The sequence below is a fragment of the Hippichthys cyanospilos genome, chromosome 7 (assembly GCF_059441005.1).
Source record: "Hippichthys cyanospilos isolate Australia breed blue-spotted pipefish chromosome 7, RoL_Hcya_1.0, whole genome shotgun sequence".
NCBI lineage: Eukaryota > Metazoa > Chordata > Actinopteri > Syngnathiformes > Syngnathidae > Hippichthys > Hippichthys cyanospilos.
The window spans coordinates 6,532,308-6,593,255 of NC_142375.1; the positions used below are offsets into that span (position 1 = coordinate 6,532,308).

The 60,948-nt window shown below is 39.5% G+C and overlaps 2 long non-coding RNA genes across 2 annotated transcripts; one reads left to right on the forward strand and one right to left on the reverse strand.

The window, feature by feature from the left end:
- The first annotated feature begins 20,484 nt into the window (after positions 1-20,484).
- Positions 20,485-49,348, forward strand: LOC148420828 (uncharacterized). Its single transcript, XR_015866060.1, has 6 exons — positions 20,485-20,682; positions 26,153-26,277; positions 28,322-28,483; positions 28,610-28,771; positions 46,536-46,586; positions 48,486-49,348. It is a non-coding gene; the product is annotated as an uncharacterized LOC148420828 (long non-coding RNA).
- LOC148420829 (uncharacterized) lies at positions 47,654-60,386 on the reverse strand. Its single transcript, XR_015866061.1, has 3 exons — positions 60,311-60,386; positions 48,680-48,834; positions 47,654-48,613 (listed from the first exon to the last, which is right to left on the reverse strand). It is a non-coding gene; the product is annotated as an uncharacterized LOC148420829 (long non-coding RNA).
- Between the last annotated feature and the right edge of the window lie 562 nt (positions 60,387-60,948).

Sequence of the window (60,948 nt, forward strand, 5' to 3'; positions counted from 1 at the left end):
AAGTAACAATACCAACCATGGTAAGAGACCACCAGAAAAAAAAAAAAAAGTAACAAAAGGCACCATGTCTACCAACAATGGTAATTGACAATAAATATCAACAACTTAACCCTAATCTTAACAACTTTTACTTTTTTTGCAATTTTCTTGATCTTAAGAAAACAACCTGATTAAATCAACAAATCGAAGATATAAGTTAAGGGTTAGCCAATATTTATTTATTTATTTTAACCAGGAACCAGCCAATATTATGACAGTCAGTGGATGTTTTAGTTTTAGACATTAGGACAACTTTTGTCACCTCCTTTCTCATGTGTTGCTGAATGGAAACATGAGAATGTTGAGAGAAGGATTCTTGTTAATCGTTATTTTCTCATTATTTGCTCCATCGTCTTGAATGCAAGCTGCCAACTCTGAGACAATATTCATAAAAAATGGTTAAAACTATTTTCCACATCACTCATCTTTATGAATTCAGCAGTTAGGATAGATTATTTGTATGTTGTTGGTTATTGAGAACATTATAACATATAACTCATGTAACATTTCATTTAGAATATTCTATAACATAACTTTTTACTGTATCTGATTAAATCTGTACCTGAATTAATCAGGAAGGGGACAAGTACTTTTTTTTTTCCAAGCACCGTAGGTATACCATCAATAGAACATTGGTAGAGACGGAATAAAGGGGCTTGTAGTTAAAACTGACTTCAAAAAAGAATGTTCAGAAAGCAAGACAATACAAGAGCAAGAACAAGAAAATAGGAGAGACCATCCTGTCCATCCACTTAATCCACCCACCTACTCACTGCTGTCCAAGTGGGCAGATTGATGGCTGTTAGCACCTTTAACAGCTCTTATAATGGACCACAGTCAACGTGGGCGGCACAGACTGTCCAAAGTAACTTGGTGGTGTTTTTCCGCACATTTTCTGTTTCTTCCAGCTTGAGCTGATTCCAGTGCTGTGGTTCTGTGTATTTGTGTCGTCATCTGCATTTCCACAACAGTGGGTATTTTTGTTGTTGAAGAATTTTCTTAGAATTCCCTGTACATTTAGTATATGCATTTACACAACCAAGCTAACCACAATTATGATAATATGAGCTAGCATCCACAGACCATCCATGGTGCTGTAAAAAAAAAATATCAATTTAGGACCATAAATTAATACATTTTGTAATATATTTCCTCCCACATTCCAAAGATATCCACGGCAGGTGTATTGCATATACTGTACTAAATTGTCCTTTTAGCTAAATGTAGTTGGAGAGTGTGTGTGACTAGAGTATGCTGTGCACTACATTAAGTGCCATATGGCTTTAGAAAGCTGAAACAAGCTGAGAAAAATTACAGTCCTCATCATACGTGCAAAGATAAAAGGCTGCCTTTTATTTTATTATGGTACTTATTATGACATATTGTGGAGAAGAATGCAAACCGTGGCCTGGATAACGCCAATATGTCTCCCAGGTGTAAAATTCTTACTTCTTTTCCAGACAATCCTTGCTCAAATTATCCGTGGAAAACTGGCACCAACAAATATGGGGCTTAGTTTTTTTTTTTTTTTTTTTAATTCCACACAGAGTATATCAATGTTTTTTGTTCTACATTATTGGTTTGGTTCCTAAAGGCTCTGGATGTTGTAGGGCTGTCCTGGTTGACACGCATTAGCAACATCGGGGACAGCACCTCTGGATTAGCAGACCGGGGTGGCGGTTCTCCTTTTTAAGAAGGGGCTCCGGAGGGTGTTTTCCAACTATAGAGGAATCACACTCCTCAGCCTCCCGGGTAAAGTCTATTCGGGGGCGCTGGAGAGGAGGGTCCTTCAGGAAGTCAAACCTCAGGTTCAGAAGGAGCAGTATGGTTTTCGTCCCTCTGCACCCTCAGCAGGAGAAACAGTGTGGGGTGTCCTCTTTGGGTTTGAGATGAGGTCTTGCTCTAAGTAGAGGAGTTTAAGTGTCTTGGGGTCTTGTTCACGAGGGAGGGCAGGGTAGAATGGGAGCTTGACAGGCAAATCAGTGCAGCGTCCACTGTGCTGCAGACTCTGTACCGGTTTGTCGTGGTAAAGAAAGAGCTGGGCCGAAAGTTAAACCTGTTTATTTACTGGTCAATCTATGTTCCTGCCCTCACCTATGGTCAAGAGCTGGGGGTTGTGACCAAAAGAACGAGATGCCGGATACAAGCGGCCAAAATGTGTTTCCTCCGCAGGATGTCTGGGCTCTCCCTCACAGATAGGGTCAGAAGCTCGGTCATGAATGAGGGTGTCAGTGTCGAGCCACTGCTCCACCGCATTGAGAGGAGAAATTGAAGGTGGATCAGGTATTTGGTTAGGACGCCTTTCGGACGCTTCCTTGGTGAAGTGTTCTGGGCATGTCTCACCGAGACCTACGAAACGTTGGACAGGTTTCCAGGTAACCTCGGCTTACCTGGAAATGCTCAGAAATCCTCCCAGAGGAGCTGGATAAAGTGGCCAGGTAGAGGGAAGTCTGGGGTTCCCTGCTGAAGCTGCTGCCCCTGCCACGCTACCTTGAATATAGTGGTAGAAAATGTATGCATTCATGGATTTATTTTCTGCATTATCATTATGCTCCACAAAAAAGTTATTATTGTAAGGTTCACCCTCAAAAGTTGACATTTTTTAAAACTTTTTCAATCACAATGTAGTATTAACAATAATAACTCAAATAATAACTCTAAACTCTCAATAGCATAATAACTCAATGTCAATATGAGCAACTTTGTTCAACTGTAAACACACAAAAGAAACAGATAAAGTTTACTTTATCAGTTCATTCCCCATCTACGAATCCCAATCTCAATATTGCTCCATAAATAAAGCGCACCTGATTATAAGGTGCATCATCAGCTTTTTAAAAAAATTAAGACTTTTAGGTGGGCCTTATAGTGCGTAAATAAAATGGTAAATAAAATGAAGTGGTATAAACAAATAAACATGCATACAAAAAGAGGCAGATAGTACTTAGTAATTCATAAGTCAATGAGTATTATATGCAGTATAATATACAGCATATACACTCAGTCAACCTGAGCTCCACCGCCCAAGATAATCAACATGCTGACGCACACAATCTGTACCCAAAAGCAACAATGCAGTGGTTGCATTTTGGATTTAGTACCCGAGCAGTCACTCGTGTTGTCTGTCAGTGCATTTGGGAAGGATGAAAAGCTTCAGGGCAAACTGCATCCGCTGGAAAATGCAGACATCCACGGAAAAATGAGGCAAGTTGTTTTGTGTTGGTGTACCCCAAAGCTAGTAGATTTCCTTTCCATAGCACTAGCTTGTTTACCTGCTTTCCCAGATGTAGCTTGGCAAACCATAGAAAGAACATGCAGCCTAAAGGAGGTCTGAGACTCCGGACCGCTGCCGTGCTGGGTTTACTTATTATCTCCAGATGACATCAGCCTGAGCAGCAGATGCCTTTCTGGCCACAGGGACTGTGAGAATGAGCGCAGGATGTGTGTATGTGTCTGACTACCTGCTGTTCATAACGGCATTAGGCTATTTATTACCTCCCCACTTATAAAGCATCCCACGCATTGACCTGCATAAGACTCACAGTCCAAACAAGGCAATTTCAACTTGAATTGATATTAATTATCTCAGACATTTTATTTATTATAATCAATCTATAATTCAAGCATTATTTGATTTAACAACCCCACCGTGCGCTAATTAACCCACATAGATAAATCTAATTGCACAAATTGAAAAGGTGCAGTCATAAAAATACTTACAATTTCCAACAACATAGATTTATATGGCATAAAGCCACAGTCAACATGAGCTCTGCACAGAGGAACACATTTTTAAAAAGAAAAAGAAATGGTTATACAGTCCATTTTTCACACAACAATGACCAATGATGACTGGGGATATTTTTTTTCTCTTGGTGGTATGGTCACAAACGATAATGGCATAGCACATATGATGTAGTGCAAGGGGATATAGATATTTCCCTTCACTTTACTTTAACCATGTAAGAACGCATGTACAGTCTTCTGAAGTAGCCAGATACAGGACAAGTAACTTAAAAAACAATAGTTAATCGGAGAACGCGCAACATCATCAAGGTCAAGACACACCCACAAAGCAATCTGTATGAAATGCTGCCATTAGGCAGACGTTACAACAGCTTGACAGCCAGGACTGCCTGACTGGCAAACAGCTTCTACCTATAGGCCATCCAGATTCTCAACAAATTCCTCACGAACTAATCTGCCTCCTACTGCATGCATAAACAATTTCTTGCACTAACATTTTGCACTCCATGATATTCTGCACTACATCATTAGCACCATTGTCTCTGTTTGTTGTTTATTGCATGTATTTATTGCTTGATTTTAGAATGTTGTCTGCCGCTTGGAGAAGTGAAACAGAATAAGAATTTCATAATGTGGTACAACTATACATGTGACAATAAATCTCTTGAATCTTGAATTAAGAGTAAAACATCTACGTTTTCAAATAAACAAAAACCCATAAAAGAGCCAGTCTTTTGAATGGCCCATTTTAGTGAACGGTTTGCAAATGAACAGTTCCCTTGAATGAGCCAAAAGTCCCATCACGAGAAATGGCGTCAATACAAAAAATGCTGCTTGCATATTAAAACTGCATTGGAACCACTTAAGTTTCATTCCATTTTTTCTCCTTCTCTCCAGCACATTTGTCAGCCTCTCATTGTGCTTCTTCTTAATGGAGACCCAGATGACTGTCATCCATATAACAATGGACTCTTTCCAGTCTCTCTAACATGTTGTTCATGTCAAGATGGAAAATCTCATGGGCTGAGATTATGCCAAATGGAATCCTGGGGAATCAGTAGCTGCCTTCAGGTGTGTTGATAGTGCATTACCTCGAGCTTTCATCATCAAGTTTGACGTGCCAGTCATTTCACATTTCCTCGTGCTTTGGTATCTGGTCATTTTCAGTTTGTGCTTTTCTTTACATCCTCTGGATTTATGAACACAACAAAGCATATCGCTTGATATCTTCTTAAAGATTTAAAAAAATTCACAGTACTGAGTTTTTTTTTAAATGCTTTAAATACATTTGGAACGGTGGACAAGGCAACTTCATTTATAGCATGTATAACTATAAATATTTCAATGTATTTTAAAAAATAGAACAAAAGGCATTTAATTTTATCTATAGTACAAGAAAAAAATATTTCATAAGAGCTCAGTCATGTAGACATACAGGACAATCAGCATAGTTTTGAAGCAAAGCAAAACTTGTTCTGAACCCAATTGTTCCTTCAGTGACAATTTTAATGTCTTTGGATCGGTGTAAGAAATCTTCTTTCCTCAAGACAAAACCGGTTATGAGCTCCACTTTGTCAGCCTCATTTCCTATAAATGCACAAAAAAAAGCAATTATTACTCAAAAACTGAGAACATAGCTGAGTACAAAAACAAGGGGAAAATGAAAAATGTCTCATGTCTCTTGATAATTCTGCATATGACAGCTACAAGTGTAGGCATATACCAATGAAGATGCTTAAAATTATAAATGTGTTTTCTTTTCTTTTCTTTCTTTATATATATATATATATATATATATATATATATATATATATATATATATATATATATATATATATATATATATATATATATATATATATTTCGGCAATTTTTTTTTCTGCCTTGACATGCGGAAAAGGTGAAAGATGAAACTTGTGGGAGCAACTCAGAGGAGACTAACTTGATAAAACCCTGTATCTGTAAGTGTTGTGCCACTATAACATAGTGTTTATGAATGTGCACATACCTGTCTGCTTGTGTAGGTGTACGTTGGCCTGCCTCCAAACAATGTAATCATTCCCACTCAATCACGTCACTTATTATATACCACCCATCTCACCACAGATTCTAAAGAATGGCATCTGAAATTCATGTTTATATTCCTTCTATCTCACTTCATGGAAGAAGGGGGGCTCTTTTTCTGACCTGTGCCTGTTTGTGTATGTGAAAGCGTACACAATGTTGATGTCAACTTTCAGCCTGTTTTCATAATATTTCCAGTGAAAAGTGACAGTTTTGTTTGCTTGTTTACACCAACAAACAGGTTTGTGTGGTTTTGAAAAAAGAAAAAAAAATGTAACAATGCTTTCTACATAGAATTCTCAGGACCAAGGTGCCATGTCTCATTAAAGCAGTCATGAACTGGAAAAGCAACAATATTCCAGTGATATTATTCTCCAAGGCAGAGGGGAAGATGTAGCAGAGCTGAACATACTTTGACTTTTGTTTTGCTTTCTTCCCTTTGTCTCTTCTACGTGCAATGTGATTTCTCACTTGAAATATGGACTACATTGAGTAGAACAGAGACATTCTGAGATTTCACTTAATTACGATACTGTACTGTTTGTACAGGTATCTATTTTTGTTTGTTTTGATCCAGCATAGGCTCTCTATCTCTCTCTCTCACCCATGTCAAATGTCATTATCTCTGTGAGCGATCAATGACGTCATCGATTGGTTCTGTTAATTTTATGCTGTATGCAAGGCCGCCTTCACCTGCTCATGGGGCCCTGGGCTGACCATCAAGTATAATATAAGTATATATTTTCTGAACCACATATTCCACACCAGACTTGCGTGCAATAAAGTAAGTAGTTGAAGTCCGTGCATCATGAGGCATCATGAGGCCTCATAATCTCCCCTCTCACTCTCTGTCTGTCTGTCTGTCTGTCTGTCTGTCTGTCTGCGTGCCCTCTCTCTGTCTTCATAAATGCACAGCACGGGGACACAGCGGACAGTAACAATTTAGGATTCCACTGATTCATCTTGCACAGTTTTGGCCTTAATCCACATGTGATTTGCCTCAGACAGCACCGATGGAATAACACATCTTCACTCCGCACAGATACCAATAAGCATGACTTCAAATCAACATTTTGCTACAGCCAGTTTCTATTTTCCAAGAGTTGCAAGGTTTATTATAATAAGGGGTCAGAAGGTTGCACTGTCAATAACCAACTGACTCTAGCTGCAAGTATCCATCGTGTATTTTTTATTTGTGGGATTTCAATGTCTATATTGTATATCATTCTCTGTAACTCTGATAGGCTGCTTCATCTTGGTGTTGTTAGGATGTACCATTGCTTAGTCTTCTGCTTGTGCTGTTTATACATTTTTTTGTTTTGTTTTCTTTCAATCAAACGCCCCCACACTGACCTGGTACGTATATGAATATGGAGCACAGGTGACAGCACAACACTGGGATACTCAGACACCTCTCTCAGGGTAAACAAAAAAATGTGCATGAGTGTGTGTGTGTTTGATTACTGAATAGAGTGCACACACAAACACAGGACAGGGTTCTCATTCATACACGAAAACAAGACTGCAATTTGCTTACATTTCTATAAAAGCCCATACAATTTTGGCTTAGGGGTTTTAAACCACACAGGTGTACAGCCCAAAAGCAAAAACTGTAATGTGAGACAACAAATATCACAGTGGAAGTTCCAACCTAAAATGATTCCTACAACTCGACATTTTCACCAAAAGCTTGGAAAATGGGCTTCAAAAGTTTGGATCTCAGACCAAGCCTCGAAATAATTTCGCCTCACGGTTTGCTAGGTCAATTTCGGACTTTGCACCTCATGTGACAAAAGCAATCCTAAACCTGAATATCAAACACTTACCAAGACAATTTTACATGCTTTTTGAACCTGTTCAAGAGTGCCAGGAGTAAACACTGCCAAAGACCTGTTCATATGTATGGAGACAAACCCTAATGTTGCTGCAAGTGTCAACAAAATATTAAGGATGGCACAAAATGAGCCTGTCCCAGTTACCTTACTAACTCAGCTAGCAGGCAAATTAATAAGTATTTGGACTCTGGAAAGGAAAATTATACTCAGTAACTCCATCTGGATTGCAACGATTTATGGTAGGCTATGTCATACGTCAGCGAGGAGGCATGGCCCATAAGCATAAAAGTATATTAACTTACTGATTGCCAGCCATTTTCAGACAGTTCTTTACTCTATTATTTGAGGAAAAAGACAATGACACTTTGATTATCAGGGAAAAAAACACCTGCCCCCATAGTGATATAAGATGTAGCGGACAAATACTATTTCATTAAAGAATTTATATTGTTACCCTCTTTTTTTAAGGAGTTCATGAACTCTCTGAAAATATTTGCTAAAAATAAAATATCCTTTTACACCATAGTGCTGATGCTACTAGAGGCCTAAACCTCTCAGCTCTTTTCCTTCATCACTTGCATTTAAATATGGCCTTGTCTGAACGGGCACAGCTGAGGTAGCCATTTTAATGGGTATTGACAACCGGTTTTAGCCGCATTCTCCACCACGCTTAAAAGCCCATGTTCAACTGATTAGCTAATTAAAACCTCCAGCTAAATCTATCGACCCATAGGAAGGACACTTTCTGTCTTTTCTCACTTTCTCCATCTCATGCACACGCACACATGCACACACCTACACAAATCACTTGTTTACTTTGTAAGCAAAAGTAACCGTTCCCAAAATGGAGGCAATATCTCTCCCTGATGCCAATATATTGACATGCAAAAGACCTTGGTAATGCTTTTGAGCTAACTTGGTACGTGTGGGCTAAAGCTGCAGTCTCTCCTAAGTCAGGTCTCAGTAATTGTGTTGGGCCAGGTTATGTGTTGTTCCAGCATGATGACCCGGTGCTCAAAGAAATGTCCATAAAAGCAGCAGGCGAGTTTACTGTGCAAAAATTTAAGATCCTGTGTTCCAGCACATCTAGCGCAAGCGGGTAAAGCACAATAGAGATTGTGAGCCACAAGGCTGTTGCTGACACTCCAAATAAATGATCAAAGCAGGGGTGAGCAAATAATTTCACATAGAACACATGAGAAACTTACCAGTCTGTCCCTCTTGAGAATAATTGGGGAAGAATTGGGGTTTTTGAGTTTTTCCTTCCCCTTCTGGGAGCTTTGACAGGGGATGCTGTTGTGTACCCTATACTGAAAAGATGTCTCTGTACGACCTCTTTTCATTCCCTGAAGCCCTTTGAGACTTCGGTGATTTAGGGCTATATAAATAAAATTTGATTGATTGATTGATTGAATAAAATTCCTCTATGTGGCCCCTGAGCATAAGTGAGTTTGACTCCCCTGCAGTGTTGACTTGAGATACAGTATTTTAAACAAAATATTACCAATAACAAAATCTAATTCCATTTTGTGCATGAACCACCAGCTCACACTCCATGTTCCTAGTCAGGACTCCCAAATCTAAATGTCGGTGGGAAGTATAATAATGACAGTGATGAATAGTGATCCAGTGATGACTTATAAGATTGCCAAAATGTACAGTATATGAAACTAAAGAACTGGGCAGGGTATCATTAGACCAAATCTTGTTGACTTTGTTTCCCCCTCGGTGCCGGAAATAAAAATCTTACGAATGTAAAGACCACTGCCGTTGTTGTTGTTGTTTCTTTTAGGGATAAATAGTCAATATAAGAATCAGAAAAGTTACTTAGTATAGTATAAAATAAAAGTTGGCATCACCGCAGGAAAAAAAAAACAGCCCTTGCTCGCAACATGGCTTGCCCCACCCGCCACACTTGTACGCATATCATTATTAAAGCCCCCACAGAGTTTAAATAAGTCTTTTTTTTCTTGTCTTGCTTTGGTTTAATAAAAGTTTATCGAAAAGAAGCACAAAAATACCCAAGACTATAAGTGGACAAATACGTAGACACAATCCAGACAACACAACCATATGAGGTTTTGCTCAGGTTGGTGGATAGTGACTATGTGACTACTTCACTGATGCACTTATGCAACAAGCACACAGTGTGAGTGGAAAATAGGCCATGCTAGTTGCATAATCACATACATAATGAGTATTATCTAATCACAGAGCCTATTTTCAATATGGCTGTTACTTCTACACAAAAAATACATTTCCTGAGCGTTATGAAATTGTTTAAGGACACTTATTAAGGTTTTGTCATCGTAAGTCCTTATACACTTGATTCCATGGAAAATGCGGCGTTTTGCATTTCTCCCTCTGTATTCATTAGCCTCCTGCTCATCTCTCCTGGGATGGAGGATTAGGCCGAGAGGGGAAATGAATGCTTTCTGGGTAAGTCGGCCTTCTCTGTGCTAGCAGCAGGAGGTCCATTGTCTGGTTTGATAAGCACGCAGGACACGGGACATTTGATCTGGCAGAACTGACGCACATGAAACGGTTAGTTAGCAAAGGGTTGGAGAAGAACCACAATCTTGTTGGCGGTGCGTACTGATATTTCCATGTGGGCTACAAAGTGAAGGAGAGTGTTTGTGAGATTTTACATTCTGTGAGACAGGGCAGCTCTGTTCCGATCCAATGAGGGGTGCAGACCTGATAAGGTTTTTTGTGCAATCATTGTCATCAAATATGTAGGCTTCCACATAAAAATGCACACACAAATTTTTACATTTTATTTAACCTTCATTAGACGGTGCAATTCCACAAACTGCAATTGTTTTTTTGTCCATTGCTTTTTTTTTGTTCGACTCTGGCGTAGCACGGCGCACTGTTCCCCTCTCCCTGCGAAACCCATCAAGGGTATTTAAATCGCTGATAATTACTTCCTTCTCCCCATTGAACGGAGGAAGTGAGTGAGAGGGAAATCAAGGGAGGGAAGGGACTTTTAAAACAGCTAAGGCTTTGCCGCGGCACAAATCCTCTCAACCTAACAAAACCAAATCAGTCTGCAGCCTACAGCGTTCCACACATGTATGCTCACACGTACACATACATTGGAAGATGATCCCGTAAATCTGTGGTCCCGAGGGGCTTTTTGAGTGCTTCTCTAGAGGGCGGGGAGCTGGATGGGTTGTGACAACAGGGTTCGGGGATTGAAGGAAAGGCGTTAATGTTCCCCAATTGCAGCTAAAATGTTACATTAGGACACGTTACCGCCGATCTGGGGTATAGTGTTCCGCCGCACTAAAGCGCACCTCTGAATTGGGACAAGCCATTAAGTCAATACAGAAGAGATTACCTGGAAAATAAAGGCTAGCTGTCGGCTCTGACAGACCCAAAGGCCCAAAAAGCACACGTCAAAATTAGACCTGTCGTCAGGAGTACGCCTGTGTATATTCTGTCATGGTGACCTCCACTGGCTTGTATGAGGACTAAATATGTGTGTAATGACGGCAGGGGTGATCAAAAATAGCCTAATCAGAGTACTGCGGTGCAGCTCTAAATCAGGTGGGTGGTCTGGTAGTCAGGAAAGTATACCTGCTAAGAACCTGACATTCATCACAAACCATTGGACATACTGTAATTCAAAGTCAAGTCAACCGTGGCATACCTAGACCCCATTCAAGCACCCATTCATTCCATCGCCATCTTAAAAAAATAATATCACTATATTCTAATAGGGGGTCCTGAAGCTCAACTCATCAATTTGGCCCCGAGTTCAACTTGCTTTTGATTGAAGTTAAATGTATTTTTCCTTTCATCTCTTCAAATTTCTGTTTTGTCCGTTTTTGTCCAGCCATCATAAATTGACTTATACTGTATAGCCCTGTTCCACTTTGGGCACTCAAAGTGCTTTACGCTGAGTTCTCATTTTCCCCAAGGATAAAGCAGCATCAAGATAGGCTGGGACTTCGGTGTCTTGCTCGGACGGGGATCAAATACACAACCTCTCGGTTGGGAGAGGACCAACCTACCACTGAGCCATGCCGTCCGGAAAATATTATGTTTACTTGTTAGCGATCCATCAATTCCAGATAATCTTGGGTGAACAGCAGAATACACCCTGGACAGACAGTTGCAGGGCACTTAGAGTTGGACAAGCATTCACACAATACCGGAGTTGGAACTGAATCTATGATGCCTGCCCTTAAGTCAGGCAAATTGTTCCCTACTTCATGTATTTCAGCTGGGATGAGAGGCCAATATAATAATAATGTTTTTTTTTTCAAGTTATTATGGCATTAGTGTTTCTTCTTTAAATATAGTAACTCAGATTTTTTTTTAAAATACATTTGTTGGGTAGGCCTTTAGTGATTGATTAAAACAGGGGTGTCAAACTAATTTATACCACAGGCCATATTGTAGTTAATTTCTCTTGTAGGTTTCTGTCATAGGTGTGTTCGTCATACTTGCAAACGAAAAATGCTTGCAATTTGCAAGATAACTTGCAAATTTAGTATTTTAATCAAAAAGCTGAAGTCAAATCAGCATTCCGTGTGCCACATAAAATGAAGTGGCGGGCCGGATCCGTCCCTCGGGCCTTGGATTTGACACTTGTGGATTAAAATGTCATATTTTGCATTGTTTCTTCTGTAACAATAAAGAATGAGCACCACCGTCTTATTTACTATAATGTATTTTGAAGTTATTTCTACATAGTCAATCATGTTTGATATGCATAAATACATTGACAAGTCCAAACAGAATGTTTTGTCTTATCTCACCCACAATCTTATAAAATTGTTAAAGTTAGTGTCCAATCTGTGCTACAGTGCCATAAAGCAGATGGTTTGTTGATGAGTTTATATCACAAACTTGTTAGGCAAAAAGCCAATAGGACTGGTATGTAAAAGGAGTGGCATAGACCTTTCATAAAACCACCATTTTATTCAAACATTCAGTTTCACTTTTGTGACATAATGTAAACCACCCCCACACATGCTGCGCTATGAGCTGAAAGGACTTTGAATCCTTCCATCGAGGTATCACAAATGCATCAACTTGAATTCTTAGAGAGATGGGTTAGTGTGATTACAAACCAGTATTAAGCGTTTGAACATGTCTTTGGTTTCCAGCTGCAGAAGCTGCATCGTTTTCAACATACGTTGGGCGCCGATCAAATAGGTTTTTTTAAAGGGTACAAAACCATCACACTGCTCAGCATTGTATGTGATTGGTAATGTACTAAATACAGACAACTTGTGAAATAAGAGTTAGGTGCTTGGTATGGAACAGAGCTGAATGTTTATTTTGGCAATAGACTGTCAATTCACATTTTCGGTGAGGCAAGGCAGCTTTGTTGATATAACACATTTCAGACACAAGGCAACTCAGTGTGCTTCACACAGGCCAAGACACATCCAATAGGCATTCTTGTCAATAAGATGTGCAAAAAAAAAAAAAGATACACAAAGTGAAGATAGCTTGACATTGATTATCAAGTCTTACTGGTTTAATCTAAATAGAGAAACTTCTAAATTGAAAAAAAAAAAAAACGTATCCAGTAGTTGATTAAAATATTAAAATGTTAGGTCTTATTCTGTTTGTCTTAACCACTCAACTGTGAGGCAAACATGCGAACCGCGTGTCTACCTTTAAACAGTCTGTCATTATTTTACTGTATATCTTTATATTTGTGCAGTCTGTCATTATTTTACTGTATATCTTTATATTTGTGTATTATTGTGAGAATGCATGCATCACAAGACACAAATTGTGTGTGGTCTTCTCACTGTGAACAGATAGTGTTGGGAGGATGTTTTAAAACACTTGAAAGTGGCCTCATTCCACACAGCTAAGCTCAGGGGTGCAACATCTACTCAGTGTGCGTGTGTGTGTACAATTGATGTGTGTATGTGTGGCAATTCTTGCTTGTTACTGACTGGTTTTTATTCAATGTGAGCTTTTTTTCCGGGCGACAGAGGCGTAGCACCATGTGGGTTTCTGTATGTGTGCGTTTGGTCTTTTTGCTGTGTACAAAATATTATGTCTCATTGAAATTGGAAGGACGAAGGAAAACGGAGGGGGGTGTCACAGTATTTGATGTGATTCTAGTTCAGCCTTAGCCAGAGTGAAAACAAGCCGTACTCTTGTCTTGTTTCATGCAAGAGGAAAATGCCAGTGTCCAACAAAGACTTCTCTATCTAAAAGAGCAAAGACGGTGGCACTCTGCCACAGTGAGATGGATAAAGGAGGGAGTGTGTGAAAGCTGGAGTATGTCATGTTTCGTCCGCTCTAAGTGACACACCCTGCTCTGACAGCTCTGCTACAGTTTCGTCTTCAAACTGTCTCTGTCTTTTGCTCATACACGCAAACGTCTCAGTCCCTCTGAGCTGCCATTTTGCAACATATGGCGCCCCCACACAAGTGTTGCGTTTGCTCACACTTCAACAAATGCGATTTCCATCACTATACCCGACTCTGTTAAACAGTAACTAGCAGTGTTGGAAGTAATGCATTACAAAGGTAATGTAATTACTGTATCATATTACTTTTTACTGTAATGCGGTAATGTAATATATTACACACAAAAGCATAGTACTATCAAACTCGTTACAATTGAGAGTAAAATAATGCATTACAATGCATTTTTAGCCTGAAAGGGGTGGGGGTTTTTTTCCCCCCAAAATTAGCCAAAAACAAAGCGATTTCGGGGGAGAAACGTCCGGGGCAAAATATTTACTTGCTGATCTATAACAGCTGAGATGAAACGGCAGGTTGAATATGGACAATATGTACACGTTAATAGACATAAGACCATTACTTTCAATTCATCAGCGGTTAAAGACAAGAAAAATATAATCGTGTGGCGCACTTTGTGCGTGACACCTAAAAGCTGTCCACTTTGCAAAATAGGACCAGTAATTTGACAAACCAGTTAGAGCGGGGCCATAAAACATGAAATTAGCGAAAAGAAAACACACAGAGGATTGTGCTCTCCCATTGCGGGATGACACTTCCACATCAAGAGATTAGAAGATTTGTTAGGAGATATGCTGTCGCTTTCCACCATGGATTCACCAGCCTTTGGAAACAGTGTCAGCAAGATCCCTATTGCAACTAGCAATAATGACAAGGTAAGCTAATGCTAATTTTCACTGTACAATTGCAATTAATAATAGTCTATAAATAGTTCTGGTCAATGTGTATCAAGATGAAGCCTACAAATCTCATGTCAGCCAGCATGTTAAACATTTTAATTATAAAGGCAAGCTGCTAACTTTAGTGTCACTGAAACCATCTATTTTTGAAACATACATCTCTGTGTGTGTACAGAGCTTAATGAGCTACAGTAGTATGCATTACATTTCAAATACAGTAATATTGTAATGTATCTAATTACTTTGACCACAGTAATAAGTAATAAATAATAAGTAAATGATAGGTAAAAGATAATAAGTAGTACATAATAAGTAATAATAAGTGTAAGTATAACAATAAGTTGTAAGTATGTACTAAATAATGTTTTGAAGTAACTTGCCCAACACTGGTGACTAATATATGACTGAAGGTCATTTTCACAATGCAAAGAGAATCTTACTATGTGTTTTATTTTTGTATGATATTTTGATCTTTCATTGTATGAAGATTGTGTAAAGCCTGAAAGTCTTGACATATTTTTCGATGTTCTTATTCCTTACACTTTTTTCACAAGTGTCTTCTGTATAATCATTAGGATTCACATAATTTCAATTTTAACAAATTGCAAAAAGTCACCCCATAGGGGCGAGTTTTACCCCGTTTAACCCCAAATATCCTCTTTCATTTCCCACTGAAACTTAGATTCCCTCAAATGTTGTATTACATTTACTGCAATTGCACGTTCAACATTGTACATTCATGTCATTTCAAAATGCTGTGAAAATATTCGACTCATTCATTTCACCCTGGAAACAATTATCAGTGTGCCAAATATTCATTACATTCGTCATTACATTAGTCTATACAGAGTGGCTGCATTTTATCTTTCTTTCATTCTTATGCTGTGGCTGAAAGTGAAAATTTATAATGCTTTGTTCAGCCCGAGTTTGGATGGCGTAACAAGCGACGCGTTTGAAATGCAGATCTATGCAAATGCAAAATCTAGGATGTGTTCAGACTGACAAGACACAACATGTGACATGCGACATCCAATCAACTTCAGAAGTAAAGCAGGGAACAGAAGAATAGCTCATCTTAACACCCCTGTGTGTGAACAAGGATGGATTCAAACGTTGGGTCAGTCTGCTTGCTTCTTTTATCCAAAATGATAGATGGATGGATGGATGGATGGATGGATGGATGGATGGATGGATGGATGGATGGATGTCTATGGGCAGTAGGCAGGGACACCCTGAACTGTTTGCCAGCCAATTGGACGGCACACAAACAACCATTCACACAGCCAATCACACCTAAGGACAATTTAGTTTGTCCAATACACCTGCCATGCACGTTTTGTTGAGTGTGGGAGGAAGCTGGAGTGCCCGGACAGAACCCACAAGGGCTTGAGGAACTGCACACAGGAAGGCCAGAGCAAGGTGGATTTTGAACTCGAGTACCTGCATCATCGAGCCACTCCTATCTAAAATACGTTAAATATAAATACTTTTCACATTTTAAAAATTCTGATAACAACATACTTACAACTTTTTCCTTTCATTCCATATTTCTTAGGAGCATTACAAATAATTTTGAATTCTTTCCACGTTCAATAATGTTTCAATCAGTGTTTCACTTAATTTCTCCAGAAATTGTTATGTATATTTTGATTTTTCAAACCTGTCTTTGAGCCTCGTTTCAGTGTTGGGAATTGTGTTTGCTAACTCTAGGAACTTGGTTGAGTCTTCCAGGGAATACAGATCTTGGGTTAAGGGTCAGACAAAGAACAACTCAGACGACCCTAGTGATGACAGAACAGTGATTTAGTTTTTACTAGAGCTCAGCTCTGAAGGCAGGACTTGTCAGCATGCATCCGGTAGTGAGGCCAGCCACAAGCAGCTCAGCTGCATAGTATCTCCCACAACCCGTGCACCCTTCCCCATAGGCTCATCGTCCGTGGAAGAGGCCAAGGGGGTCGGACAAAGTGTGAGCTGAGTGGGGCCAAGGGTGAGGAGCTTGGTGGTCTGATTGCCAGGTTCGGAAGCTGGTTGTAAGTGTGAGATGCCTGGTGAGGTGTTTTCCTTAGAAATAGGTTGAGAATCTTAGCCAGTGAGAGTGAGAGTGAGAGCAAGACAAGATCCAATTTTGATGTATCATGGACACCTGAGGTGTTCTGGTCACGTTAGAGTTAGGGTTAGTCAATGGTTAGTCACTTGAAGGAGGCCCAGGAAAGACTTTGGACACACTAGAGGATTATTATGTCTCCTGGGGGGCCTGGGAGCACCTCAGGATAACACCAAAGAGCTGGATGAAGTGGCTGAGCAGCAAGAGGTTGTTGCCCTCTCAGATTGGGTTTCCTGCCCAATCTACGTGAAGGGAGGGAGAGAGAATGGATGGATGGATGGATTCAAAAATCATATATTCTAAGATTAGTTAAGAACGACTCAGATTGAAGATACAAAATGGCAGTAATACCACAGTATGTTCCTACTAATGAGGAAATCTCACCTGTGCTGCCCACATGCATGCATACCATACAGTGCATACTGTATGCAACCATCAGTTCTTTCTGGCTAATTAGTGGAGGCTGCATCCCCCTATTTCTTTCTGTAATTACATCCCACGTAGGCTACCGTACGGTAGATTGAATTCTCCATACCACACTAAATGAGTTTGAAAAGCAGACAGAGAGGGAGGTAAGCCTCAGCAATCATTTCTATCCTTCTCTCGTCCCCGTCATCTCTCCGTCACAGTGTATGACAGGATGGGGTTCAGCAATGACAGCTTGATTAAACTTGACAAATCTATACACACCCAAACCCTCTACAACAGCATGGAGTTTTTTGAAATATTACTCATTTCTTTTCATTTACTTGAGAAAAAAATACTTTTTTGCATCTGGAATAACCATCACTTTATTTGGGCCTAATTATAAAAAACATTTGTGGTTGGTTAAATGTTATCTAGTGAGATGTTAATAAGATCTGCACAGGCAACAATGTTGCCAATGGAAAAGAGTCTCCCTCATGAGTAATCAATAAGCAACCCTGTCTATGTATTGATTTGTCTGAATTAACATTTGTGTTGCCTTGTTTCATCTCTAGACTCGGCTCTTCACTTTACCTCTGCTTCTTCCTGTGTCTTCTTTTTATTGTTCGATACTTCCATTGTATGTTTTGAAATATGACAGTATATAAGGTTCATTTCAACATCTCATTGTTTGAGGTCTACAAGCCTATGTTTAGCATATAAAAATAAAGAAAACAAATCTGAAGATCAACAAAATAGGAAAAAATATCATGATATTTGCCAGAAGGTAAACTGTGGGTAGATCCAAATGTTTCTAATTAAAAGGAAACATGTACTATGCACTACAACAAGTGTGACCAATATGTTGCCCACAGGCACAAAGTACCACCGTGGCCTTCATGAGCAGCTTGTGAATTTCTAATGCTATTGGTTAGGCTAAACAGGCAATGAAATTGGTTACATCGAGCACCCAAAAAAAATCATATCAGCCAGTTGGTTCGAGTAAGGGTTCATTTCTTGCAGCTTCATGTGCTTACGACAGCATATACGGCCGTGGCTCAGGCAGTCGTCCAGTAACCAAAAGGTCGACATTTGGAGTCCCACTCTGTCTGAGTCATGTGTTTCTGGTGTTTTTGGTTGTATTTTGCAGACTCATCTCTATCAACAGCTGCGGCTACATAACGGAGTTTACCACCTCTGGTGTGTGATTGTGTCAGTAAATGAGTTGTCAGTGTGAGTGCGTTGAGGACCTGAGGTAGGTAGTAAAGCACTATCTAAGTGCAATGTCCATATGATAACACCAGCTGGACAAGAGTGTAATCATAGATGCACACACAAACTATATGATGTATTGGTTTCTGTTTTAGCACTGGAAATATTTTGTTTTACAAATTTTGTACTACAAAAATGAATGACCAAAGAATAACTAAAAATATTATTAAAATTATTCATAACACACAAACTATTTCCTGTGTGTAATTGCTTCCAGTATATGATTAAGGAGTCAAGATTCAAGAGTACGGACAGTTCCAAATGTCATCTGTCAAGGGCTTATGCAGGCCGAGAACATTAAAAATGGTGTACAGTATATTGCTGTCAAGCAATGTGCTGTCACACGATACAGCCAGTTAGCAAGGCTTTGGACGCAATCATTTCCGACCCCTCCCCTAAATGAATCGAGCCTCGGCACACGCTTCACTTAAACATCTACTCCATTACATACACACTTTGAAATTCTGGCACTTCTCATCACATCAATAGCTGTTGTCTTTTGTGGTGGGGCGTGGATATAGATTTAGAGAACAAGTGTATTATGAAATAATTGATTGTAATTTACTCCATTAGTTTTTATTTAGATCATTCTAATCAATCAGTTTAAAAGAATAAAGGAAAACGGAAACAAGTAAGAGCTTGTTCGTAAAATTACAATTTAGCTAGATCTTGAAATATGTGGTCAAATTCCGTAAAGCATGATCAGTCAACTGGTTGGCATATCTGCCAACCGGAGATCCAGGTTCTGAGTCTGTAGTACAGCAATTCCTGTAAGGGTACTCGTGTATCCTCCCACATAACAGACACTTGCATGGTAGTTAAATTGAACACTCTAAGTCAGTGGTTCTTAACCTGGGTTCGATCGAACCCTTGCGGTTTGGTGTGTCGGTCTCAGGGGTTCAATGAAGCCTCCGCTGCGGCGATCAAGACACAAAACTCGTTGTGGCAATCCATGACGACACGTCCCGCTTGGCCATCCCTGCCTGCAGATGATGTTACATTGCTTGGCCGGTCAATGCTGTGGGTAATTTCTCATTGACATGAGAGTGGCACTTTCCAAGGTAAAGGCACGCATATCTGAAACTGGTCTCTTAAATGCAACAGCAGAGTTTTTTTTTTTTTTTTTTTGATTTGTTGCAAGTGCATATGCTGTCTTGGTTTTGTTCTTTAAACAAGGTGATGTTCATACACTACTCATTTTGTGCCCCCAGTATAATTTGAAAATAAAAGAAACCTTTTTTTTTTTTTTCACCAAGGAAGGGTTCAGTGAATACGCATATAAAGTTCTTGGGGTTCGGTATCTCCAACAGGGTTAAGAACCTCTGCTCGAGATTGTCTCTGGTGTGAATAGCTGTTCTGTGAGACTGTGGTGATTCAGGGCTATCCAAATAAACTTGACTTGTCCTACAGATGTGAATGATCATTTTGAATTGGATGGCCCTATCACCAATATACAGGAGATTGACTGAAAACACTACAATTCTGCAATTCATAGATTTTCGAAGTTGTTTTAACCAAAAGGATAAAATTGGTTAAGTGTAACCTTTTTTCTGGTAAATTTGAGAAGTACATTTTCAGAGTGAAATTGTCTGAAGCTGGGAATGTCTGGCAACGTCTGGCGACACTCGGGCAACCCTCGGCGGCCCATGAATTAAGCCTGACCAGATCAAGAAAGCCGATACACTCACCACCATTTGTCCTTCAATGATTTAGAGGTTCTTATCCAAAGTGTTTATACAGTACATGTGCCTTGGTTATATGGATATGTGGAGGTCATCTATGGGTTAACTACAGTGTGTGTGTACGTGTGTGTGTTTGTGTGTGCGTGAGCGCGCGCACGGGTGTATGCGTGTTGGTGAGTTGGGGATGGCTCCCGCAGTGCGATTACAGTGACCGCTGTGTTATTGCTCCTTAATTATCAATTACAGCAGCCCCCCCATCATCCTGAACAGAGTGGGGGTGTGGAGGCGTATGCGGAGGTGATAATGAATACAGAGCTGCCATTAGGATGGTAACCGGGCTCACCGACCGGAGCCGGGGATTCAGCGAGGAGGAGGAGGAAAGCTAGCTGGTACGTTAATGAAACAGGCTGCAGCTCAGACAAAAGAAAAGCCCCCACCCTTTCTTTTACATCTCATGCCCATTTTGATCATCTTTCATTTCATGTCATGTATTTTTCTTGCTCATTTTGCATCCTACGCCTGACACCAACCCAGCCACCCCAACCTCTATTGAATTCATGTTCACAAGCACATTCAAAAACACCAGGAATGGTGCGGCAGATCCTCAGTATTTATTTATCGGGATTATCTTTGAAGCTGTCTGCAATCCATTTGAAAGTATTCCTGTTTGTCATGCGTTTTCTGTGCTGTCTATCCAAAAATTTGCATGATATATCATGTGATGAGAATTTTCCACAATTAATAAAATGGGTCTTCATTTGAACCACACGCAAGTGCATCTCAACAAACAACATTGTAATATAAAATGGAAAACAAAAAACTCATGTCTTCTATTGTTTTATTAATCAAACATATGTAAATATATTTAGACTTTATTTATTTCAGTTGAATGATTTGGGATAGAGATAATGAAACAAAATTATTGTGTAAAAAAAAAAAAAAAGATTGTAAAGTATTTGCTAGCATTATTTTCATGCCTAGCGCAAATCTAGCACAAAGCGCAGTCAAAATGTGCATGGGAGGAGTTTTTTTTTCCTTTTGTCTTTTCACTTGCGCAGATAGAATAGGATGATTTGCGCCATTGTGGGATGGAACGTAACAGACTACCCTCCAATCGAAACACCCCATTCCCAATAAAATCTTGGTGGTCGAAGTGCACACAGTCATTGACGCTGTGGGAGCAGATATTAACTCGCTGGGGTCTATGTAAAAGGGGCAATAACATGTACCTGTCATATTTTTGAATGAATGATAATAGCATTCATCACACATATCCAGACAGCTAAGAACCAGTCTACCTGCGCCTCATTTAAAAAAAATCTGGTTACACCATTTGTGCCACAAGTTAGACATGCTTTTTGCACTTCTAAACTGTACTTTATCCTTCTGTTGCCAAATGACAAGATGTGCCAGTCGCCTGCGCTGGAATGCCCAGCGGTGCGTAGCGTATCTCCCGGAATCACAAACACGCTTAACTAAACTTTCCCCAGCACTAAAATGAAGATTGGCCTGTTTTTTACGCCAAGCACATAGGCGCCTGTCTATCTGCGGCAATAGGGCCCTGAGTCTGGTTTGGCAGCCTCCACAAAAAATCTGGAAGACTCTTTTTACTCACTGACAACCTCAACAAGGAAGAACGGCCTTATTATTATTATGCTATTGCTACACAAACTGGCTGCTCTCTGATTTCCATTTTCAAAACACATAATACCAAATAAGTGGAAGGGTGAAGTCAGTGTACCAAAGCCACTGTGCATTGAAACGCCAAGGTATATGTGCTGGGGTTATGTGCTGTCATTCCAAGCGCTTCAAAAACAGCTTATTAAATGTTAAACTACATTACCTTTCGAGTGAGGCGATGTTCCAAAGCAAAGGTGGCGGCAGAGGAGGAGGGCAAACAGCAGGAAAAGAAAACTTTATGATTCCAAGATAGCATTTCCTTCACTTCTGCCGTTGTAGTCATATCTCAGGCTTGTGTTTCTGAGTAGCGCAATATTGTTTGGCTCCTACTTCTCCTCAACGAGAAGCCATAACAAGCAGTACAATCTCTCGTTGTGTTTAATTCAATCGGAAATTTTGAGATTATATGCATTGTTTTGTTTTATTTCATTTTGTTTCCTTTGTATGCTAAGTAATTATCGTCATATGAATACTGTACAGGAGGGACCGTATCTCAAGGTTTCACTGTATTTGATAAATTAGAACAATAGATTTCTCCTTGGTTTTTGTAGTATTTTTTTACTGTGACGTCACAGATCTGTTTAACTGTTGAAAAGCAAAAATGGCAGAAGAAGAAGAGTACTAAGTGGTGTGCAGTAAGAAACACATGTCTTACTTTTGTCTTCCTGACACATCAGTGCCATCTGAAAGGGTATTCTTAACTTCTGGGGACATATCAAAACAGTCAAGGTCATGCTTGGAATCAAATAATGTGGATATGCTGCTTCCTTTGGAAAAAGAATGTTTAATGGATGATCAGAGATGTCAATGATATGCGGCTTCTGAAAGAGAATAAATAGAAACTCTTTCTTCTAATTATTTCCTTTAGTTTTTTTCAGTCATTGTTGATATATATGCCACAGATTATTTTTTCATAGAAACATTACCCAATATATCGTTATATAAATCGTGATATGCAGTTGCTTTATCGCAATATATTGCAAAACACTTTTAAGGCACAATACCCAGCACAAGTATTTGGTGTCACGTTCCAGGCCATCTGAACAACAGTAGATACAATCAGTACTGTTCTGGTATAGGGCCTATACCATCAAATTATTGAGTTTTTCAGCCGGATCCAGCCTGCAAGAAGATATAATGATGATTTTTTTGAACCGTCAAATAAATGTTCACAGACAAAACGTATTTCTTTTACAAGAAATGTCCAGATGAGCACTGCAACTTACAATAGAAGTGAGCAGCTGTCAAGATTGTACGAAATAGCTTGCTGATTGCCTCAGTCACAGAAAGTGGAACGCTACACTTGCACGCCTGTTAGCATTAGCATCTAGCTTTGTTGTGATGCTGCTCAGCACAGGTAAAATCCTTTGACCCCCGCAGAGATTCAAGGTGGGGAGGTGTCGCCATCTATTAAATTACCATTTGTAATTTAGCGTACAATCTTGTTAAAGCTTGCCAGCTCTTTGTAGACTTATTAAAATGCCGTGGACAAATAATTTGAATAATAATTAGCATTACTTATTCTAAGTTTTGGCACATAGAATAAGTTTTAATTGCTGATGCAGGTTTATTGATGTTTAAATTCCCTGAAAAATGTGTGTGCATGAGGGGTCCAATCACCGAAGACCTAAGTGTAAAATGCACGGATCACCACTGATAAATCAGAATTGAAGACATAAAGCATTTACAGCCAGATTGAATTGTAGTTAAAATGACTGATGTGCAAATGTCAAAGTCCAGTATTGCACGCTCAAATGAGTACACTATCATATTTACTTTAACTGGGATGATATCATTGTCAAAAGAACTATCAACGTGTCAAATATCAACTATCAACTATCAACACTGAGAAATGGACAGAAGCATTTTTTCCAATGTAAAAATTACTTGATTGTGTTCTTCTTGTTTTAACTTTTCATATCATTCTTTTTATTATTGTGTTAGAGGTGGCTAGCTGCATGAAGTGCATGTCAAACTATTCATGTTTGCTTTTGCGTTGGGTTCAATTTAAATATGTGTTAAGATTGAGGTGATTTGGAATGTGTGTTTTACTCTCCAATTTCAGCTGCATCCAATTTCAGGTTCTGGATTATCTGATATGAAATGCACGATTCAACCCAACACCCAGCAAGCATTGTAGTCGCTGAAGTAGGCATACAATTATTCCTACAGCGTCTATAAAGAGGTACCCCGTGACATTATTTCAACAGCACTCACATGTAGTAAATAGGATGATATTATATGGCTGACATGTCATTAGGGAAGTACAGTACAAGAAAACAGCATGGCAAGGGAGTGTTTTTTTCTTTTGTCCTCTCCCCGACATTTTTTTTTTTCATTATAAAATGAATCAGTTGGAAAAAAAAGCTAATTCATTATGCACAATACCATGTTATGAATGTAAGTCAAGACAGCCAGGAGGCAGTAAAAGGCTACATCTTTACTGTATGTTGAAAAGAGAAGAGGAAGCTTGACGAAACTGTTTATCACTACTGTGCATATGGGAATATATGGGGCATGTGACTGAGAGTCAGCTGCTTCATCACGTGTGCCTTCAACCTGACCGGCCGCATTGCCAAGCGGTGACAAGCTGCCACACCTGCCGTAAATCTGCTCCCCTGCTACAATGCAGAAGCAGATGGAAAGGTGGGTAAAACCTGACATAGTCTGGAGGCAGTGTCACATAGGATTTAGTGCATGGTAGATTCACAGTTTTAATCCCAAAAAGTCATAATATCAGAAAATAAATCTGCCTTAATATGAACCGAAGTGATTTTATTCCAACGTGCACAGTATATCTTCATCAGTTTGACAGTCAAAATAACAGTTCTTCTTTTCCCAAGTCAGCCACTCGAAGCGTATGGCCAGTCATTTCTATAATTACACACTTTGCTGAACCCATCTTTTCCCACAAGCTAGAGTACAGTAAATGTAGGTCATCTGGGAGGAAAAATGGCATAAGAGCTAATGTAATTACTCAATTTACATTCATTTGGCATTTCTCACATTGTATGATTTGACAATATCATAGTCTACATCATATTACTCTCATGAAACCTGTTGTTTTTCAATAATTAAAAGAAAGAGAAAATATCAAATGTGATTGTCTGCACAACCTCATAGAATAGTCGTCTGTTAATACAAGTAAGATATCTTAACAATCAATTCTTTATTCGTCGCGGTATGAGGAATCCACGGGTCATACATCTCATATACCTCTGATTTTTTTCAAGACTATGCACTTTATTTATTTCTGAATTTTTGCACTATTTATGCTGTTGCTTCAACCAACTTTTGAATCTTTTTTTTAATTTGAATCTACCATGCACACTTGCACATTATTGTAGGTATCTTGCTTATTATTGTAAGTATCTGTACATAATCGTTTACTTACAGTTCAAACCGGTGCTCTGTTACTTGTGAGTTGTTTATGTTTTTTTTTTTTATCATAACTTTGAACTTATTTTTACAACAGCAAAGTAAGAATGCCATTATACGGAGAAACTTGTTTCAACAATGTGCACATGACAATAAACACTAACTTGACTGGGCTAAATCCCCAGCTTGGAACTTGAAGCTAATTATATGTTGTATGTTGTATTTTTTGTACTGATTTGGCATACTCTACGAACAAACATAATTAAGTGCCTAATTTATGAGGAGCAACTTGGCGTCTGACTCACTACATCATGAGACCATGTGAGATTTGTATTTGCACAGTATGTTTGTACACTCTTAGCTAGCAAAACCCATTATAGTAACATTTTCCACTCTAACATTTGGAGAATGTTGATGGAGGGCTGAATTATTAGTTGGAATAGTACTGACCCAAGTTCTTGGGGCAGAATAATCCCCATGGGTACAGTCAAGGTTTGAGGAAGTCTACCCTCATTCCTAAATTAGCATAAAAGAGAAGTAAATATGGTTAACTGAATGTGTGGGGGACATCTATTATCTACAACTACATGCTATGCTAATAAAGAGTTAACACTACGTCATAGTCCGGAGTATCATTGTTATATTACGTACGGTAATAAAGATGAGTAAAAGATATAGCACACTCACCTATTTGGATCAGTACCTCATTATTTAAGATTAAAATTCATCCTTCTTTCTTTACTGAACAAGACTTCAATTGCTCAATTGACTGATTTTTTTTTATTATTATTTTTTTTTTAGGTGCGTTCAAGGTCCCTTCAGCAAATGTTTTTCTATGGAGATGGGGATTCATGCTGAAAGTCACGCCTGTCGGCTTCTGGCATAAGTTTTGAAACAGTTGAATGCAAAGAATGAGCATTGAGCAGGTACGCTGAAATGATCGAGTATGACTCGATCAGATGCAGAAAATTGCCATTCCTGGCAATATAATATGTAGTGTTTCTCAGAAGCTGACCCCTTAATGAAACTGACCAACAAAACCTTTTCCCTGTCAAGACAGACCCGCTAGCACGGGGGTCGGCCAACATCTTTTGGCAATATCCAAATTTTCTTGGAAGGACCGCCATGAAAATGGTGTGTCGAGTATATCTGCAACCAGATTCACCTCTTCTCCTCTTTCTGCCATCATGGATTAAAAAAAACAAAAAACAATTGGTCATGTCTCTGGAAGACTCCCAGAAGAGCTTATCCAATCAATGGACACATACAGTATGTGTGGATTTCTACAAAGGGCCATGCTAGCTTTCCCTAAAGTCGCTATAGCGAGATGATTGGTCTGAGCCCTACAAATTCGATGGCCTGTGTCCATTTACTTGCAGCAGATGGGCCTTCTCTTTTCATTCAGATGGCTCTGGTAGATTTCAAGGAATGTAACACCATGAATAGTTGAAATATGACTGGATGAAAAGTTATCCAAACATGGGAGCATCCATTTTTTAGAGACTTGAACCATGTTATTGTTTTGATTTCACACCCTAAACCACCCCTCAAAGTGTTATTTCCCTTCAGGGATGCATTTCTAATAATAGCATCGTCTAGCGTGGCTTGCTTATTCAGCGCTCTCAGCACTGGCCCCGCACAAGCTGATAAATATGACTTGCAAGATGCCTGATGACAATAGTAAGACCCTGTACCACTTGCGCAAGAGTAAGAGTACGCTTAGTGGTAGAGTGGTCGTCTCCCAGCCGAAAGGTCGTGGGTTCGATCCCCCGACCATCAAGACAATGTCTAAGTGTCCTTGAGCAAGACACTGAACCCCCAGTTGCTCCTGATGCTGCGTCATCAGTAGGTAAATGACTAGTTAGTGTAAAGCGCTTTGAGTACCTAAGGTAGAAAAGCGCTATATAAGTGAAAGTCCATTTACCATTCAGTAAGAGTACGCGACGACCTTATCCAATTCTTTAAGAGTTGAGGAGGAGATATTTTGCACCAAATTGTCAAATAAACAGTAATGTTTATTAGTTACAACATTTAGTGTAGAAAATGCAGAAGTGCCAAAAAGGTGTGTTTGGGAACAGCCAGCCAGACAGTCACTGTCAAGTAGTAAATAATTCATCCGCGGGTGAAACTGTTGTTAGGAATAATGGTTTCCCATGGGGCCAATTTGACAGAGGAACAACTCTCAGTCACTTGGCACTTTTGTTTTGCACTTTAATTGCATTCTAAAACACCTGTTTTCACCATACACTCGGCTGGGGTAGGCTCTAGCGACCTGCAACTCTCATGAAGATAAGCGGTCAAGGTAATTGAAAAGGGTGTTTCGTGGCCGGCCGGCATCATGAATGTGACGAGTCAGTCACATGAGGTGAGAGTTTTGGTTTCTGTAAACAAGATGTTTCATTTCTTGTTTAGAAATACTGTTAACATAAAAATCATATTGAATAAGAAATTAAATTGCCAATGTGCCAAATGTGATTTATCCACATTTAACTGTGGAAAGTGGAAAAAGAAACCATGATCAATGTCCTTTAAATGGAATAATTTTGCTTTGGAAGCGCTTCAAAAAAGTCAATATTATATGTTATGTAGACGAGGGACAATATCCATGCAATTTCTATAGCCGTTTATCCTCATTATGGTTGCTTTAGACCTGAAACGATGGCTTCTTTTTGTTTGCCTCATATTTGATTCATATTTGGCAGGGTTGTTACCCTTCTTTTTCTGTGGTGTGTCAAACTTAAATTAATTTTGTTTCACTTTACCTGGACTTCAAGGTTCTTTACATTCAACATTATTTAATTATAAGTATGCTGAACCCGAAACAGTATTACTCGTATTTTCTTGCCCATTGTAGCACATGAAGATTTTAGTCATGCCGGCATGAAAAGTACAATTTAAACATTATAATACATACCATCAGTCATTTTTAGGTAATCACTCTTATTTTCCGTTGTCGTCAAACGGCCTCAGATGCAACGCGTCACTACAATGTTGGTCTGCAATTGGTCGGCGTCTCGACTCCCTAAGATACTGGTCGAAGATATTGGTCAGCGTGACGTGGTCACGAAGATGCTGGTCTGCAATTGGTCGCTGCACGGGGTTGCAAAGATGGCTGCCTAAAGACTTGATCTGGTATGAGAGTGCTTTCAATAACGTATTTATTATGCATTTTAGTGCTTAATTCAAACTTGAATTGGTTATCCATGAGTCATTTTTAGGTAATCACTCTTATTTTCCGTTGTCGTCAAACGGCCTCAGATGCAACGCGTCACTACAATGTTGGTCTGCAATTGGTCGGCGTCTCGACTCCCTAAGATACTGGTCGAAGATATTGGTCAGCGTGACGTGGTCACGAAGATGCTGGTCTGCAATTGGTCGCTGCACGGGGTTGCAAAGATGGCTGCCTAAAGACTTGATCTGGTATGAGAGTGCTTTCAATAACGTATTTATTATGCATTTTAGTGCTTAATTCAAACTTGAATTGGTTATCCATGAGTCCCAAGATTACTAGTGATGTTAAAGAGAGAAGTAAGAAGATGATTTGTATAGAAATGAAGCTGAAGATAATCAAGAAATTCATAGAAAGCTAAGCTAGCCTAGGCTACCCTTACTAGGGAATATGGCCCTAACAAGCATCACTCAAAGGTAAATAAATCCTTTATATTGGTACACCCAGTCTAGGGGAACTGGGACATAACATGTGTGTGTACTCCCCCCATCCTCTCTCCACCAGAAAAGGCCCATGACACTAACGACTACTGAACAAAAAAAGGCAGGCAATCTTTATTTTCTTCAGAGGGAGCACATGTGCCAAATTAACAAAAAGAGATCCTCCAAAGTAGCCCTACCTCAGTAGCCGAACAAAAAGGAAACAAATGACAATTGGCTCAAATACCTACCTAATGCAAAAACAGGAGAAAAATGGTTAAACAAAAATGCCATCTCCCTCCTACTTCTGCTCTAGCTATTTACAAGGATTTTTTAATGTGAACAAACGCAGACAAGTCAAACACTAATCCACACTACTATCAAAGTCTCTGAGAACTGACGTTTCCTGGTTGTGGGATGGGCGGAGAGAGCCTGTTTAAATAGAATAGGGCGGCAATCAGGAGAGACAGCCAATGAGAGGACACCACCTGCACACAATTGATTCATTCCAACCAAAAGGCCCACACACAAACCAAGGAGAGAACACAGATGAACACATACACAAAAACAACATATGACCCACAGTCATAACAATATGTTTTTTATTTATAATGTTATTTAATTGTATGCATGTATATTAAATTTAAGTACCACTTACTATATTATTATGATACCAATTTTTTAATATGTACTGTATATACAATTTTTATGTTTTTACCTGGGGTTTTACACGCATTAGCGAATTAACATAGGTTTGGATTGCCCGTTGCGATCCCATCCGCGGAACGGAGTGATCTCGTAAACTGGGGGCCCGCTGTACATCAAGACTTAAAAATGACCCGATTTTTGGATTGTTTTGCACAAAGCACAGCCCAAAACCACAACCTCAAAATTCTGTTTGATTTGCATACAGCAAACAGAATGTTGGGTCGAATTGACTATTGCATCGTTCTTTTGACTCTGCTATTTTCAGTCAATGATCCAAGGTTTCTCATAATATACAGTCAATTTTTTTGCTAATGCTTTAAATTAATTTTGGCTTTTATAGAGGGATGACTCGTTTTTCATTGTTTTGAATTCCTATAAGTATTTTGGTGATTTTTAATTGATATTATTTGTCCAAACAAAATGGATGGATGGATGGATGGATGAATTTCAGTGGGAGTCCATTTGTGTGCTACGAATAGCAGGGATCAGTTGTACAGAAAATAACCAAGCTGTTTAAATGGACCATATAGATGAGTCCATCATCGGATCGGATCAGTGATTTTTATTAATTGTGATTTTAAACTTGATGATTGGTGATGGGCTTCAAAATAATGAAAAGCCTAGTTGAAATCTATTTTGTTGTTTTTGTTTGACCATTTAGGAAGAGATTTCAGTTACTGCTGACATTTATGTACTAGCACCACATAGACACCAAATTTTCAGGTTTGTTGTGGGTGGTGAAGGGTGGAGGGGGAGGTGTCACAATGACAGACCACACAGAGGACGCCGGTTGCTGCTCATGTCCCGGCAGACACCACCCAGAACCCCTGCCAAGGCCGACAGGCAGACAGATTGGGCAGCCAGGGTGAGGGGGGTGTACGGGAATGGGGGTGGCAGCGGTGTGTAGAAAGCTGCTTGTGTTGTCATCTCGCCAGCCTCCAGCAGATGTGCAGCATGAGGAAGAGGCCCTCTCTCCTTGTCCTCATCTGTCTGCATCTCCACTGACTTCATCGCCCCATCCCTCCCCTCTACAGATTGATTAGCTGTTCACATGTCCTCTGCCAATCACCTCCTTATGCATCATGGCATCAATTCCTTTTTATCCACGCCTCCTCTGGATCCCCTCCTCCACCCCTCTCACATGGGCAGACAAAAATACCCCCTCCTCCCTCCTCTTTATCTGAGAAAATAGATGCTCACGCTTGCCAAAGTGCCTGCGGAAAGCCTGGACGGGGCTTTCACTAAGCTCACTGCACAGCAATAGGCAGACAGAGGGAACGGGGTGGGGGTGGGGGGGCAAATACAGTCTTGTCTTGTTTCAGGAAATTGCTTTTTAAAGGGCAGCAGGTCTTTTTTTTTTTCAACCAGGCAAAAGGGTGAGAAACCTTGACTTACACACTTGGTTATTTGGGAATATTTGACTGTTAATGTGTGCGTGCGTGTTATTGGTTCCATCTTTCAAGTTGTTGAAGATCTAGTTTAAAAATAAGATAAAATCTCCAGACATTCTTCACACTTTGTTTTGTATCTATTCATCGTAAGCCCTAAAGTTATGAAGCTAATATTTTGCACGTCGCAGAATCTTTTTGTTTTTGTCGTAATTGTGCAGTTGTTTATCCCCACTGCCGTTACTGTTACGGTATTTGTGACTTGATGCCTGCAAGGCAAGGAGACAAAAAACACAAAGAAAAAGACAAAAGAACAACAAATTAGCATGCAAGCTATTTGCTAGGGAAACCCATTATTGCTTTGCCTATATGGATGTTGAATAAAGCCATAATACCCCTAATGTCAGTTATTTGTAACGCTGTCTTTGTTGGCAATGAATCGGATGTTTCTGGCGGCTCGCCAGCCTCGCCATCGTCACACTATCCATCACTTGCACGCGTGCCAGGAAGCACACATGATCTTGCGTTCTGGCACAGGCCAGGTCGACTGGAATCACACTGGGTCTGAAGTGTGTGTGGACCTGAGAGTGACAGCACTTTGTTCTCCCTCTGAAAACTGCAGTGGTTGTTGGTTTTAGCACACCAGAATTGCAAACAAACCACCGAAATTTCAATTTTCACAGATTTGGTTGTGAATGGCAAAGTTAACTAAAAGCCTTGTAAGTGCAAAGTGCAAGTGTGACTGCCCTCACTGCAGCAATTACATAGCTGCCATGAGTAGAATGAGACAAAGTTTTTGCCTTTCATTTTTTTATTTATTTGTACATATACTTTGTGTTACATATCACCCAAAGCACAGGTGTCAAGCTTCGTTACTCCAGGGTTGGAGTACATTGTGTTTTCCAGGTTCTTCACTCCAGAACACCTCATTCAAATGATTAGCTCATCAGCAAGCTCTGCAGGAGCTTGAAAATTATTCTAATCATTTGAACCAGGTGTGCTTTGGGGGGAAACATCAAAAAGGTGCAGGATACCGGCCTTCGAGTACTGGACTCTGACCTTAATGACATAAATCACAGGTGTCAGACTCAAGGCCCGGGAGCCAGATATGGCCTGCCATATCATTTTATGTGACCCGCAAAATGCTGTTTTGACTTCAGTTTTTTGGCTAAAATTCCAAACTTGCAAGTAGTCTTCAATGTTTACATATTTGGGTGAATAAAAAACAGCATTTTTTGTTCACAATCTCCGTTTTGAAAGGTTTTTACTGGCCTCTGTTTTCAAAACAAGGTAAATGTGTGTCATACTGGACCTCTGACAAACTATAAAAATAATGTGTCCCACAATAATGATGAGTTTGACACCCCTGACCTAAAGGGTACCAAACAAATTAATCTACTATTTTCAACAAGTGATAAGACTTTCGCCTCTTCAAATAGAGCCATTCAAGTCGTTCACTAAAAAGAGTTGTTCAAAAGACTGGCTCTTTCAGGTGCCTTTTTTTAAAACCTGCGATTTATGAAATACATCTTTTTTTTTTTATCTAAAATGTATGTCTGTATGTTGTTTAATAATATGTGGGCTGAACTTATGTCATATTTAGTGCATTAGTAATGTTGGTAATTGTGCCAAACATTACTTCATTTTAAAATAAGGAAAAATCTGAAAATAACTTTAATATATATTTTTTGAACATGAAAAAAATACAAAACACCTTACAAGCATTGTCCAGCTCATAGGATAATATGAATTCTGCAATTGAAATATTTTGATGAAAGCTATCACAACTATCAAATCTACCCTATAGTCATTCACTTCTACTTGTTTGCCAGTTTGAGATGCCAACAGTTTCTGGATGGATAATAATTTGGTGACCAGGCACACAGGTCCACTGAACAAATTGTTTTATTGAGGTAAGAGTCTAAAAAAGATGTATTTTGAAACTCAGGTTACAAACTGATACAATATGGGAAAAAAGTTAGTCCACAAGCTGCCAAAATTGAGTGAAAAAACAAATGTGTCTGGAAAGCTTCTCCGAAAAGCTGCAGAGACAAAATTTAAGACAGCAGAGAAAGAAAGAAAAAGAAAGTGAGAGAACACAAATTGAGACAAGTTTTGTATAGTTCTGCTTCAGTTTGATTGTTCCGGTTTAGTGTTTGTTGACTTTGATGCGTGTAACTTGTGCTGAGCTGCAAACAAGGCAATAAAGCTGCAAATAAACACCCAGCATTAAAAGCAAATCTATGTAATGTAGTGTTTTTTGAAAGACCCAAAAAGATGACCACAAGATAGGTCCAGATCATTGAAAAGAAGTAAAGGGCTCCCACTAATTACACCCACTACATTGAGTTGTTTATATTTTTTTTGTAGACATGCAATATAGCGAGACTTATTGCAGTCGCTTTGGGTGAGAAATAATTGTCACTCATTTAAAAGTAAAACCTTTGTTCCAAATATTGTATTTAATATATAAAATATTGTGTAAAGTCCTAAGTGTACAATTACTGTGTGCAATCAAACCTCGTAACAAGGCGTTAATGTGAATGGTTGGCAACACAGTATGTTTTCTATGACTGACTGGCAACTAACCTAGATCCAGTTTGAAAAAAGATGCACGACCATACTGTATAATCAACTTCCAGTTTTGCGACATATCCCGCATTGAAAGTTACACTAATTGATTTCAAACAGACTCTGCGGTGAAAGCAACAAAGGAAACTATTGTGTCAAACCACAGTGTGAATAAGGTTCAAACTAACTTTTAACTGCCTCGGCCCTCTGAATGGATCATTTATGCGAGCAGTGAGCCTACTGGCATTGTTCACATTTTTGGCACTGATGCTTGGTCCACAGCATTCAAAACGGTTTGCTAAAACCATTTTACTATCCGACAATTCAGCAATCATGTTGGCATTTTTAAGACCTTTTTCTTTTGGGTTGGCTTTGTCTGAGGAATAAATAAGAAGCAGCTCTTGAGCTGGCAATGGGGAAGATAGCTTGCAGTAAAATGGACATGTCTAGAAAAGGAGCAAGTGCATGTGCTCATAACGTGTTTATAAGTGTTATTTAGCGTTTCAGCGTCCACTTTACTTAACCCTGGCCACGTAGCCTTGGTGTCTGAGCCTTAAATGCCAGCAGCAACAGTATCCGGTGTCAAAACGCAGCCCAATTCCGACTCATGATCTGCTGCTGTATGTTTTCCTCCACCGATTTTCTTCCATCCACAAAGATTACATGACTTCATACATGGTAAAACCATAAAGTAATATAGCATGGAGGAACACAGCACACAGAACAGCGAGGCATTAACATTAATTACAAAATTAGTATTGTTTGCCACTGTCATCTCTAAAATCTCACTTCCTCACAAGTGGTGCAATTTTGCCGGGCAATATGGCAGCGTGACCCTTGTGCAGCATTTTGACCATTTTGGGGTTATTTTCTTCCACATCATTCTCACAGTATTTTAGCCAATGGATGGTAGTGTGATAACCTAGTGGTCAAGCCATGTTGAAATTTTACCTGTTGTCACCAAATGGATGAGATTTCAGCTCCGTAGTGTCCTCTTTCCGTTGTTCTGAAATGCCTTTGTTATAATGATCAAATGATTGGAAAAAATACTGCTCAAGGGTTTATGACAAACAGAGACATGTAATCGGATATTCTTCAAATCAAAACCAGCATATTTCTAAATGTGGATAAAAGTCCAGTATGTATATCGTATTCGTCCGTTCATTGTTAACATACATCAAATCGAACCTGGTGTCATTTAAATAAAATTACACACCTGTGACGGCGGGAGGAGAGAGGACCCAAGCGCACGCACAACTGGTAAGGGCAAATGCAGAAAGTTTATTAAACAGAATGTGCAGGTGGTTTGTGGAAGCCGACGAGAGCGTGGCGAAGAAGTCTAGGGGGTCTCGGAGTCAGGAGAGCGGGGCTTGGCTGGGAGCCGGGCTGAGGGAGCGGGACAGGAGGAGGGCTCGGGCAGACAGATTAAGACGGCAGGCTAGCGGGCGGTCAGAGGCAGACAGGGTCGAAATACCAATACTTCGGTCAATTCGGCGGGCAGTCGGGTGGTCAGGAACAAACAGGGTCAGGCAACGGGCAGGCTGGCAGGAGGAGTCGCTGGAAAGCTCGGCGTGATGCATAGAGACAATCTGGCAGGTTGTGGATGGAAGTGAGCGGGCTTTATACTAGGCGGGTGAGTGGCAGCAGGTGTTAGTGTTTGGGCTGATTAGCAGGAGGGCTGAGCAGGTGAGGCTGGGAGTGAGGTGGCTGAACTGGTGAACTGTGACAACACCTCTCTGTGCTCAAAATAAATACATAAATAAACAGTCACTTCAAATCAAAACTATAGCCAAAACATAGAATATTGAATACGGACTTATCGGTGTAGGTCCGCGGGGTGTCACTCTAAATCAGTTAACCAACACTGATTGCGGACCATGCTGCATTCATAGAATTAGCATTTGTAAATGGCTGGGGTGAAGGAAAAGTGAGCACTGTCCAACTGATTGTAATATTTTTTGTTGATGCTTTTTGCATTATCAACTTGCATTTTTGCACTCAACAATCTCTCCCGCAAGTCAAATATACATTTGAAACAAATCCCTGTCTAATTTTAGCCAGGCAGATAATGTGGAGAAAAAAAAATACAAGCAAACAAACTCAACCAAAAAAGGAAAAACAAAACAAGTGCTCTCATGTCTTGGCCTCACAACATCATTCATTTTAGTAATTAATAAATATATGTCCCATTTGAACTGTGCTGTCAGAAGATCATAAGCTTCATTCAATCAGTTATTTAAGCAATACCATCCATCTGTCTTATCATTCGTTAGGTTTTTTTTTTTTTTCATGGGTGAGTGAGAGGTGAGTTACACCTTTAACTGGTAGCCAGTCAATCGCAGAGCACATAGACAAACAATCATTCACACTCCCGCTCGACAACATGGGTAATTTAGTGTGTCTAATTTACCCAGTGCTTCTCAAATATACTATGCCAAGCCCCCCGTAGGAAAGAGAAAACTTTTTGCGCCCCCCTCCTCTCGATGCACTGACTATAAATAAGAATATTATCTAAAAAAATTGTACAAGTATACCTAAACCAACATCCTTTTAAACTTTAAACAAAAGAAAAAAGCGATATAAATCAAATTTCACCAACTGTTAACGGGTTACAGCTTAGTCTAAAACTGAAAAAAATAACCAAGTGCCTGAAAAAAAAAGAAAAGAAAATTCTTATCTTATTACAATTACACTTCACATTACAAAAACAAAGCCTTTTCTCTGGGGTCATCCATCACTGGATTACAGGCGTATTTTTGGAACATGCAAAGAAGGCACATGCAAACTGCACGCAGAAAAGTAGATAAGCTACTCACCCCTCCCAAAATTTGCCACTCTGTAAAAGTCATATGTTGTTCATCAGAAACAACAGTTCAAACGAGCAAAGATTTTTGTCGACGTGGCCTTTGAAATTTGAAGTGCCATGTAATATTGTAACATAATCCAAACAAAGTCGAACTCTAACATGATTAAAAAATAAAAATGCAGTTTGTGCGCACGTAAAAATAGACTCACGCTTCAACTCAGTAGCTGCAGGACCAAAACAAGACAACCCAGCAGATTTAACACAGCATGAAAGTCAGTTCATCCTAGGCTTCAATTCTGCCCGTTCCCCAAAGGAAATTAACCGGCAGATTCTTCCTGACAGACAGCTGTTCCTCCCGCAGTGGGATTTTTTCATAACCTGCTTCTCTCTGAGACACACACACACACACACCACTACTACCACTACCTCCCAAGAGAATAAATTCGCAATCAACCGGGCTTATAAATAGCCATGGCACACTTCAATGCTGCTGAGCCCCCTTTGCTCTTTCCAAAAAGCTGCTGATATGCTCCCCAACCCACAATCAAAGTGTCCCATACGCTTCCTCCGTGCTACCTTTTTCTCTTACTGACGTTGTAACCGTATTTCAGTAAACACATTAACATCTTCTAATTAGATGTAATTTGTCCTTCACATAGCTCTGCATTAGTCTTAATATAGCTTCCAGGCAATTAGGCTTCTGGAGCACCAGCCAGATTAGCCATTCCTTAATTCGGACTCGCTGCGCTCTGAGCCTCAGCGAGGGCCGCGAACCACTCAGTGAGTCCCTGCTAGTTATTGGCAGCCTGGGCTAATTACCTCATTAGTCCGTAAGATTAACGAGAAATGTTATTTACTATATTGGGCAAGAAGCAGCTCCTATTTTGGAGCATGATTGCAAAATCGTATCAATGCCATACTTATGCACATCGTATACATTATACACATATAATAAATAAATCATATATAATATAATAAATAATACAGGAATTCCTATTGAAATCAATAATAATAATAATAATAAACTGTTATTGTAAATGCTTTTTTGTATGACAGGAATGTAAAAGCAAAAAAAGCTGCACAATGAAACGGTTCTGCACTCAATGCTACAAGGTCAAGAGAAAAACCTACACATTCTGGCCGCAACACTGTCAACAATCTAAAGAGATCTAATAAAAGAGATAATGCAGTATTGCTCAATGAGACGGCAGAAAGAAAACTCACACAATTATTGCAATGCATCGTACTGCGAGCTGTTTCGAACACATAGATTGCCTTTTACATACCTTAACAAGATACTAAAATGTCAAAATGCTCTCGGCGAGTAATTTTGTGTAAGAATGTGTGTAATATCCAATTAGTTGTCTTCTTTGTGTGTGCAGTCTGTTTATGCAAAGCTGAAAAAAAAAAACGTTTGATAACCAAAAGTTCTAACTCTAAATAATCCAAAATAAAGGACAAAATCAGATATCAATGAAACCTGTCCGTCTCTGGCATACAGAAATGCAATATGTTAAACCTGGAAAACTCACTCCCTCACAGAGTTACTTATTAAGTACTTCAATATTGAGATTCATTCTTGAAACATGAAGTGCATATATTCTCAAAAGTAATGATGGCCTCTGGTCAAAAGTGCAGGCAAACAAAAAAAGATACTGTATAAATGGAGCATTACAATTGATTATGCATGAATTTGATGTGTTTGTCAATTTGATCATAAAAATTCTGCAGTGACTTGTTTTCATTTTCAGTGAGGAAAATGTGAAATATTTTACAGGATTTTAATATCATAAGCACGTGGGCGAATAAAACCCCAAATGACAGCAAACGAAAGCGCGTTTCCATTCAGTAGTTCCTGTTTTTTCTGATTAATCCATTTGTTTGTCAACAAATACAGACCTGGGACAGTCAGTTACAATCAGTTGTTGTTGAGTTTCCAGTTGAGTCACCAGACACAGAGTAAACAAGGTAAAACACTGAAGAATAACAAAATGTAGAAAGTCACATTGTTACATTTTATATACATTATTATAGCTATTGAAGATGCGTACATTTCCTCATAATGTGTATTACACAGGTCGTAAATACATGCATATAAAAACCACAAACTACTAAAAAGAGCCAAAGAAATGGAGTACTTTTTCCCCTTATACAAAAGTCCACTTGTAAATCATACGTGATATAGAGACGTTTTTTTAAGATTATTATTTCGTACCAAAGGGGCTCTTTATGGTTATCATTCTTAATAGTTTTACACAACCAGAAATTGTCTGCAGGTGCTTTTGTCAGCAGGTAGGCGTGTGTGCGAGTCTGTGTGTGCGTATGTGTGTGGTTACTGCGGTGGTACCAGACCCCTGACCTTTCCATGTCCTGATAGTGTCTCAAGGGAGAGGGAGGGAGGGAGGAATGAGGGAAAGGGGGGGAGTGGGTGGGAGTGGGGGAGGAGGAGCTGAAGGCCTTTGTCTTTGTGCTGGAGGCCTTAATATGACTGCAGCCTGCATGTTCATGAAGCAAACCAGCTGTTTTTGTCACACCTGCAACCTCACATAAATATGATGTACCTAAGAAAAAAAAACTACAATTTGGATAATAATTTCACGTGATTTTGTAAAAGAATATTTTGGTCCATGTGTTGTGCTCGCTGTTAACGCAAACAAGGGAAACGCGTATCTTTTCGAGGAGATGGCAAATTCAATTGTCTGGGGCAAAGGCGAGTGTAAACTGCACGCCTCGCAGACAATAAGTGCGAGTGTTACCAGCAGGCTGCGCGACGTGTTAATGGAGAAGCTGCACGTAGCCTTCGCCCTCCTTCCCCCACCTGCTCGGTTCCCCCCATCTCACATCCACCATTTGCTCATCCATCACCATCGCCTCTCGTCTGCTTCTTCCATCACTCCACCCAGCCAATTTAGTCCTCAAGCATCTTTCTCTCCTCTGCAGCGTAGCAGGCTTTTGTCCTCCACCCTAACCTGTCCCTCACCCGCCCCCGGTACTGAATGACAGCTGTATTTTTGTCTTTGTGTATATGAGTGCGTGTTTACAGCCGGGCTTCATAAGGTGTTTTTTTTTTTTTTTTTAATGCATGTAAAGGTGAGCATGCATGTATTCATGTCTGGGTGTGTGTGGCTGAGGATCCCGAGTCTTTGTCTGAGATTAAAACTAATGACGGGAGGGGGGAGAAAAAAAAACACATACACACAGACAAACTACACCCAGGCTTTGCCATCTGTCTCACCCTAAACCTGATACTCCTGAACTGACTCTTTCTTGTTTCCCAGGCCTACCGCGACCCACACACAAACATACTCACCCAAACAAGCAGTTTCAGGAGGTGGTGTGTCAGCCACGGGAGTCAAAACCACAAAAAAAGAGCATTGCAAGTGCCTGCAGGTGGGGTACAGAACTTTTGTCCGAACTTATCATGCTCGCAACATTTCAAACGTATCGACCGACATCGCAAGCACCATACACACACCGTAACATCCATACACACATATTACCCACAGTGCAGCCCCTCGCCCCACCCCACATGGTCCCTAGGCTCTCTTTGCCACTCATTAACCTTGTCACGTTTATGCTATGAATTAAATGATACCAGTGATGCATCCCCACGCACCAGGAGCACACCGTCTGAGAAAGCCCTTCTGCCAACCCCCCTGCTCACCGCTACTCACCCCCTCCTTGGTAGCTGCGGGGACTGCCTCGGGCGCCACCGCGCACTGTCATTATTACAAGCTTGGTGGTCGCTTTCTGCAGCACTCCTGTTAAAGTGTGTTAACGGTGTACCTTCTTCACTCTGCATATCTTTTTGGTTTTGAAAATTCCACACGAAACATCAAAGGTTAGGGAGCGCACTGGATGAGTGTCGTGTTTACACATTTATATGTAGGTATGAAGTGATTCATTTTCTTTTAAGAAACACCAATTGAAATGACGTCAGGGTAAAAGATGTCAAAATGTCCAATGATATCATATTTATAATTGGTAAGTCTTAATCTAGGGAGAAATAGCTCATGCATGATCATTTTTCCTCACATTAGAGGCAAACCTCATTTCACATCCTGGATGCTCCTCTTGTATGAATAAGGCATATATCATGATGGCCAATGAATGGGAGTTTGTCATTTACTGCTCATTTATTTGTTGTTATGTACAGTATATGCGGCCTGTATATGCAATTTACATTCATTGCTGCCTACCATCGACAAGCAGGTGGTTGTCACTCTCCAGCACACAGGTGTCAAACTCAAGGGCCAGGGGCCTGATCTGACCCGCCACATCATTTTATGTGTCCAGAGAAATGCTGATTTCACTTCAAATTTCTGGTTAAAATATTCAATTTGCATCATGTCTTGAACTTTTACAAATTTGGGGGGGGGGGGGGGGGGGGGGACAAAAACAATTTTTGTGACCAATTTAAAAAAACAAAAAAAAAATTAAAAAAAGACTACATGGTTTAAAAAAAAGGCCTTATGACATAACATGATCATGAAAACAAGAACAAAAAAACTGTCTTTCTTCTGGTCTTTTAAAAAAAAAAAAACCTTGCCATTCATCACAGGTGTCAAACTCAAGGGCCAGGGAGCCAGATCCGACCCACCACATCATTTTATGCGGCTTTGATTTCAAGTTACCAAATTTGCAAGATGTCTTCAACTATTAAAATTTGAGGGGGAAAAAAACCAAACATTTTTTTTCTTTCCTCCCAAGTTCTCTTTTGAGCTGTTTTTACCAGTCTCTCATTTCCAAACTAGCCAGGTGTAACCCTAACCTAACTATAACTCCAATGTGGCCCACGATAAAAATGCGGTTGACACCCCTGCTGTAGCAGGAGAGAAATTGAGGCCATCAACATTGTGGATTACAAACAACCCACAGAAAATGATTCATTACATGTTCTCTGGGGCCTGCAGCAATAGTACTGTATCTGGAAATAATTTGAAATAATTTAAAGAACTCAGTATTGAAACCAACAGGACCAGAATTGCTGCCGTTCTGAAGTGCTGAAATGGCTTGCTGTACATCCGTGACAAAGATCTAATTACTTAAATCCGCGCTCAAGTCTGTAAATTATATACAAATGACTGTGAACCCGTTCGTCCAGATGGTAACACATAAGCAATTCACAAAGTAGGAAACAACCACTATAGCAGGCAGGAGTCCCTTTCCATGAAATCAAATTTTTAAAAAAAAGGCCTAGATGTATCAAGCAGCCAAGAATATCAAAATATGGCTTAATTTATGGCCATTACTCTCTCTTTAAAAAAAAAAAAAATACCTGTGCAACCACAGGCGAATATTTCATTCTAAGGCAAAACTTGTAGGCAAGCAGGGAAAGGAGAAAGGATTCCTGAACTTAACTCCTTTTTGTTAAATAGTTTTCTTGACCTAAGCTCATTTGCAGTGGCAGCTCTGACGTAGGAAGGTGCACAAAACAAACGTTGCCACAGCTCAGCGCATATTGCTGTGCACTTTTTTCTCTGACCGCTCTCCCAGGCCAGGCTCTGGGGCCAGAGAAACATGTTCTCTCTGAGGCACCGATGGATTGAGGAGAACCTTGCGGCCAAGGTTTTTCACAAGCAGCTCGGTTATAACCTCTGTCCAGTCCCCACCTGCCCAGGAAGGCCGAATTCCGTGGCGTCCGCCCTTCACCACATACATAATGAATTGGTTTGACAACCCCTTGTGGCGGCCTGCTAAGTGCAGTGACAACCACTGACAACAACAATGACAGCCACCTGCTCACAATGTTCTTTGCTGAGAAGTCCATCTCTGTGCTGGAGCATCCTCCCTGGTTACCCAACCTGGGTGTCTCTGATATTTTTCCTCTTTCTAAAGCTCAAGATATTGATCAATGTGACCCGTTTTGAAGACATTGTAATGATGATTCCTTGTAGAAACCTCTCACGGGTGCATCAAAGATGTGCAGAGAAGGTTAAGAAAGTGTATTAGATCACAGAGAGATTACATTGAAAGCAAAGTATTGCAACACCAGTGCTGGAACTTGACACACCTATTTTACACGCGGTTTTATACGTATTTTCTTAAGTTTCTTATCTTTAAGTTTGTAGTTTCAAACTCATTCCTGGTGGCAAGGTGGAAGAGTGATGACTACGTCCGTCTCAAAGTCAGAGGTTGTGAGTTCACTTCCAGCTCTAACATTCCTGTGTAGCAAGTACTTGTCTGCCTGTGTGGGTTTTCCCCAGGTATTCCTGTTTCTTCCCAAACATCTAAGGTAGGTATATTAGACACTATTTTTTTCTTTGGTGTGTTTGTGAGTGTGAAATGTTGTTTGTCTTTGTATGCCCTGTGATTGGCTGCCAACCAGTTCAGCATGTGGCCGGTGTACTGCCCAAAGACAGCCAGGAGAAAGTCCAGCACACCCGCAAGCCTCGTGCAGATGAATGGTCAAGATGATGTTGGATGGATGGATGGAAAGCCATTTGATTGAAAGTCTCCCGTTGTTCAAATTTTTCTGTGTAATAAATAATTGAGCATATTCTGATTATTACCTCTAAAGTTCAGTTACTAGGTTCAAGTAATTTCAGGCACAATATCCATCCATCCATCCATTTTCTGTAGCGGCTTTTCCTCATTTGGGTTGCAGGCCTGCTGGTTGTCTATCCCAGCTGTCTGTGGGCAGTAAGCAAAAGACACCCTGAAAGACAATTTAGCTGTGGTGGGTCCTCAGCTGCTCAGCTCATTATCATAATTATAATAAAAGTCAATTTCATTTTAAATGTAATTTTCACATACATATATATATATATATATATATATATATATATATATATATATATATGTATTTATATGTATTTATATGTATGTATGTATGTATGTATATATATATATATATATATATATATATAAATGTATGTATATATATATATATATATATATATATATATATATATACATACATACATACATACATATAAATACATATAAATACATATATATATACATATATATATATATATATATATATATATATATATATATATATATATATATATATATATATACATATATATATATATATATATATATATATATATATATGGACAATTTAGTATGTCCAATTCACCGCCCATGCATGTTTTTGGAGTGTGGGAGGAGCCTGGACTGCACGGAGAGAACCCACACGAGCTCTCAGAGGACATGCAAACTCCGCACAGCAAGGCCAAATTTGAACTTGGGTCCCTGAACTGTGAGGTGGACGTGCGAACCACTGTTCCACTGAGCCCCCCTCAAGCACATTATATCAAATGTTTTTGATTTGTCGTCATTCCAGACAAATCTTATTGAATCTTGAAACTTCCCAATGAACAAGGGCTATTAAATCTTTTATTGATGTTGATGCCTATAGTAGTCAAAGGTTCACGTCTAGTTAATTAAAGTTAATTATTCTACTTGTCAATACATGTACATTACTGGTATATCTCAAGGAGTAAAAATACACTGCTTCCTCATAATAAGTGACTTGTACTGTATTTTACAAACATTTAACTTTTCACTGCCAATGATGCCTATTGACGTTTTACATCCATTTTTACGAGTGAATGGGTTAAGAGGGGGGCACATTGGTGACGCAGTGGTTAGCACGTCCACCTCACAGTTCAGGGACATAAGTTCCAATCCAACTGGCACTGGCCTTCTTGTGTGGAGTTTGCATGTTCTCCCCAAGCAAGCTGGGTGCTCTCCTGGCACTCCGGCTTCCTCCTACAACCCAGACACATGCATGGCAGGTGGATTGGACGTACTAAATTGTCCTTAGGTGTGATTGGTTGCGTGAATGGTTGTTTGTCTCTATGTGCCCTGCAATTGGCTGGCAACCACTTCAGGGATGGATGGAGCGATGGAGGGACGGTGTGTGCATGTGTGTGTGTATGTGTGTCCTCATTGCGGCCCATATCCTTGTTGCTATGGACAATGAAAAAGTAGGGAGATAAAGCAATAGGAGGAATTTTCATGTGAAGGCACCTTTTTGCTCCCGCTCTCCATTCATGTTGGGTGAAGAGTGGCTCGCATACACATCCAATATTGCATTCTTTACTAGGACAACACACATATAATCTTGCTCTTTTAAGAGCTGAGCACATGAAGCACCAATTTGGCAACAGGCAGCCAGGGGCCTGCAGGGCAAGGTTGAAATAAGAGAGTGAGCACAGAAGAGACACTTGAGAAGGGGAAATTCTCAACAAGGACGAACGAACCACTAAAACCATTTCAGGACTTAAGGAAAGATTTGTTTTCAATTTAGAGTCACACAGTCTCAAAATTGTTTTCATATTTCACTGAGGCCTCATATGCAGTCAAAGGTTGTGTATTACATGCTATTATTTGTAGTGTTAGAGCAATTGAATCATTTGCAGAAGCTTACCTTGACTTTATGGTAAAGATGGTTTACATTATAGAGTTACCTCAAGAGGTTTGAGGGTTTGTGGCCGCACCAACCACTTCACAAGGTGCAGTGGCAGAGTTTTTCCTACGTCTTGGTTACTGTGCATTTTAGCAGAGTCTTGGTGGCCTTCTGTTCCACATGTATAGAACAGTTTCACTGGTTCTCTTAAAATGTGGTTAGGTTATTTTTGGGGTTCTGAGTGAAATTTCCACTGTGAATGTTGAAAGCAAAAATGATAAATAAATCATATTGAGGGGAAAAAAAAAAAAAACAGCTGTTGCACAGGTGTAGCCGTGGCCATAATATGAACTCTAACCTGACATTTAGTTGCCTGTACGCACTTTTAAATTCCTCCCAATATTTTCTGAGCAAATTTCCACTTTACGTTACATCACCGCACCTCTTAAATGATAGATGTCAGTAGTCTGTTTAATACATTTACTTGTCGGCATGCTGTGGTGGGCCATTCACCAGGTGCATCATGGTTGCTAAAGAGAGCGAGAGAGAGTGATACAGAAATAGTAAGGGTCCAACAAGAGAGAGCATATTGGCATCAAAAAGACACAAGGAAGAACAAGAAAAGATATGTTTGACAGGAGCTATTTGAGAGCTTACAAATGCCTTGTTTGAAGATGTGAAGAGTTGGTAATTGGATTGGCTGGGCAGGACACAACTGAACAAGGATTTGAGCGGATGTGAGGTCTGGTATGATTGCGGCCCTGTGATTTTGTGGTAACTGGGTCTCCCAAAAAAATAGTGGTTCCTTATTAATGATAGCGACCTTAAGAAAGGCATTGTATGTCCATCTGCTCCACAGGTGCAGGAAACATCCCAATGCTCCAAAGTGCAACCAATGGTGCATGCAAATATTGTATTCCTCAACATCCGATCTAAAATGCAACGCATCTGACAAGTACACCACATAAAACAGAGAACTTAAACCAACAGAAGCAGTGCTGTGTTTATTCTGACTAACCTCTTTATGTGAACTTTGTTTTCTTTGTTACCACGTGTCGCGTATACTCTCGAAGTTCAGCTTTGAAGTAAGATTGTGCTACACAATCTTTCATAGTCGCAATCCAGAAAACAGACGTGATCAGAACATGAACCGTGGCTCACCACAATGAGCCACTGTTGAAACCTTTATGATAGCAAAATGATTAAGACAGCCATGTGAGGTTTCACGTAAAGGTCATTCACTGTGGACTAAAAACAGCTGAGTCTGCTGCAGCTCTGCTCCGGGAATGATGTGTTGGTCCAAAGAGAGGTGGGGGAGGTTAATGTCCCAAACACACACAACACACACTTGCAGGATGTTTTCTACAGCTGTGATTACAAAGTGTTACTCCCACAGACACAGAGTGAGACATTGAATACCGCTCACACACCGTCTCCGCCGCAATTGTAGACTTGCGGCGCACATGATATGTATCTGCCTGACCACATGGTGTATCTCAGGGGCTATAATTATTATTCCCTTCCATACACAAACAACATATAGTGCTCCACTCTGCAGAATCCTACACTAACAGGGGGCTCACATATTTCATATAAATCCTGACCCTATGATTCTTATATTGCCTCAGTTCTCCTATTTGCAGGAGTATTTCGAGCATGTAATTATTCCAAAAGAATAACTGCAGAATGCAATTCCTCCAGACCTTGCGTGTCAAGACTGAGAAGCTGAATGAAAAATTGTGGATGAGAAATGTAAGTACATGACCGTGAATGAGCTGAAAACTGTGAAGTTGAAATGCTTTGAATTGGTCAAAAATCTACAAAGTGTAAATCTAAATCTGTATTTTTATTTTGAAACTTTGACAAATATTGGGGTACGTATTAGCTGAGCGGTTGCAAGTTGGAACGGTGGGACTCCGTTCAAAAGAAAAGGAAAAAACAAACAAACAAAAAAGTGTAATATTTGGCTTTTTTTTTTTTTTTTTTTTTAAACTAAAAACAAATTGCAGTAGACGTTGGCAATGAGGGGGATCACTGGGAATGGCTACATGCTAGAAAAGTTGAATTTACATTTAATAGTGCAAATTCTGAATGGTGGTGATCCCGTTAAGTCGGAGCAGGGTGTGAGGAGGTGAGGAAAGAGGGGGACCCCAAAAGTGCAGGAACTGAGAGAAAGTAGCTCCAAAAATCTGGGTTTCATAAGAAAACAAGGCAGGAACAACAAAATAACAAAAGCTGGAAAAAGTAGCAACCAAACTAGAAACTAAAATGAACTTAGGCCAACAGCAGGGTGACAGCATAGCAGCAAAGAAAAATAAGCAATGTCCCAACTAGAACTGAATGCAAGCCGTAACTCAAATAAACTTCACACTTAACGAGGAAACACCAATCAGCTGGAGAGGGACAAAAGGCAGGGGAAGCTGATTGGATGACATGAGGCTGGCAGGTAAACAGGCAGGTGGACAAGATCTAACTAACGAGACACATATAGGAAAGGCAAACACAAGGAAAACAAACATGTACTTAAGAACATGAACAAAACTCACACGACCCAAAAAAAAACCCACAAACCCCAACCAAACATGAGAGATCCAATGATCAGAAAATGTAACATTTTTGGATGACAGTGAATTTTTGAAGGAGAAAAATAGAAGCAAACCTGCTGTAAATTTTGGGAATAAGTTGAAATTGGAACGGTGAAAAGCATGGAAGAAGTAGTACATTAAAAAACGTATGCAAAATAAAATAGCGGAAGAATAATAATGAAGACAGTGGTGTTCAATAGCATATGTTTTATTTTCACACAATTACGCTTTAATACTTTCTCATTTTGCAAACAGAGCTACCGCACCGTTAAAGATAAATAAATATTAACATGTCATGGTTAGCATTGGCACCCTCTCAATACTACATTGGTTTGCACAGCAAACAAACAAGTCCACATTTATAGTTGAAAGATATAATTAACAGCAATAATAAAATGACTGTGTAATATGTGCGCTAGTGAAACATTTTTATATCTTTTGTTCCATCAGAATAGAAGCAATGTATGCCTGCAAGCAGGCACGTGCAGCAGTGGGGCAAGGGCCCGTTTGGTACCAATTCCCATTGCAACTGCGTCCGATTTGTGTCTGGGTGTGTGAAAGTCTGTTCAAATGCCTTTCTAAAAAATGCCTACAACATTAATGAATATTATCAATTTATTCTTATTTTGCTACACAAAAGATCTGCGTTGAAGACACCAGATACTATGAGAACCATATCTTTTGAAGTTGTGGTGTAAATGTTATTCGCTAGTAACCAATAAGTTTTTTTTTTTTTCAATAGAGTGTTGTGTATGCATTCTATATATATATACTGTATTACATAGTTATCAATAATCGGTGGTGAATTAAATGCTAGCTAAATGGAGCTAACTGTAGTTTGTTTCTGGGAAGTAAATATTTGTGTGCTTAAACTGTATCAGATCATAAAATGTCAAAATGTTAACAGTTCAACAGGTTGATCATAGTTTCCAATGCATACTTGTTATGATCAAAAATACTTTTCTAGCCAACTGTTTTCCAATTTTCTTTTGTAGCTTCTGCACCGTCGCTATGTCGTTATGTTCGGTACAGCATCTCCACTTCTCTCCCCATCCACTTTGTCCAGCTGATTATGGGGATGCCTAGGCATTTCCAAGCATGTCCAGGGTCGTCTCCGAGGTCTCCTACCAGTGGGACATGGAAGACGGAGCACTTCGCCAAGAAGGAAGAGGGCCAAGCCACCTCGGCGGGCTCCTGTAAACGTGGAGGAGCAGTGGCTTGATTCTGAGCTCTCCCGGAGGACTGAGCTTCTCAACCAACCTCCAACGTAGACCCTGCGGAGGAAACTCATTCTGGCCTCTTGTATTGGGGATCTTATTCTTTCAGTCACAATCAGGAGAGGGCACTCCACAGTTTTTTGATTGACCGCTTGGGTGAAAGTTGGAGATCACAGCTTGAAGACAGCACTACATCATCTGCAAAAAGTAGACATGCAAAGCTGAGGCCACTAAACCAGACACCCTGCTGTGACCTTCCTGCCATGGTTGCTTTTCCACTGTTATGTTGTGTTGTATTGTGTTGTGTTTTTTTTTAATTATTAAACCAGGATCATCGTTGTTCTTTCTGTAGGTCTGATCACCAGAATTCAATACCAGAATTCAGGACCGAGGACTTGGAGCGTTGTCAGGGGAGTTCGTATCCTGTCAAAGTGCCAAAATTTCTTTCAACATTCCAGTTTTTTTTTTCAAAAGACTGACTCAGAAAGTCACTTGTCAGGGAGTAGAAGTTAAACAGTGATCCTAAACATTTTTGGCACAAGCTGGACTCTGGACTCAGCTGCTCGCTTGCTATGACACTGATTTATAATTTGGATTAAATAACCTTTTCGACATTGTTGTGAGAGTGTGTGTGTGTTTTTAATTTCCTGTATGTTCTAAGAAGCTGATGTAGACTGACATAGACAATTTACACTTGTGCTAAAATACAGTAATGCATGGGCTCTATTCATTTGTTTTGTGATGTTGATATCAAATAAATTAAATCCCCAAACACAATGTTATCTTAATGCTTCGCTTTTATTTAGGGCAGAATAGTAAGCATAGTCTACACATAACAGCAATTTTTGCAAAAGGGCGATAAATTATTCCAGTTTTCCCTATCGATTTTTTTTTCTTCCTTTAAAACCAAAAGTCTCAAAAATTCCACCCATACTGCAGATTTTTCAAATTCTTTGGCGATTTGCATCACCACTCAATATTTCCCACAAAGACGCCGCCAACGTTGGTGACGTTGAGAGACAAGTTCTTTCTGATTGGACAGAATTTGGTGAAACTACTGCCACCTAGCGGCTTGGCATGCTTGTGAATGAATCAAAATTCACTGTGCAGATTCATGCATCAGTATTTTTTTTTTAAAGAAACAGAGGTGTATGGATAGATTTTTTTTAACACATAATTATCCTGGTTTAATAGCTACGTGTCGACAATGCCAAAGAAAGAAAGTACTGCAGCTCAGCATTTGATCTTAAAGCTGTGTTAATGTAGAAGAGCATCGATGCAAACTTGTTTTTTAAAGGCCTCCTTTCAGTGAGGCACAGTATTATCTGGCACCCCTTGTGCTTTTTTTTTTTAATCAACATTAAAAGGCAATCAACAAAACGAAATATGTTACATCGAAATAATAAATCCATTAACCTGACCAATGAAAATGTGGAAAACAGAACAGCTATATTGGAGACCTGACAAAAGACAGAAACAGGCACCTACCACCTCTACACGATTATTGTGAGGCTATTGTAATCAACCTCAGTGCAGTGAAGCTTTTTGCAACCACATCTGGAGGCTAACACATCTATTTAATCAGAAAATATGCAAATTCAGCAATTTGGAGAATAAACTTTTATATGATTCGAAAGAAATACAGAAAAACAAAAATCGCCACTAGTATAAGCCCCACCCCGTAGATACTGTAGCTTTATTTGAAGTAGTCGACAAACTTCAAAATGTTTTTGCTCAAAGCGCTAAGGTACCTAGGCCCTGCTTAATCCTCTTTTGTTTTACGGTTATGTTTTCGAGTGAACTTCAAATGGGAGTGACAAACAAACAGCTGGAATCAATCATTCTTTGCCTTTTTATTTGATAAAATAAGCGTGAGCTTCAAAACAGGCTCTAAGGAATACTTTGAAAGGTTGCTGCAATACGTTCTCAAAAGTTTAATTGTATACAGTAAAAAAAAAAAAAAAAGAAACTCAATTCAAGAAAGACAATATGTTTACATTGATAGTGGACTAGATGCTAATTCTTATCTGTAACTGGCAAGGCCTGAGTGTTTGATAGCAGGCATGCGCACATGCTTATGTGTGTGTGTTTGTGTGTCACGTTATCAGCACTGGAGTGGTTTACTGCCTATGTTAAAGCGCTTCCACCACAAAAATGTTTTGATCCATTGCCCTCACATGGTTAAGCATTCATCACTTCACACTGTGCTCCTTTTGACTGTAACCCAAGGACAAACACACACACACACACACACACACCCACACACACACACACACACACACATCAGTGAGATAAAGAGAACGTTTAAACTGTTTCAATGACAACAGTCTATCTCTCTGCTCTCTATATTTCAAAATACTGCATATCTATCTATCTATCTATCTATCTATCTATCTATCTATCTATCTATCTATCTATCTATCTATCTATCTATATATATATATATATATATATATATATATATATATATATATATATATATATATATATATATATATATATATATAATTTTATAGTGACTTACACTCAAAGTGTTCTTTTTTTTCATATAATTCTCTAGCTCTCTCAGCAAGGAGAAATCCTTCAGAATCCATAATTCACGCTTCACGGCTTCTCTCCCTCCCAGTTGCCCACTATTTTGCCTCATGTAGGCCTCGTTTTGTGTGTGTGTGGTAGTGCTTGTGTGCGTGTGTGTGTGTGTGTGTGTGTGTTTGTGTAAAAGGAAACCATGAGAGAGAGGGACCTGAATACAGATGCAGATTCCTTGCAGAGAAGTCCAAACAAACACGTGCATTTGCACCTTTGCGCAGACACACAAGCTCACACTCCCTCGTGCAAGTAGTTACCAATTTTAATGATTCAGTATGCAAAGCAGAGCAAAATTTAAATGTAGAGGGCAAATGAGCACCAGCGGCATTATCAAAGAGAGTTCTATAGCACATAAATCAAATTGCATGCAAACTCAAACGTATGTGTAAAAAAGTCATCGGGGATGAAATTCAATAAACCCAGAAAATGTTCTGTTTATAGAGCCTTTGGTGTACCTTTTAAATCAGAGGAGAACAGGTGCTACCAGAGTTTCCTTCCCAGGACAAAATGAGTCAGCTGAATTCATGTTTTAAGACCATTTGCTGTGTTACATTCTCTCAAGGAACATCTGAGGAAAATTGAACTTGCTTGCCAGAGGATTTGCTGATTTACTTGACAGTATATCTTTAGAAGAAATTGGATTTTAAGCCATTAAAACACGCTGCATTCCATTTGCTACTTCTATTTATATTTAAGTTATTGGTTGTGCAATCTTTTATTTTTTATTTCTTTTTTTGTGGTGTGTTACCAGACTCTCCTCAGGTGCCGTTCACTGAATGTCATAATCACTGATTAGAATAAAATGCCACTATATCCATGTTTCCTTTTTTGAAAATACAATTATGCTGCTGCATTCTTTTTGCTACCTGTTGTGCATTTTTTTCTATTGAGTATGATTTGTCAAAAATTTTAATAATTATCAATCAGAGTGGACAAAGGCATCTAGCACAAAGGCTTCATTCTGTTTTGGCAAATACAAAGATACGCAGTTTTATACTCAGCTTGTTCAAATGAAGCTGTCATCTGGCCAGACATGTATTGGATGCCAAACAGTTCCGTACTTTTGCTTTCAACATAAAGTGGATTCATTCCTTTTGCCTTATGGTATGAGTGCCTCTCAAGTAGCTTCGTTCTCACACACAAGCACACACACACGCTGAGAGAGGGTGGCACTGGACCAGAAGGTCTTGGCCATGTTAGCTCCACGTGTTGGGGCTGTCCTTGGGTTCCAGCAGTCTCAGTAAGCCTGCTGATTTATGAGGCCAATCATTGTGAGCATGTGTGTGTGCGTGTGTGTGCGCGTGCGTGCGCGCGTGTGTGTTTGTGTTTGTGTTTGGGTGTTAAATTGGACTTCTCAATGTCTTAGAAATGTGAATGTGCCTTTTTAACATTCCTTATTTCATTATTATTACATTTTTCTTCATTCCATTCAACGTTCCAAAATTACAAAATAAACGACTGTCAACCATGTTTATTTTATTCGATCTTTTTTTCAACTCCTTAAAAAAAAATCATATTTAAAATGAGAGGGTTTTGTGAATGATGGTTCAGTTGTTCAGTAACCAAAAAAAAAAAAAACAAGGAAAAAGTGTCAAAGGCAAAAGAATAAGAAATGTCTTTTGAGACAAGTTAAAAAGATGGACAAAGAAAGGTCTTCTCTAAGCCTCCACCACGTTGCCTGCGTACCTCCAGGCCATTGATTTGAGCACTGGGCAGGTGTGTAGTGGTGGAACTCAAAAGGAAAAGTGAGGCAAGAACATTTAAATATTTGAAAAAAAAACAATATATAAATGATATATGTCATATAAATCAAAATACATCCAATATAGTGTTTGAATATCAAAATAAATGTTTAAAAAAAATCTTCTATCCATACCTATAAATCATGGGTTGTTCCTGGCAAATCAGAATTTCCTGCTTGATGTTGTGTTTGTTGTTGTTCGTTTTAATTTTGGTGGCTTTTGTGTTATCCCGTTAATTGACCCAAAAAAAGGTGATGAAAACATATCCTCCCTGGCAGAGGTAATGAGCCGTTAATGACCACCTGTTCAGGGCCTGTGGGGAGCATGCCGTCGCCAAACACAGTGTTGTTTAAACATGATTACCGCACTACTTTGTGGGCTGGGGGCGCAGGATGGTGTGTGCGTCAAAAGGGAGCCTTTGGGTTTTAATGATGTTTTGGAGGCTCTAACAGACGTCAGAGTTGAGACTATTCAAGTGAGACACAGGCAGCGTGGCTCCTGTGGTCTTCCCTGCGTGTGGATGAAGCCACTGGGGGCTTTTTATGAGCGCTGTAAAACCTACTAAGGGCGCAGGAATCGTGATGGGACGCAGACGAGGCTTCGTTTGGCACTGCAGCGATAGCTTGGCTCCACAGCATATTTTCGCACACTGTATAATCATACATTTTCTCCACTGGTTGAGTTGGAGTGCCGATAATCTTTTCCAGCACCCGTGAAAAGCATTTTTTAATATTTTCAAATTATGAAAACTCTAACTCAGTTGTCAAATGAAAGGGGAAATGTATTCGGTTTTGACAAAAAAAAATGTAGTAACAAAGATGTAGTTTTGTACTCAAGTTATTCAAATGAGCTATCAACTGGCCAGACATGTATCAGATGTCGTACAACATTTTAGGAAGCATCACATGATGCTAAAACCGATTTTTTTTTAGCTTTCTGTCATCAAACATTACGCTGACAGTTCCTGTCTTAAAAACAGCATCGTTCCATGTTACCTGTCAATTTAAAGGCAAGGCAATCTCCGCAGCAACACCACAATAATATAACACGCACTTTTAGAGGAAAGGCAAAACAGCTGCAAAGAGCTAAAGAAGTCATATGGATGTAGTGTAACACCAGTTATCAACACTTATAAATTTAAATAGAATTAATGTAATTAATTGTATCAATAATAATTAAAGGAGGTCCACCCAAAATGTTCCTTTACGTTATAATGTGTTTTTTCCAGCACCCCTAAAAAATATGTTTTATGCTTTTTAATCATGAAAAATAGAGACTATTTGATACCACAAGCCTAAACATGGCATTGTGAGCAATTTCAGGCAGCAAAATTCAAAATCCACCTTTTTGATCATCTCATGAGGCTTCCATTTTGCCACTGTGTAGTAAAAACGGGTGGGTTTTGCTGCTTTCTTTATTTTCCAAGTACAGGTTTAATTAGAACACAGTGCCAGAATGCCGTGAGAGAACACATATTTGTCATAAAAAAAATTGTTGTTGACTTCCCCTTGGAGTCAAATGTCAGAAACAAACTGCTGCAATTGTGGATGATGTGCCTAGTTTCAAGGTAGTGAGGACAAAAAATTAAGTCGGATTGCCCAGCTGTTCAGTGTTAGCATCTTTTGAATTGTCCTTATCAGTGCTTCCTATTGGCTTTTGTGTTTTTATATGTTTGTTTTAAGGTGCCTTGGGACAATGGCTTTCTTCTTTTTCTTCATTTCACTCCCAAGACAAAGCAAGCAAATTCATCAAGTGCCTGCTCACAAATCAAAAAAAGTCTCATTTGAGGCACTCTTGTTTCAAGGTGTACATATTATTTCCCATTTCCTTCACAAAATTCCATTCCATTTCTCCTCTCACGCTTTTGACTTCTTCCTCATCTGACTTTCCACAGATCTCAAGGATAATGCTCATTTTTTTCCCCCCGCTCAGCCTCTGAATCAAATCTAATTTCTCTCAGGCCCACTCCTGCTAATTTAGCCTTAATGCTCCAAATCTCCCTCCTTCACCCCCAGCGCTCTTATCTGTCTGCAGCTCTTTTACTCACAATGAAATTCAAGTGTAATTCAAAAACCTCCCTCTGAATCTAATCAAATTCTTCTCACCGTCTCTCACTCTAATGTCTGTTTAAAAAGATCTAATGCTATACAATACTTTCTTCCTCAGTCGCTCAAGCCCTATCCGCTTCCTTATACCCATTTGTGTCCATCAAACAAATGGGTAAGACCCAGAATGAAAAAAGGAAACTTTAAGCCTATGAACAGGGTCTAATATGGCCAAAAAAATGAAAAGAAAAGAAAGAAAAGACGTGTGTGGAGGGGAGATATGAACATTTTGGAATACGAGGACATGAGAAGTAATATTCCAACAATATGTTATGTAACATATGATATAGCTGAACAATATCTTCACATTCCATGGATTTTTTTTTCCACTCTCTTTTTTTTTCTTCTTTTGTCACTCTCTTTGACCGGCCCACCTCCTCTCAAGTCCATCCTCTCATCTGAGGTGTTACCAAGGGTGCGAGATGTCTGGTCAGAGAAAATGTTCCCACATATCAGAAAGGCTCCTGGGTTCTGAGTGGACGTGTCCAAGAGGAGGAAAATGTCAAGTTGAATACAGTGTGTGAGGAGAGAGCCATGAGGGCAAAGCTGGGAATGAAGGTGATTAATACCAACAGAGCAGAGGCTACGCTGCTGAAAGAAGGGCGCCGGGAGCGCAGCTCTGCTTTGTACTTCGTTTTCTCCAGGAAAAAAAGCCATACCCTGTGCTTCTTTATCAGGGCCTGTTTGGATTATTACGCTTAAAACGGGTCAGCGACTCGCAGTTTGCGGCACATTGTAACTGGTCGATCTGATTGAGTTTCGCAGTTCTACCACGCCAGACGAATCCAAACATGTTGCAAATGTGAAGAGGAAAAACTATCTTGCCTTAATCAATGCCACAAATCATATATTTGTCTATCATGTGTTGATGAACTTAAACATAGACATTGTGGTCAAATAACTTTCTCAATGATTGATTCAAGTGGTAAAACGTTTTTTTTGTCAGTATTAAACATGCATACATCCATTGATCCTTTTTCTGTAGCCGCTCACAAGGGTCGCTGGTGCCTATCCCAGCCGTCCGGGAACTAGGCGGGGAACACTCTGAACTGGTCTCTGGACAATTGCATAGCACATAGGGCCGGACAACCATTTATGCTTCCGATCACCCCTAAGGACAATTTAGAGTGTCCAATACACTTGCCATGCATGTTTTCGGAGTGTGGGAGGAAGCCAGGCATGGGGAAAACATGCAAACTCCGCAGAGGAGGGCCGAAGTGAACTGGGAATGAACTTGGAACTCTGAACTGTGAGGCGGACATTCTAATCACTCTGCCATTGAGCTACCCTCAGTGGTAAAAAAATAAATACGATAAATAAAATTAAATGTATTACACGGAAATGTTTTCTATTTCATGGGGCTCTTTAATTTGCTCCAAGCAAGAATCTTACCCATTTGGCTCAAACCTCAACACAAGACAGCGTCACAAATGTCCTGAAGGTTTAGGTAATAACTAAGGAATCTTGTTCATATTTTGGTCACTTTTGAGCGTTAAAAAAAATATGCTATTTTATTGCCTTATAAACCAAGTCATTCTTTCAGTTCATATTGTAAAAGGGCCCATGAAATGAATTTTCCTTTGAAAGACAAAACATTGTCGCTCAAGAGCGACTGTGGCTTTAACCGCGGAAGTGTACTTTGTGTATGAGTCAGATTGTGTTATCGCAGTCATTTCCAAGGAACATGTGACTCCAGTTGAGCTATTTTGCACGGGGATTAAAGCTGATTATTTTTTTCCTGAGTTCCACGTTTTTCCTTAGTTCCATGTTTTGGCGGATGCGCACTGTCCATATTTGGTCCAAGTGGGCATTCGCATTATTTGATCAGTTTCTTTACTTAACAGGTCTAGACACTAATTAACAGTACTGACCTTAGATTACTGTCACTTCTCTCCCTCTCTCTCCTAAGGCTTGTTTCCTCACACCACATAAGAGCCTCTTGAAAAATTAAAATGAACTCACAATAAGCGTATTTGCTCCCCCACAGGACACTTTTGAGGGGTGCTCAGCAACAGTGCAAGGTGCTCCAATCAATGGCCTTGTTCCCACAACGCGGGCCTGCAGCTTGTAATTTGCATGACATTAGTAGATGGGCTCGCTCTCGCTGTTGTGCACACAGCACTGCTTGCATATTTAGCATATACACTGTCTGCTTACTGCGACATACAAAGAATATTAATAAAATATGATGGGGAAACACAAGCAGAGGAAACATAAGACGTTTTGCCTCAAAGTGTAATGAAAGCTTCCGCCAGACAGTAGTGGACACAATTTCAAAGCTGTGCTGAAATCTAAAACACTTTTGCGAAGAAACCACGTCCTCTTTGTTTCCACCAAGAGCAAAACATACAAATAAAATATTCTTTCAGATTTTGTGACTATATGTGCGAGAAGTGTTTTCTGCTCTGCAGTCAATGAGGACAAAAGGCTTTTGTAATCACATCACTCTGCTGCTTACCTATCAGTGAAATCATTTTTTAGGGAATTAATGGACATAGTTCTAACTTTAGAGTTTTTGGAAACTGCTAACTAGTTGACGCTTTGGACATTATAATATGTAAAAGAAGTGAAATTAATGTTTTTGCACTCAGATCACGCACACATTTTTCAGAGCGGAGGATTCTTTAGGCAATAAAAAGATTTTATGAATCTCTTATAACCCCCATACTAAATTTGACAAGTTGAGCGTTATAAAGACAGTTAAACTATTACTTTCATATATACTTGCACATTCAATGCTTCCTCACAAAATTGCATGACTTTCAGCATCTATGGATGTGAAACATCTTAGGAAAAACCATTTGGGTAATTCGTAATTGTAATACATTTTGGCAACTTCTGAGGCATGATCTGACCTTTTTTGCGAGACACTAGACACTCAGTTCACTACCCCACCCCACCCATCCTATCCTTTTTTTTTTTTTTTAATAGAAAAGAGTTCTGCGCAACCAACTTCCACATTTGATGACAACAAAGCACTTCCTTTGGTTCCGGTGACTGGCCAAACTCTAAAACTGGCAACCAGAAACTATACAACTGTCAGCCTGGTTTTTGTTTACACAAGATGTCTTTATGAGTTAACAAATATTATCATAAGCAATGTCATATGAATGACATGCTCAAATTTAAGTTTTGCCAAAAGACACAAATCAGAAATGATGTATCTCCGTTTTAAGAACAATACCATTTTTCTTAAAAGTAGTAAATGATAGCCAAAATAAAATCTTATGATAAGAAACAAACTTACACATAAGCATTGCTTTAAGCATTTACAGCAAGACACCTATGTTTTCCTACTCTGTTTTTACCTCTACTAATTGAAGTTGAGTTACATATTAGAATTATGTTTACTTAAGTCTACTGAATTGTAGTCACTGCTTTAATAAATAAAGTCTAAAATTACACCTTTGCATAGGTATAATTTTGAGAAAAATCTTCTAATTGATGACTTACTTAAGAAAATGCATTGAGGAAAGGCTTGCTTGAATCTAGCAAAATTGGCCTGTCTCATTAAATCTTCGAGAAAATATTGCTTACATTTTACTGAACGTTAGGTCAAGTTGCTTAAATCTAGTCTCAAACAGGAGGGGAAAAAGCTCATGTTAAACTACATTTAGAAAAATGAATCAAAAAGATGTTTTTAAGATGTTTCTGGTGGAATAACTCAGTGGTCTTCTAGCAACCTCGAGGCTGTGGGTTCAATCCGCTGACCATTGTGACCCTGTCAAAGTGTCTTTGAATCACATGTTGCTCCTGATGCTGTGTGAGAATTTTTTGCAAAACAAGATATTTTTCCTTTTCAGACAAAAAATTTAAATTAAAATTAAAATTAAAAAAAAATTCTTAAAATTGATTTGGTCACTTGATGTTCTACATAAAGTGGGTTGTGCTAAATGTGAATAAAATTGATGATGGCATGCCAAAGGTTTATAAACTAGATATCCAACTTTTTATTTTTTTTAAGCAAATGAACTCTGCAGATTCAAACGATGACTACATAAATGTTTAATTATAAAGTATTCATCTCTAATAGGTTGATGTTTATAGTGGGGCTCATTTTACTTCAAAATATGATTCTTTAACATTGTGCAGTAATTTGACCTTTTTTTTTCCTCATCATTCTCACAATATTTTAGCCAAAACATGGCACACTCCTAGTAGTGTGATTGCCAAGTGTTAAAATTTGTTGGGTGAGATTTTAGCTCCCTGTTAGCTTCCTTTGATGCTTTCCCTTGGATGTGGAATTCCTTTGATGTAAAGGTGAAAGGATTGGACAAAAAAAAAAAGCAGCCTTTATTGTTATTTTTTGATTGTTTGTTTGTTTTTCACTTTCAGCAATACAATGCATGAGCCCTATCTGCGCCAGAGTTTTAGGAAAGTACTTTTAGGGCAGGTTCCTCATTTACAAAACTCAAACAGAAATGCAATGATGAGAATACAACGCAGTGTTCAATTATGAATACAAGTCGAACATAATGGCTTTTTTTTTTTTTGCACTCCCTTACTTAGGCCCATAAAGGTTTTGGGAACAATCTCGTCAGCTTGTCTTTATTCTTAACCGCCACATTCAATGAGCACAGATGACAGGTTTATTGGTAACCATTGTAATCACTAATTACGTCTCAAACGTAAACTTTTTGACCAAGGACCACTGCTCCTTAAATTTTTAAGAAGAAATACATATTTCATGTTAATTAATGTGTCAAAAAGCAAACATGTGGATGTGACAGACTTATCTGCCACTAATGAAATTCACTCACATTTGGCAGGTTGGCGGGCGTTAGCATCCATCACTGTGAAACCTAGGATCATTTGAATACCTGACATCTCATTAAATAAAAACATGAAAATGTTTGCGTGAGAAGTCAAACAGCCAGAGGCTAGCATAAATATAAACAGACCCAAACCGTTCCGATAAAAATGGCTTCCTTAAAACCTTCCAATCCATTATGTTTATTCTTTAGTATCTAAGTTCATGCTAATGGAATTCAGGGTTAGGGTTATTTTAGGCGTTATTTTTTACAATGATGTTGCTGCAAAGGCTGTCATTTCAAATTGAAATCGCTGCCCAACTCTACAGGATATATGTGATGCTAAAAGAAGCACAGCAACAGTAGCCTGGGCGGGGGGCGCGCACAAATACTCGCAATCCATCTCCGCTGTGGAGCAGACGAAGGGCAGAGAAAAGCTTCGTTCATTTGGCAGCTAAGTGACTCGATGTGATATCGACGAGCTCACCGTGGCAACCTGCAGAATTCCACCGCCTCCCCGCAAGCCTGGCAGACTATCTCTTCAGTCCTGCCTCCTCTTCCCCACGCCGCCCCCTCCCTTTTTCCCATCCCCCACCCCAGAAGCTCCAGGGAAGCGATGGCATGGGGAGAGGGGGGGGGGGGCTCCCTGCTCTGAGAAAGGAGAGTGAGACACATGGAAAAGAAGGCCTGGCAGGCTTGAGGAGAGGAGAAAAGACAGAGCGGCAGCACACAGGAGCCGAGCAAAGGAACGGGAAGGAAAAGACGAAAATCCTCTCTCCCGCAGCCCTTGTTGACAGTGACGCTGGGAGAGTCGTTTTGAGGCAATGAGCCAGAAAACATAGAACGGCCACTGCCATTCACTCACAAGCACAACACTCAGCGCCACCCCACAATCATTCATGTCGGGGAGAAAGGCACCGGGGCGATGAAATGTATGGCGGCCTTATCATAACAGCCCTTTTGGATGCACTGACTCATATTCACAGTCAAGTGTTCAAGCCAAGATAATACTAATGAGATTTTCTCTGTGTTTGCATGAACCCAACGCAAATATAAGACCTATTATTGCTTGTAATTGCACACAATTTAGAGAGCCGTGCAATGAAAATAACAAAACTGTAAATG